General features: G+C 43.8%; 1 protein-coding gene, 1 long non-coding RNA gene and 1 pseudogene across 7 annotated transcripts; 2 read left to right on the top strand and 1 right to left on the bottom strand.

Moving 5' to 3' along the window:
- The first annotated feature begins 21,557 nt into the window (after window positions 1–21,557).
- On the top strand, window positions 21,558–24,219 carry LOC123191622 (GDSL esterase/lipase At4g10955-like; annotated as a pseudogene).
- A 1,401-nt stretch (window positions 24,220–25,620) lies between these two features.
- LOC123188282 (uncharacterized) lies at window positions 25,621–31,986 on the bottom strand. 6 transcript variants are annotated; one of them, XR_006494488.1, is made up of 4 exons: window positions 31,577–31,986; window positions 31,220–31,349; window positions 30,457–30,519; window positions 25,621–30,335 (listed from the first exon to the last, which is right to left on the bottom strand). It is a non-coding gene; the product is annotated as an uncharacterized lncRNA (long non-coding RNA). The 6 variants fall into 6 exon arrangements; XR_006494485.1 differs by having other exon boundaries at window positions 25,621–27,708; window positions 28,960–31,349; XR_006494490.1 differs by having other exon boundaries at window positions 25,621–29,070; window positions 29,161–31,349.
- A 401-nt stretch (window positions 31,987–32,387) lies between these two features.
- Window positions 32,388–34,611, top strand: LOC123185137 (equilibrative nucleotide transporter 3-like). The gene is made up of 9 exons (XM_044597121.1): window positions 32,388–32,435; window positions 32,571–32,675; window positions 32,786–32,941; window positions 33,018–33,161; window positions 33,289–33,394; window positions 33,498–33,673; window positions 33,765–33,925; window positions 34,012–34,270; window positions 34,442–34,611. The coding sequence occupies exons 1-9, from the start codon at window positions 32,388–32,390 to the stop codon at window positions 34,547–34,549; spliced, it is 1,263 nt and encodes a 420-aa protein (XP_044453056.1). The 3' UTR covers window positions 34,550–34,611.
- Window positions 34,612–72,089: the final 37,478 nt, after the last annotated feature.

The raw sequence follows: 72,089 nt of genomic DNA, 5'->3' as shown, positions 1-72,089 counted from the left end.
CAGCTGATGAGAAGGGCAAGGCACCTGCTGTTATTGATGAAGGCGTTCGTCCATTGGATGGTCAGTTCCGCAAAGCTGCATCTTACTCCACCAATGATGAGTCTGCCACTCATGACTCTGCCGCCAATGCCTCAAAGCAAAATCCTCAAGGCACAGCTCCAAGGGTGATGACTAATCGTGAGCTACTCCTCAGTCTTCACCAAAAGGTCGATCGCAACCATAAGTGGGTAAAAAGACAGTTTGGTTCAATTCTTCAGAACATGACCATCACTTAGAATTTAGTGAAGAAGAACCATTACTATCTCCATGAAGTATTTGATCGCACCTGGGCTGCTCTATCTCATCTCTATGGTGAAGAAGATCTGAAACAGATGGGCTTCAAGCAGGACTTTGACTGGTCTCAGCCACCGTCGAAGAAATTCGAGAAAGTCAAAGTTCCTCACTTGGTGGCCAACTCATATTCTTCATCACGCGAGACTGGTGAGCATGAAGATTTGGACGACACTGCGGCAGACCCTACTTCAACAACCGACCCCAACAAGGCTGGCGCTCCTCCATTGACTTCGTGATATTCTTCAGGGGCGTTAGTCCTCATTTTTTGTCCCTTTTGGACATTTGATGACAAAGGGGGAGAAATTTGAGTTAGTCTTCAAGCGGGTCTCTATCTATGGGCATTTTTTGCTAAGTTACAACTCTCGTTCTTTCGAAGACTTTGTTGGATCGAGTTGTAAACTTAAACCCGATGGTGGCCTGATACTTTCACTATGTTCTTCTGCATGCTATTTCCTCATATATGTTAATGCATGCATTCTGAATTACATCAGTCACCATATTTCATCATGCATCAGGGGGAGTTCTTCTATATCTTGCAATCAAATTCCTCAATATTAGTATTTACACTTCATATGTGTATCCCCGTTGAAAACTTAACCTATATTGTCATCAATCACCAAAAAGGGGGAGATTGTAAGTGCATCTAGTGCCCCTTAATGATTTTGGTGTATTGAAGACTTATAGGTTAAGGGACTAATGCGTTTGTGAGTGTACACAGGTCTATAAGTCTATGAGGAGTTTGATACTTACATAGAAAGTTGACCCCTAAAAATGAATGTCTTCAACTGAAGACTTTGGATTTCTGAAGACTTTGAAAGTGAAGAAATTAGTGTGACCCTGAAGACTTGGTATTCATGCGAGGAACATGAAGCATGAAGACTTTTGTTTTCGTAGTTTCATTTTCTCTTTCTTGAGTCATAGGAAACACCGTACTGTTAAACGGGGTCGAGAAAAAACTAAGGAAAAATTTCCATGTGATGCTGAACTCAAAATCCTACACCAACCAATCCCTTCGAGTGAAGCCATTGGAAATCTCATACAGTTCAGTCAATTTCTTCAGTGATAGAGACAAAGTTCTTCTGGTATCTGAGGAATTAGTTCTGACCAAGGAGTTAGGAAATCGCCAGTGCGGATTGCCTACAAGTGAGGAACATGATAGCCCTGAGAAATTTGAACCTCAAATTTCCAACCGTTGTTGTGCTACGCGCCAGCTGTCCCAAAATATCTAACGGTCATATCATTGAATGGCATTTATGTCTTATCATGTCGGGCTGCTCCCTAGGCTATAAATAGCCGCCCCTACAACCACTAGCTGGTTGGCTGCTCCGAGAGAAATTGACACTTGTCATTGAGAGCATCCCATCCTCCGAGGACTTTGAGTGAAAATCATCAAGTGAGGAAAACCCAAACCCATACACCTACAAACCCAAAGCGATTGAGCATCACTGAAGAAATTGATCATGTGTGGATCCGACGCTTGTTACCTTTGAAGGCTGTGCATCTTCTAGACGGTTAGGCGTCATGGTCTAGAGCATCCAGGAGGAAATTGTGGATCGCCGAGTGACCGAGTTTGTGAAGGTTTGGAAGTCACTTGAAGACTTGCCATGAGTAATTGCGTGAGGTCTGTGTGACCTTAGCTCAAGGAGAATACGGTGAGGATTGTGTGTCATCAGGTTTAAATACCTAGCCGCTCCAACCAGACGTACAACTGTCACATCAGTTGGAACTGGTCTACCAAATCACTGTCTTCACGAAGCCTACTGGTTCTATTTCCTCAACCCTTTCATTTCCCCATTACTGTGTTGTGTGCTTGTTCATATCTATTTGAAGACTTTGACTGAAGACTTTCTCAATTTCCTCAGTTCAATTTCTTCAGTCTGTGTGTCTTCATCCTGTTTTATCCCGCGCTTATGCTTTCTGTACTCTGTGTATGTTTTCATTTCATCATGATGTCCATGCTTATGTTATGTCATGTCTGCATCTGAGTACTTATTCCGCTGCAAGTAGTTCTTCGCTTAGGAATTTCCTCACCCCGAAATTCCTCAGTGAAGAATTCATAAAAATCGCCTATTCACCCCCCTCTAGTCGACTTAGCGCACTTTCACAAACCACCAAGGAATCTCTTGAGGAGACCTTTGCCCTAGAATTATCTAGAATAAAGGAATCTCTTGATAGAGCCCTTGAGGTGGCCAATGTTTTTCAAAACTAAAAATGATAAGCTTGATTTTGCGCATGCCAAACCCCTTGAGTATTTTGAGCACCTCGAAAATGGCTCAAGGGTCATTAAGAGTGAGCTCATCAAACTCATTGAGTCTCATTCTCAACTTAAAGCTTCATATTCAAAATAGCTTGCAAAGTTGGCTTCTCATCTTGTTGTTAATAATGATGTTAGTGCTACTAACTCTATTTCTTGTGAAGCATGCTTGTTGAAGGAAAATGTTGAGCTAAGGGCTCAACTTGCGTTGCTATCTAGCAAGTATGGGAAATTGGAAGAAAGTCATGAAAAGATCACAAGCTCTCATGATGATCTTCTAGTATCCCATAATGTGCTAATGATAGCTCATGAGGCTATGATGACTAAGGTAACATCTAGTGAGCCTCATGTGGACACTAGCACTATTTCAAGTCCAAATGCTATAGTGCCATGTGCTAGTCCTCGTAATTCATCCACTCATAATGTTTCTACTTCTTGTGATGAATTGCTTTCCTTGCCTTGTTGCTCTAACGATGAAGCTTATACTTCCTCTAGTACTTGTGTTGATACTAACCATGTAGAGGAAATTAAAGAGCTCAAGGCTCAAGTCACTTATTTGAAGAAAGACTTGGAAAAGTGTCATGAAGGGAAGTCCACACTCAATAATATCTTGAGTGTGCAAAATTCCCCCAATGACAAAGGTGGACTTGGATTCAACTCCAATAAGAAGAAGAAGTCCAAGAGAAATAAGAAGGGCCAGGAACAAGTCAATAATTCGGCCAAGATTATTTGCTTCAAGTGCAAAATTGAAGGGCATCATGTTAGATCTTGCCCATTGAAGAAGAAGCCCATTAATGACAAGCAACATGGGAAGAGGCCACAAGTTCATTCTCATGCCCAACCTCAAGTTGAAGGAAGGCCTCTTCCCAAGAAGACTCAAGCTAATGCTTCTCAAGTTGAGAAATCAAGTGAGAAGAAAGTGAAGAGTAGACGTTGCTACTTATGTCGTGAGAAAGGTCACGTCACTTCTTCATGCATGAATGGTACCTTATCCAACCCTATTCTAATTGATGATATCTATTCTCTTGGGAAGGATAAGGTTGGCAATGTGTTTGCCAAAGTTGTTGGTACTCAAAGTGGTGTCAAGAAAAGAACTATTTGGGTAGCCAAGCCTATTGTGACTAGCCTCTTTGGACCCAACTTGGTTGGGGACCAACAAGCTCAAACTTGATCAATAGGCGTTTTTGGAGAGCATTGAAGACTTGGCTACATTATGAAGAATTAAGGGGACTTCATCATTCTTATTATCTCAAGCCAAGTCAATTGGGTCTTCAAGTTTCTATCTTTTATCCAATGTGCCTCCTGGCGGTAACTTGTACTTAAATTGTTTACATTGAAAGTTACTTGCCCCTTTGCATGTTTTGGTTTTTTTCCTTGCATGTGTTTGTATATGTTGTGCCTCCAATTGCTTGTCTTGAGTAATCAAGTATGTGTGTGTTGGTTTGCACATCATGTACATGTGTGTCGTACGTTGAGCCTTTATGCATCTTGTTTGTATCTTAGTTGGCTCTTGTGAGAGATTAATGGAATATCCCATTGTGGGGAGTGATGTGCTTTGTACACCTCACAATCCTATAAATGTGTGTACATGAGGGATACCATCTAGTATTGATATTACAAGATTATCTAGTTGCTATGTGGTATGTCTTCTCATGAGAAATTCAAATTCTAAATAGTCCATTAATCATCTCTTGTTGGATCCTCTTATTGCCTCTTGTTAAGTTTTTATTGGTATCACATTATGGGGAAGTAATATGCTATGTGCATATTACAAGCCTAGAAAATGTGTACATTTGAGATATTGTCACCTAGAATTGACATTGTAAATTATCTTGTTCCTAGGTGGCATGTTAGCTCTACAAGTTGCAATTTGCTTGTGTTTGGTGTGAAGATTATGTTGGATATCCTTGATATCTACTAACGGGAATTATATCCAAATACTTCTTGTATTTTGACAATTGGTACTCACTTATGTGTGGTAGAAATTATTTATCATCTTTACATTGGCATTTGCTTTTATTTGCCTTATCTCTCGCCTAGGATTGTGTCAACTCCCATTGTATTCCATACCACTTGTGGATCTTGTTATTTCCTTAAGCTTGTCTAGTGTTTGTATAGATATAGTGAAAGTGGTGATCACATCTTGTGCCTTTTGTATTCAAATGCAAATTCTCTATAATGCACAATGCTTGGGGGAGCTATCCTATTTTCTATATAACACCCATCTTGTGATCCTTACAAAGTGTGTGTTAGTGGAAGGCAAGCCGTTTTATTTTTGGTACTTTGTGCCATCATGAAACTTTGTAGAGAGCTTGGTTTGTTTGGAACCATCCTCTTTTTTGGGAGTTTGATATCTTTTATTTAGTGTGTATCATTGGATATCTCATTCCTCGATGTATCTGTTATGGATATCCTTCAAGTGTTGATTTATTCATTTGGTATATTTTCTTCACTAGGTATTTCTTTGTCAATTGGTATCGGTTCTTGAAAGTATTGAGCATGCATATTAACTTCATGTAGTCTCTTTGGCATGCTTTCTTTCTTTGACCTAATATATAGGGGAAACTCCACCAAGTCTCAAATTGGATGAGATGTGCATGAAATTCATTTTCATATCTATATGCACATATTTATGTGTAGTTTGTCCTATGTATTGTTGGTTCTATAACTATTTGGTCCCAGTGAGGTTGGGTAGCATTTTGTTTGTGTTGTTGTTCTAGGAACAATTGGAGATACATTGGATGCTCGGCTCACACACAAGGAAGGTGGTGTCACCATGTGCTTATTGGAGTCAAGCTAGGATGTTCAATGATTTACTATCTAATACCTTCAATTAGTATCTTATGCATCCTTCCAATGCTATCTCGATAACAAGTATCTATTCATGCTTTCCTCTCTTGCATTCAACCTTGTGTAGGTTGCATCTTGTCATGATATTCATTTCATATCTTGTCATACTTGTTTCCCTTCTCAAAGCATCCAAACGATGATCTCTTGTTGCTAGTTGTGATGTCTTTGATGGATGTGTGGTTGGACTTCATTTATATACAATAAGACCATATCTAGCCAAGAGCTATGCTTTCAAGCAAATATCTTATTGGTATATTTATGACTTCCTTGTGGATATCCTGTTCTTTCGTTTTTGTAACTATTTTGTGTGTACATCCTTCTTTGTGGATTGATATCATCATGATCGTCATCTACCTAGAATCTTATACACTTGAGAGAACTTCCATATCTAGTTGATATCCCTTTCTTTCACGTCCACCATTTCTTTCTCATGTTATTTCTTTGGTCGCTCCGTGAAAGTGTGTGCCTTGAGTGCGGGTCATATCTCGTTGCATCTTGATGCACTATTGTGTGGTGAAGATCTTTTTCCTCATGTTTGTCTTGACGAGGCTTTTTGCCACCTTAATTGGTATCCCTCGTCTTGATGAGGCTTTCACTTTCTATCTTCACCATGGGTTGTCACAAGCTTGGTTGTTATTTCGATTTTTAGTAAGCTTGTGTATCCATTTGCTTGTTATGTGTGTGTGTGGGAAGGTCATGTATTGCACCATGTATCTCATTTATCCAAGACTATTTTGATGCTTAATGCTCATCCTTACATTAGTCTTCTCAAGTGCTTTGTTAAGACTCACACATATCTTTTTGGTTTAGCCTTTTTTTAAGTTTCCTCTTTTACATGTTGCTCAACCATGTGTTTGTTGCAAGTGCTAGGCTTTGTTTCCTATATGCTCACTTGCACTTGTTGTAAGTTCCTATTGATTTTGGGGGAGCTATGATCCTATTTTGTGCACTTTGTATCCAAATACAAAAATTCTTATTTGTTCACAAATCATGGGGAGCTTCTCTAGTTTCTTTAGAACACTCCTTTGCTCATATCTTAATATCCTTTATTCATGTGGCTCATAGGATCTTTGGTCTAGTTGGTTCAATTGATATCTGTTGATTGCTTGCTTCAATTGCTATCTTTTGAGCGCTTGATTGCTTCTGTCTCTCTTTGTTATGTCTTTGTGGCATATCATTCTTTAGAAATCTTTGTGCCTCAATATAGTTTGTCTTCCTCCAAGTATTTACTTTTGGATATGTGTATGACATTCCACTCTCTTGTTGATAAATACATAATTTATGGAGGAACACTTTCTATATTGGCCTTCTAAGCTTTTCGCCCATTTTAGCAATCGATGCCAATGGGGGAGAAGTTTCAGAGAGTTTTGTGGAGAAGTTTTCAGAGTTTTGCATTGCTTTGGTTTTGTTCCTAAGTATTTGCATCTCTTACTCATGCATCGTTGGTTGTTGCATTGCATGGTGATGCATAATTCCTTATATAAATTCTCTTGAAAGTGATTGTCATCAGTTACCAAAATGGGGGAGATTGAAAGGACATGCGGTGCCCCCATGTGTGGTTTTGGTAATTGATGACATTCTCTATGGGCTAATGGTTGCATTGAGTTATATTTGAAGGATTTGTCCATAGGAATTTCTTGAAGTCCGTGTGTTGGTTTCAAGGAGTTTATGTGTTGACCAAGGTGCTATTAAGGAATTATCCAAAGATTGGTCATGTTAGAGTTGAGCTTATTGCAAGCATGTCTTGAAGAAGAAAATTGTGTGATCATTCATGCTTACCTTCAAGGCATCATCCAAATGAAGAGAGTTGGAAAGGTTCAAGGTTGATCAAGACCAAGTCAAGAGTGAATCAATTTGATCAACTCACAAAGCGTAGAAGATGTACCGAGAGGGATCAAGTAATCCCATGATATGGTAAGCTTTGTCAATTACGCTTTGTGTACTAAACCATGGTCTTCGTGAGAGTTCTTTGTGGGGTTAGGTTGCGGTGTGCACGTTCAAGTGATGCATCACGAAGAGATCAAGTGCATGAAGATTTTCATCCATTGTGGTGACAATGGACTTGTGAAGATGTGCCGAAGAGTGGCTCACCCATAGTGGAGTATGGGAGAGCAATCTACTAGTCTTCACCGAGCCAACGCAATCAAGAAAGGTGGTCCTACTTGAGAAAGTCAAGATTATCTACATCTATCTCAAGTGGACTTTGTGCAAGGCAAAGGTTTGGCCTTGATAGGTTCTCTATTTTACTGGTCTCATGGTGGTAGTTTGGAGACCGGGTTATAGTATCGATTGTCGTACTATCAAGGGGGGCTCTCAACTGAGTAGCTTGATCGTGTTGTTCGTAGAGAGCTCAAACCATTACATGCTTGCATCATATTTTTGGTTCTTGTTTGGTTTTCTCCTTGTGAGATTGTGATCTTATGGTCATCTTCTTGACAAGCTCGAGTTCATCGAATATGGAGTTCACATGCTTCTTCTATTGCTTTTTCGGTGTTAGAGGTTTTATCGGTCTTATTCGAGGAAGGGTTCTCACCATTTTATTATGGGCCTTTTCTAATTTCCTTCTTATGTTATTTCTATCAAGATTGTGTTAGCCCTTGTCGCTAGCTTTCCAACAAACTTGGTTTCGTTGAATTCAGAGTCTGTTTGCAGAAGTTGTGTCAGTTTTGGTGTCCTTAAAAAGGCTGCAGTGGTACTACCACTTGGAGGGGATGTAATTTTTACTACCGCTCTTGGGAGCGGTACTACCGTGGCTACTTCCGCTCCGGACCAAAAACTCGTCTCAAGTCCAGCGGTGGTGGGCACGGATGTATTTTTTTAGTACCGCTCGCAAGCAGTAGTACCGCTACCCTTTGAGGTAGTACCGCTACCCCTAGCGGTAGTACCGTGAGGACGAGCGGTAGTACCGCTCTGTGCGGGCTATGAGCATAACGGTTGGATTTTTTCCCACCTATAAAAGGGGGTCTTCTTCCCCAACGAATCTTATCCTTTGAGCTTGTGTTCTTCCCCCATTGTTGACCTTCTTCGAGCTTGCTATCTCTCAATTCCTTCATGGATTCTTGCTAGTTTTCGTGGGAAAAGAGAGAGGAGGTCTAGATCCACATTTCCACCAATCACTTTCTCCTCTATGTGAGGGGAACCCCTTGGATCTAGATCTTGGAGTTCTTGGTGTTCTTCTTCTTGTTCTTCCTCTCATTTCCCCCCTAGCATTAGTTGCTTTGGTGGGATTTGGGAGAGAAGGACTTGGGCACTCCGTGTGCCCTTGCCATTGCATTTGGTGCATCGATTTTATTTCTCCACGGTGATACGTGGAAGTTACAAGTCGAGAAGCTTATTACTCTTGGGTGATTGGTACCCTTAAGCTTGTTCCTCTTGGGTGCTTGGGCGCCCTAGACAGTTGGTGGTGTTCGGAGCTCATCATTGTGGTGTAAAGCTCCGGGCAAGCGTCGGGGTCTCCAATTAGGTTATGGAGATTGCCCCGAGCAATTTGACGGGTACCGGTGACCGCCCCCAAGGGTTGCCAAAGTGTATGGGTTCGGTGACCGCCCCCAAGGGTTGCCATTTGTACAGGTTCGGTGACCGCCCTCAAGGGTCCCTTAGTGGAATCACGGCATTTTGCATTGTGTGAGGGCGTGAGGAGATTACAGTGGCCCTAGTGGCTTCTTGGGGAGCATTGTGCCTCCAGACCGCTCCAAAGGGAGATTAGCATCCGCAAGGGTGTGAACTTCAGGATACATCGTCTTCTCCGCATGCCTCGGTTATCTCTTATCAGAGCCCTTTACTTATGCACTTTACTTTGTGATAGCCATATTGTTTCTTGTCATATATCTTGCTATCACCTAGTAGTTTATCTTGGTTAGCATAAGTTGTTGGTGCACATAGGTAAGCCTAGTTGTTGTAGGTTTTGTGCTTCACAAATTAACCGCTAGGTTTATTCCGCATTTGTTCAAGCCTAAACCGTAATTATTTATAGCGCCTATTCACCCACCCTCTAGGCGACATCCACAATCTTTCACCAATATACACATAGCACTAAGAGCGTCTCCAGCCATTCGCCCCCCCCCCAGGGGCTTGAGATAGCGCCGCCTGGGGGCGAACCGGTGATAATTTCGGTGTGGGGCCGTCAGGTTCCCAGCCACCGCCCCCAGGTTGCCCGTAGACGCCGTTTTTTTGAAACGTAAAATTGGCCAAACACGACACAATTTCGTTCAAACTAGGCGATTTTCATTGATATTTGTACAAAAATTTAAAAACACAAATTAAAAACGCAAACTAAAAACGAGTACACCAAGCCACCGCCGCCTCCCGCCTTCTACATGTCGAGGAGTCAGTAGAACCGCGTGTAGTCACCGCCGTCGCCGTCATCGCCGTCATCGTCGCCACCGTCCCTGCTGCACCCCTGACCAGCGTCGCTGATGCGCGGGGAGTTGGACGGCCCGAGCGCATCCTCGTCGTCGCTATCGAGGATGACAACGTCGCCCTCCTCCGCCCACGGCGCCGAGTGGCGATCTCCTCGAAGGCCCGGCGCTGGTGCTCCATCTGCTCGCGGATGTAGTCCGCCTTCGCCCACTTGAGGGCGGTCTCGTCGGCGGCGGCCATGGCCTCGTGCTCCTTCATCATGGGGAGCAAACCCGGCTTGGTCTTCGGCCGGACGAGGCGGTAGGAAGAAGGAGAGGGGCGGCCGCCCTCGTTGATGACGAGGGTGCCGCCGCGGGTGCGGCGCCCAAGTGGCGTCTCCTGCGGCTCCGGCTAGACGGGGCGAAGCGCCGGCGAGCTAGAGGACAAAGAGCTAGAGCCCGACGACGAATATGTTGCCGTCTCCATTCGCCGCAGTGTCTAGGAACTGCCGCGGCGGCGAGAGGAGGGGGCGCCTGGTACTCTAGGCGCAGCATGTTGCCGGCCTCGATGTACTCGAGGATGGCCTCGAGGGTGCGGCCTGGGACGCCCAACCATAGGCGCCGTCCCTCGGAGTTGAGGCGGCCGCCGGGCTTGACGCCGTTGGTGGCGGCGATCTGCTCCACGTGGCGCATCTCGAAGTACGGCGTCCACAATTGCTGTCGGGGGCGTACCTCGGCTGGTTCCGCTGTGGCATCGGCAACGAAGACCAGATGTGTGCGATTTCGGCGTGCCGGGCCGCTCCGATGGGCGCGGGCGGCACCGGGACACCGCCGGCGCTGAGCCTCTAGGTACCCGGCACTCGCATGTTCGGGGGCGCCGGGTAGTCGGCCTCGTAGAGGAGGAGCGCCTCATCCTCGTGTAGATGGCGGCGGCCGAAACCATTCGCCACCGCCCCTCGCCTGGAGAGCGCTCGGCCATTGCCGTCGGTGGGGGAGAGAGTGGGAGAGAGAGAGGCGTCGGCGGCGAGAGGTAGAGAGAAGGGCGTCGGTGGCGAGAGCTTGTGCGTTCACCGGCGAGGGAGGACGACTTTTATAGCCGCGGATGGGCGGTGAGAGAGCTGTCGTCGCGTGCCTCGTGGCGGGAGCAGGCGGGACGCGCGTCGCCGTGCCTTCACTGCGCCGCCTGTGAGGCATCAATGGAAGGTTGACCGGCGCGGCAGAGCGGCAGCCTTGGCATTAATTCCCGCGGGAACCGAGGCAACGAGGATGACGAAAGCAGCTAGTCGCTGACTCCGTGGACCCACTCCTTTATGCGCCAAAACCGTTTCCCCCAGCGCCCCCGGTTCGGCCTGGATCCGCCGGCGTCAAAATCGGCCTTAACCGGCGAAAATTAGGCTTCTAGAGACACGACTGGACCGTATTTTCTGCGCCGGTGATGAAAAAGGGCCTTGGGGGTGGGCATGTTGGGGGCACGGCAGAGATGCTCTAACTATATACTCCATCCGTTCGAAAAAGTTTTTCCCAAACTTGTTTCTCAAATGGATGTATCTAAGCATTAACTTGGTGCTAGATACATCCATATGAAAGACAAGCTTTTTCGGATGGAGGGGGTATAAGTTGACGGACCGATGATCAAAATTGACTAGGCAAACAAATACTCATCAACCCAAGACATATTTCCTTTTCATAATGATTCAATTTTTTTTGTGAAATCATAATAATTCGAATTGAAAAGGAAGAGAATAACTCCTTCTGCATGCTCTAGATCATGTGATTCGTGATAGTACAATATTGAGCATTTTCAAGTAATATTCACGTTGATGTGCTTTACCCCCATACTTCACAAGGACCAACAGGAACATGTGCAGAATGAAGACAAGAAAAAACCACAATGCATAAAAGGCAATCAAAGGCTATGCATTCTCATACGAAAAGAACGAACGAGTGGTTACCTGCGGTAAGAGCATTTGGAAGTAACCAGGGCCGAACGGAGCGGCTGGGCATTTGCATCGTGAGCTCCATGCGCTCGCAGGTCACAACTATTAAGAGGGAGAGAGAGGGATTGATGGGATCGATTGTCTTATTGCTTGAGTCTCGTGGATATATATATATATATATATATATATATATATATATATATATATATATATATATATATATATATATATACACGAGTTCAATGATTAATTTAGAGTACAAGACAAGGCATGAACAAATCCTGGACTATCCTATATTTTTTAATAATCAATATACTCAACATCCCTCGCAGTCACAACGATAGTGACGCAGACGGTGAGATTGAAGAAGAATCCGAAGGTAAGCCGACGAACATCCCCCACAGTCGTAACAGTCGATGCATCACGAAAGTCGTGTCTGGAGTGAAAACCGACAAGGTTGCTCAAGCAAAGCGATAGCCCTTTGTGCCATTGTCGAGATAGCCGAGAGTGTAGGATGGTATAGCCGTGGTCGAGGTAGCCACGAAGAATGTGGCCGATGTCGAGTCGGGGTGGCTGGTGTCGAGGTAGTCGCCGTGGGCCGGGAAGAAGAGCGGCGGCAGCGGAGGTGGCGGCGCCGGCGGCTAGGTTAGGAGCGCAGCAGTGATGCTCGAAGTAGGCGAGGAAGAATCCGACAACGTGACGAAGACCAGCGCGGACAATAGTGTTCCCGCACCTAGGGAGGCGGTATGACCCATACCACGTAGAAGTCAACGCGCGGGGACAATCGAGTGGACCGCGTGCCGCGGCGCTACGGCCCAAAGGGGCGATGCAGCGAGAACACGCGGGTCGGGGAGACGGCTGGGAAGACCTCAGGGCAGCGGCGTTGACCGCGTGCCATGCTCGCTACGGCGCGATGGAGCGACGCGGCGACAGTGTGAGGGTCGGTACAACCATAGGGACGGCCTAAATCGAACGGCCTTGGGGCGGTGGTGGACCGCGGGCCGCGGCACTACGCCCGCAGCTACGTCGCAGCGGCAGCACGCGGGTCGGTGCAGACGCGGGGAGAGCCACGGGGCGGCAGCAGGGACCGCGTGCCATGCTCGTTACAACCCGATGGGGCAACGCAGCGGTAGCGCGGGGTCGGTGCAGCCACGAAAACGGCCTGGAACGGATGTCATCGAGGCGGCGGTGGACCAAGAGCCACGGCAGCACGCGGGTCGATGCAGCCGCGGGGAGAACCATGAGGCGGCGGCGCTATAGCCCGACAGGGTGATGCAGCGGTAGCCCGTTGCTCGATCGATAGAGAGACGTAGAATCCGGCGGAGACGCGCATATGCAATTAATCAGACGGAAGGTGCAACAGATGATGAGGTACCCGCGGATGCCTCCACGCGGCCGGACGATACAGAAGCGCGCAGTCGAGCGGACAAAACGATGTACAGGGAGGCCGCCGAACGCGTATGCACAAGAGCAGCCACACCTGAGCATGCGAGGAGCCAAGACCAGTGGAACGTGCACGACCAGCCATGTACACGCAAAGCTGCACGGAACATGGTGTGCATCGATGGGCACCAACGGGGTGCTCCAGCCGCCAAACATGCCCGCGCGAGACCATGAGTGGTCGCGGGCCACGCGGCCGCGACGACAGGCCAGCGCAGGACTGCGCGGGCGACTGCCATACCAGCGTACAGGACGCGGGGCGTGCGTGAGTGAAGCAGAGGCGCCGTGTGGCAATCATGTTTGAAGCTGAAGATGCGGTTGCTGGCAAAATTTCATGTTTTGACTCTTTTTGCAAAGAAATTTAAGATCTGACCCTTATCTGAAACTATTTCGGGATTTGACCCTTTTGACTATCGCCAGAAGGGCCGGCGGTAGGTTTGCATGTCCTACCGTCATCAGCAGTGGCGGTAGGCCCTCTAACGGCGACTGACGGCCGTCGGCGCGTACTGACGGGAAAAGGGCCTACCACCACTGTCTGCAGCGGTAGGGTTCGGTGGCCTACCACCCGAGGTGGTGGCGGTAGGTACCGAAGAGGCAACTGATGCTGCGGGCGGGCTCTACCCCACCCACCAGCCCGTTCTTCCTCCTCCCCTCGACTCGAACAGAGTCGAGTGCCGCCTCTCTCCTCCTCCCGATCCCCTCCCTCGATCTCCCTCTTTTCTCCACCATTTTCGCGGATCTTTGGGGCAAATCGAAGAGGCCGGTAAGCTCCTCCATTCCCTCCAATCAGTTTTCGCAATGGTTTTTTTTTTGAAGCTATTTTTGGCACTAGGTGCAACCTAGGTTTTGGTGTTGGTTTTTTTATGATGTTTTAGTTGTTTAGGAGTATATGATTTAGTAGTAGGCCTATGTGAGGATGTGTGGGTGAAACAATTGCAAGATATGTGAGGATATGTTGGTGAATGCATATATGTTGGTCCATTTTGTTTTGTTATGTATATATGAATTTTATAAGAAATCTTTCTGTATGTTGAATGCAAGATTGTGAGGATGAAGGCATAACAAAATTCGTAGATGGTTAATGTATTGCAAATTTGTGAAGATGGATGTTTTGCAAAATTGATAGGTGGTTAATGCATAGTGTGAAAATGTGTGTATTTCTATTTCATATGGTTGCAAATGTATGAACCCTAGGTTTAGTCTTTCTTATAGCCATATGTGATGATTTCTTGTGTGAATATTGTAGATATTTGTCTTGCTATATATCTCCATATGTGATATTTGTTTAATTAATTTTATCCAATCAATGCTTATATAAGGAACATGGCGCCACCACCACCACTTGATGAGGATGATGACTATGAAGACCCACTTGAGGAAGCCATCTGTGCTCAAAGAGTGAGGCTGAGCGAACAGGAGGTGTGCAACCTATGGGACAACTTTCTGCCACGTGCTGACTTGATCGGGGCGCCATTCGTGACCCGTCTGACAAGTATCATGATCGATCGACATGACATGGTATGTTATTAGTGTAGAATCCAAGGAATTGTTAATAGTTTAGATAATCCATACTTATTAATTGATATGTTTTTCTTATTCAAAAATTGCCAAAGAGCCTATCTGAGAGTTGTGGCATCAAGGCTGATGAACAAGGCTATGTTGGAATACGCCTTACCGCAAGGGGCCCCGTCACTACTTGTGCGTACGGCGTGGACACGGACGGTCGCACACATTTAAGCACAGATGGGTGGAAGAGCTTCCTCGTTGACAAGAATCTTCATGTTGGACATGCCATCCTTATTACTATCAGGAACACCAACCGTCAAGGCTTGAAGATGATGATCGTCATCGATATCATCTAAACTATATATGCGTGTGGCTGCTGATGATCGTCATGTTTGATTGCTACCTATGGATGAAACCTTTTATGTGGTCGATGACCGTTGAACTTGTTAAACTTCTTATGTTGGCTTCGTGAAACTATTTCGATGTGATCAAACTATGTTATTTGGTACTTGTTTCTTAATCCATAATGGCAAAACTAATTATGCGTATGTCTATGAAATTGTGCTTATTGTTTCTTATGTTCAGGGCCCTTGCATATTTCTATGAAATTGTGATCAAACTATTTGGATGTCTATGAAATTGTGATCAAACTATTTGGATGTGATCAAACTTCTTATGTCTACGAAACTTTACACGAAACACAGGACCCTACCGCCAGGCGCCCTGGCGGTAGGGTCAGACAGCCTACCGCCATGAGTCCTGGCGGTAGGGTGAACCTACCGCCAGGGCGCTTGCATATCTCATTACAGAAGGCATGCATGGCAAAACCCTACCACACCTTACCGCCAAAGCCCTTGGCGGTAGGGTTAGACAGCTTACCGCCAGGGTGTCTGGCGGTAAGGTACTTATCCACGTCAGCATGCGGTGACGGCCCCCGTCCGCCTCCGTCACACCCTACCGCCAGGGAATCTGGCGGTAGCCTGTCTAACCCTACCGCCAGGGGCTCTGGCGGTAGCAAAAAGGTCAAATCCCGAAAAAATTTCGAACGGGGGTCAGATCTTGATTTTGTTTGCAAAAAGGGTCAAAACACGAAATTCACTCGCGGTTGCTCACGATGAAACAGAGCAGCCATGGATCCTTGAGGTCCCCCGTATGTCTGGAAGATTTTTGAATACCTAAGAAGATTCAATTTTCAGGGGAGCAAATTCACACCGCATACTAATAGTGTATATAATCTGGGAGCAAATTCATACGTCAATACGTCATGCATGTCATAATGAAATATATATTAACTAGATTTCTATATTCAAGTTAATGAATAACTTTTTATTTTATAAACTAGTGGAAGCATTTGTATACCCCACATTAAACTAGTCACATCTAGATGAGCTTATCAAATATCAAATCATATGTGTGTAAGTAGAGTATGTAATTTTCTATGTCCTTCGATAATTTCAATAACTGTGTTATTTGAAGTACAAGTACAAGTCATGCATATGTTACCAATTTGTTAATGAACCCAAGTTGCAAGACACATTTGGCATACCCTAGACGTTTATATAAGCTTACCTAATAATACGCTAGAAACCAATATTAATATTTTGCTAGATTGTATGCTTTACAAATCTCCATCATGATATTTAATTATATTAATGTATATGAACACAAACACATGGAACATATATTTATACACTATATAGTTAATAAATTTTTTAAAAATTAATTCAAAGAGAACTTTTTATATTATACAATTAAATTTAGAGAAGCAAAAAAATTGCGATATACATTTAAAATGCATATTAAACAGAAAACACTGTAAAGTTACCGAACTTTTATGTTGTTGACTATGCTAGCTAAGTAATATAAAAGTATGCTAATTAAAGCTATAATATTATACAACTAGCTTAAATAAGTACAAAAGTTTATTATAAAGATATATCTTTTACTATGCCTGGGTCTAAAAATTGTCTGAATCAGCCCTGGTGAGGGTCCGGGGTGGGAGGGGTCAGAGGAGATTCTTCTGGACCAACTGACCGACCTGAGAGGAGAAGCATAGAACCACAGTTTGATTCTCCTGACTTTGGAGCTTCATGACCATGTAGTGTCCGTCACCATTGGGGGAAGCCAGGAGGCCGAGATGACCTTTGTGCTTCATGCGCTCAGGGTTTTTGATGGAAAACGGCCATGGCCGTCAAGGCGCTGAGGACGAAGATGCCCGTGGCGATAGGGCTCCAAAAGATCTCGCACTAGCAGCTAGGTACTTCGACAAGAGGGCGGCTTGTCAGGTTGCCCTGGTTGGCATCCAGGAGGAGGAGGCCGGGGGGTTGGCGACGAGTACCGATGGATGGTTATAGAAGGTGAGCGACGAAAGGAACATTGCCTTGGGAATGTCGAGAACGGTGATCCTCGGGGGCGTCTTGAGCGCGAGGGCGAGGTCCAGCTAGGGAGGGAGGTCGGAGGCGGTGCGCGCCACTATGCCGAGGATCACCCAGGATAGGGGTGCGACGCTCTTGGGGATGTCGTAGCTGGAGGCAGACGCGCTCGCGTTCGTGCTCCCCTCGTCGATCACGATGGTCTTGGCCTCCTCCATGGAGAGAAGGGGTGGAATCTCGCTTTGCGAGCGAAGGAGAGATTGGCGTGGGCCAGTATGCAAGCGGAGGATGGCACAAGGAGGAAGGAGGAGCAGGTGAGGGAGAGGCGGTGGCGTGGGGGGCTCCTTTGTAGAGTGAGCCGCGTGCCCGTTGGGTAGGATCAGATGTCGTCTCCAGTCCATCGTTTATCTAGCTGTTCTCTGGTGGTTTCCCGTCAAGACTGAAAAGGAAACACTGAAAAGCAAACAATATTTTTACAGCTAGTTGCATTTATCTACTCTTGGTGGACACATTTAGTTTCCCGTTGCATTGAAAGGATAGAAGATCAAAGATTTGAGCGCCGGTAGTTAGTGCATGGATGTCCTCTGTAGTGCTACTATCGTGTGACACGAGTGCTAACTTTGGTTTGTTAGAAAATGACGGTGACCGAAATGAATTGTGTCTTCTGTCATAGTTGAGTGGGTCCATGAAAGCATCACCATGCAGTGTTACACTTCATGATAGTGTGTGTGTTTTAGCCAAGAAAGCCAGTGATACGAGTAAAGCTTTCAATCAAAATTTTAGGATTCAATAGGATAAAATGGAGTTCATCAGATACTGTGAGCATAAGACTCAATCATTATATCTCCCTCCTTCGATTTGGTTAAAACACATTCATGCAGCCACTTTGGCTCGCCGTTCGAGGGTCCAAGTTTGACTATTAAGCCAGTCGGCCAGGGAAACCCTAGCCACCACTCCCACCGTCTGCTTCCCCTTACGCTCTAACTTCGTCTGCCATGGTCCGAAAGAAAATAACCTACTACAAGATTATCATGCCTGAGTGCCAGACAGAGATTGTCGTTGATAAGCACTGCGCCACTCAAATTGCGGCGGAGCGGGAGGATGTATTGGAGGGAGGATGAGGAGGTGCCATGGGAAGATGAGGTGTCGGAGGAGGAGGAGGAGGAGGAGGAGGAGGCGAAGGATGCGCTGGGCATTGAGGTTGACTCTATCAACTTTGTTATGCAGGTGGTGGAGGCCGAGTTCCAACACGTTCAAGTAGCGGAGGCGGCGGTGCAGTTCGAGGCAGAGCAAGCGATCATCCTCAACTCGATCAGAGTAAGAGGCGGTGGTTGATGCCTGATAGAACTACGTTGGTATTTCCCCAAAGAGGAAGGGATGATGTAGCACAACAACAGTAGGTATTTCCCTCAGTGATGGGACCAAGGTTATCGAACCAGTAGGAGAACCAAGCAACACTACGTAAACAACACCTGCACACAAATAACAAATACTCGCAACCCGGCATGTTAAAAGGGGTTGTCAATCCCTTTCGGGTAATGGTGCCAGAATTTGGCACGGAGACGGGGTGAAGTTGTAATAGATTGATAGATCGAACGCCAAATAAAATAAATTGCAGCAAGATATTTTTATATTTTTGGTTTAATAGATTTGAAAATAAAAGCAAAGGAAAGTAGATCACAAAGGAAAATATAATAAAGAAGAGACTCGGGGGTCGTAGATTTCATTAGTGGCTTCTCTCGAGAAAAAAAGCAAACGATCGGTGAACAAATTACTGTTGGACAATTGATAGAACTTCAAATAATCATGATGATATCCAAATAATGATCATTATATAGGCATCACGTCCAAGATTAGTAGACCGACTCCTGCCTACATCTACTACTATTACTTCACACGTCGACCGCTATCCAGCATGCATCTAGTGTATTAAGTTCATGGAGAAACGGAGTAATGCAATAAGAACGATGACATGATGTAGACAAGATCTATTTATGTAGAAATAGACCCCATCGTTTTATCCTTGATAGCAACGATACATACGTGTTGGTTCGTTTTGATCAACGATACATATGAACTCGTGCAGGCCGTGTCTCGAGAATGCCAGGACAGGGTTGAATCGTGTTACTCATGGTACTTTGACTGAGGATCAAGTCATTTTGCAGCTTCGGAGGTTGGTCTCCGCATCGTTTCAACAGTCCTTAGTGCGGATTGACGAGCAGTTGTATAAGGCTAGACATAGTGGGGGTAACATAACTGGTAACATGCACTTGGGACTAGCAAACATGCTTATGTGGCACACAATTAAATAAGAGAGAGATGGTTAGAGTAACATATGTAGATACCGTATCATGTTAAATGCTATGCTACTTTGTGTCATGCATGGCAATAAATTGAAGGAAATATGCCCTAGAGGCAATAATAAAGTTATTATTTATTTCCTTATATCATGATAAATGTTTATTATTCATGCTAGAATTGTATTAACCAGAAACATAATACTTGTGTGAATACATAGACAAACAGAGTGTCACTAGTATGCCTCTACTTGACTAGCTCGTTGATCAAAGATGGTTATGTTTCCTAGCCATTGACATGAGTTGTCATTTGATTAATGAGATCACATCATTAGGAGAATGATGTGATTGACTTGACCCATTCCGTTAGCTTAGCACACGATCGTTTAGTATTCTGCTATTGCTTTCTTCATGACTTATACATGTTCCTATGACTATGAGATTATGCAACTCCCGTTTACCGGAGGAACACTTTGTGTGCAACCAAATGTCACAACGTAACTGGGTGATTATAAAGGTGCTCTGCAGGTGTCTCCGAAGGTACTTGTTGGGTTGGCGTATTTCGAGATTAGGATTTGTCACTCCGATTGTCGGAGAGGTATCTCTGGGCCCACTCGGTAATGCACATCACTATAAGCCTTGCATGCATTGCAACTGATGTGTTAGTTGTGGGATGATGTATTACGGAACGAGTAAATAGACTTGCCGGTAACGAGATTGAACTAGGTATTGAGATACCGACGATCGAATCTCGGGCAAGTAACATACCGATGACAAAGAGAACAACGTATGTTGTTATGTGGTCTGACCAATAAAGATCTTCGTAGAATATGTGGGAGCCAATATGAGCATCTAGGTTCCGCTATTGGTTATTGACCGGAGACGTGTCTCGGTCATGTCTACATAGTTCTCGAACCCGTAGGGTCCGCACGCTTAAAGTTTGATGATGGTTATATTATGAGTTTATGTGTTTTGATGTACCGAAGATAGTTCGGAGTCTCGGATGTGATCACAGACATGACGAGGAGTCTCGAAATGGCTGAGACATGAAGATTGATATATTGGACGACTATATTCGGACACCGGAATGGTTCCGAGGGTTATCGGATATTTATCGGAGTACCGGGGGTTAACGGAAGCCCCCCCCCCCCAGGAAGCTATTGGGCCTTATGAGCCTTAGTGGAAAGGAAGGAGAGAGGGAGGCCAAGAGGTGGCGCGCAGCCCCCCTTGCCCCAATCCGAATTGGGAAAGGGAAGGGGGCGCCCCCCTTCTCCTTCCTTCTCTCCACCTCCTCCTTCCCCCTTCTCCTAGTTGGAATAGGAAAGGGGGGGGGGTAGGGGCAAACCTACTTGGAGTAGGATTGCCCCCCCTTGGGCGCGCCTCTCCCCTTGATCGGCCCTCTCCTCCTCCCCCCTTTATATACGGAGGAGGGGGGCACCCCATAGACACAACAATTGATCATTAATCTCTTAGCCATGTGCGGTGCCCCCTCCACCATAATTCACCTCAATAATATCGTAGCGGTGCTTAGGTGAAGCCCTGTGTCGGTAGAACATCATCATCGTCACCACGCCGTCGTGCTGACGAAACTCCCCCTCAAAGCTCGGCTGGATCGGAGTTCAAGGGACGTCATCGAGCTGAACGTGTGCTGAACTCGGAGGTGTCGTACGTTCGGTACTTGGATCGGTCGGATCGTGAAGACGTACAACTACATCAACCGCGTTGTGCTAACGCTTCCGCTTTCGGTTTACGAGGGTACGTGGACAACACTCTCCCCTCTTGTTGCTATGCATCACCATGATCCTGTGTCCGCGTAGGATTTTTTTTGAAATTACTACGTTCCCCAACATAAATATGGCCATCTATGATACTACTTTATGATACTATGCACTATGGAGGTAGTATCATATACTAGTATCATATGCATGATACTAGTGTATGTTACTCCCCACTATGAGTAGCTTAAGGTCGACTACCCTACGAAAGTTGATCTTGAGAGGATTAATCACTTCGGCATGAGCAGAGTGCCTGACAATTCTTGCTTCCTTGAGCTTGAGGAGTGGAAGCGAAACATGCCAGTTGGGCATCCCCTGATTCAGATTTGGGTCAGATTTTTTGGGGGTTCCCCCCAAACTGCTCAATGACTTCCTCGAGACTTGAAGCATTAGATCTCTTATTGAGAAAATCGAGGAAGTTGATTTCCTTCCACTCGCACGCATGGCATTGCGAGGATGCGTGTTGCGGTGATTGATGTGGATGTGGTGCCGGCTTATCTATCCTGGTTTTATGGGGGTTTGAGTTATGATCTTAAGATTGAGATCGAGGGGTACCCGATGGCAAAGGACACTAACGAAGGCAAAGACAATGATGGTGGTGCTGACGGTGGGGATCGACAGCAGGACGATCTTTTTTTTGAATGGCCACCGGGAGGGAAGGATCCCCACCTGAATATATTCAATGGAATTTGCCTAGAAGACTTGCGGCTCTATACAAGATAGGTCCAAATGAACCAGAGTAGACGGGGAAAACAAGACAAGAGATGCAATCGAAAACACACACACACACACACACACACACAAACACATCCAACAGAACCACCGGAAGACCCGCCGAGAAAAGGGCACACAGGGAGAAGAAGGCCTTTCGATGATCTGAAGTTGGATGCACCAACACCACCAACCGCCATCACAAATCTCATCAGCACAACCCTCCAGGAGGAGGACCTCAACTTACATCTTCATCTGACCAAGCAAGGAGAGCCTTGAACTTTGGCCGTCTGGTCGCCACCCAACAACACCCAGCAGAGGTAGAGGTGTCATATGGGAACAAGGTGATCCATTGAGTAGGATAACGACCCCGCTAACCCGGCTTCGGATGAAAATCAGAACCAATCCAGAGCAAAGCTGAGCCATGATCTCTCATACAGAGCACCACCTCCTCGCCAACAAAGCACAAACCACCATCAGCACCAAGCCGTCCACACCACCACAACCGTCAAACCTGTAGCGAGCAGCCACCATAAAGACCAACCGAGCCTACCCCAGACGATGCCTTCAAGAAGGGATGCGACACAATGTGCGTCGCCATCGTCCATTCCAGACGGACTTGGAACATGGGTTTCCCCTGGGATGTGAAGGGGTAGTCACCATGACAACGCCGCCTCCAAGGAGGTTAGTGGCGCCCGCAGTCGTCACCGGCGCCGGCTTCGGCAGGAGCAGGGCTTTCGCCCAAATGAGCAGACCACCTCCAATAAGCATCGAATTGATCTCGCAGCACCGCTCCCTGCACCACCACAGAGAAGGGCCACTGCAGCCCCATCGCCACACATGACCAAATCCGGGTTGCCACAGGCCAGATCCGGCAGGATCCAACTTGCCCCCCGCCGCTCCCCACCGGATCGGGCCAAGCCGAAGCCGATAGGCGCGCCGCCCACGCCAGCGCCGCCAGAAGGCAGAACCACAAGCTAGAGCGGACGGTGGCGCCTCGGGGAAGGGCGAGCACCGCCACCCCGCGCCTCACAGCGACCTCCGCTGGACACATCTGAACCGAAACCAGCAGCCATCCCCGACGCCCACCGGTCGCCAACACAGTAGGGAGATGCTGATTCGGGGAAGGCCAGCGGAAGGGAGCCGCGAACGCATCCGCCCCACTGTCTCCGACCACCACCAGCAGAAGCGATGCATGCCGGAGTCACGCCGCGCCGCCCGCCGCCCCACGGAGCTCCCCGGCCCACGAGCAGTCTGCACGAGGAACGACGGCCCGCCGCCGCCAGATCCGTGCGGGCTTCACCCGGCATAAGCTTTTGGCGGCGGCGGGAGGAAGGGGGGTGGCTGGAGGGGAGGTTCGGCCGGAGGGGAGGGGGTCGTCCTCTCATATCCAGCAGGACGATCTTATGAAGCACCATAAGCGTGGGGATCGGCCTACGTGGCCGCCTGCATCGTGAAGGGCACCTACGTCCTCGAGAACAACAGAACCATGTGCAGGGTGCACTAGGAGGTGCTCGCGCGCGCCGCCGTGGTGGGAGAGCTTCCACTTCCGCCTCAGCGGCGTGCTTACAGAGGAATCCTTTAGGCGCAAGTGCGACAAGCTCATCTTCGACGCCATCTACGAGCACGTCCCCGTGGCGGGCGGACACCGCCATCCTTCTGCTCCGCAGTACATCGTGGCCTTCCGAGGGACTGCCCCACCCCAAGGCGATACACGACCTGTTCCTCGACTTCAAGATCATGGCCAACACGCTCTCGGACTCCAAGCGCTCCGAGCATGCGCACCGGGCTGTGGACACGCTCCTCGCGACCATCGCCAAGCGCTCCGACAGCGGCGGCGCCGTGTGGCTCGCGGGGCGCTGGAGGTAGGGCGGACCATGATGGCGGAGCAGGGCCGCAGCCTCCCGACCTTCCTCTTCAACCCGCCGCACGTGTCGCCGATTCCGGCGATCGACATGGTGCTCCCGTCCGAGGGTGCGAGGAGGGAGCTGCTCGCCAAGAGCAACCTCGTCAAGGTCGGGCTCGGGCTGGTCCTCAGCCCCCACCGGAAGCTCATGGAGAGGCTGTTTGAACGGCTGTCCCCGTGGGCGCCAAACCTGTACGTGCACGAGAGGGACGTCATCTGCCAGGGCTTCATAGGCTACTTCGAGCAGCAGCAGCAGCTGGAGGAGCGCTGCCGTGGCGCCAAGTCGGCCACCACGCTGTCGTACCGTGACATGCTCTTCTTCACGCTCGGCAAGGAGAAAGAGCGGCCGCACCTCCTGCCATCCGCGACACTGTGGAAGAACTCGAGCATGGATAGAGACGCCAACCTGTCCAGCAGTCGCTGGCCGCACACGAGCTCCAGCAGTGGTGGAGACCGGACGGCGACCTCAGGTTGAGCGACAGACGTTATAGCTTCGCATGACTATCGGAATTGCTAAATCTCAGTCGACGACTGAGACCATATAGTTATCCTACATTATTTTCCTTCAAGGTGCGTACAGTATCTGTTGTCAACGGCTCACCCACCCGCGCGCTTTGGGCTGGCCTTGTGCAGGGCAGGGCCTCTGTTCTTCTCTTTTCTTTTTCTTTTTTGTTTTTTCTCATTTCTCATTTTAATTTTTGTTTTCATTTTTGTATTCTTAATGGAATTAAAAATGTTTAAAATTCAAAAAAAGTGGACAAATTTTTAGGAAAATTTAAAAATGTCCTCAAATTCTTACAAAGTGTTCCTGGATTTTAAAAAATGTACATGAATTAAAAAATGGTAGTGAGTTTTTAAAATGCGAATTAAAGGATGTTTCAAATTTATAAAATTATGAATTTGAAAAATAATTGTCTAGGCAGTGGAAAGGAGCGATCGAGAAGAGTGGATTTTGGCTAGGGTTTGGTCTGAGGTGGGTATCGTGCGGACGAGTGGGAGCTGGATGGGCCAGCATGTGCCGGATCCGACGCATCCTGACCGCCCCATATGGGCTGGATCCGAAACGTCTGAGTATGTCCGAACTGTCCCACATATGCGCTGGATCCGACACGTCTAAGTATGTCCGGACCGCCCCACATATGCGCTTGATTTGCGGGATGCCCGGCCAGTTTGAGGGAGCCGGTTGGGTGCGTAGCAATTTTGTAACCGGTTATTGATCGGGTTGTTCGTCTGGATGTACATGAAGATTTGAGGGGTCTGGTTGTAGATGCTTTTATAAGAAAAGAAAAGAAAATACGTTGTGGATTAGATGACATGCGTGCTTACCGCGGCAGTTAGTTTCACGGACTAGTACTTCTGTCCTGGATGTTCTATTCTAACCGAGAAAGAGGCGTAGCTGTGTCGTCTGATTATCCTAAGCGCATATGCTAGCTAGGGTTCTTATTAGTACTAGATGACTCGTTGCGCCAAATGACGCAAGGGGCGAGAGGGAGCCAAGTATTGTGAGAATATTTAGACACCCTAGTCAAAAATCAAATGTGGCCAACACTCCCGCATCCTCTGTTTGAAAGCCACCTTTTCTCACCGGATCTAACATAGATACATGATTCTTCAAGAGCAAATTTTAGAGAAAATATAAAGCATGGCCTTCAGAGTGATTATGCAAAATACAAACACATAGCCATCTTGAGATCCACAGCAATGCACCATCGACTTTTTTCAAACCGCCATAATTTTGGCAAACAAACACTTGCTGATCATCCTTGTTAGTCATCCTGAGAAAGACCATGCCTCCACAGTGCGTTGTACAACTATAAACTCAGCTTCTTATAATTTACTTCTTCATCGCCTCCATAATCCTCTCATAATTTAGGTCTGGGGCAATTGCACGAAGGGAATTCATATTGAAAGGAGAAGGCATGATCCTCTCATAATTTATATACTATAAACTCAGCTTGTCTACTGATGAAAATTTGATTCAGTTCTAAAATTTCAAAAGCGAGGAGAAATACATGTCCTCTAGACTGGACCACCCCTTGGGCACCATCAGTAGCAGCAGGGAGATGAATCAACGAAGCATGAGCTCTACATAGTACCCGTAGACAGGCTAAAACTGAAAATGCAACTAATGTTCAGGAGGCATCATTTTTTCTCATCTGATATAGAAATCCAAACCGCCAATGAGCTGCCAATAATATGTACATGAAAGCCTCCAATAATGAAATAATTCCCTTTTTAACGGAAGGTGTTGCTGTTAGTGGAGAACAAATATTCTGCAGTATACTTTGTAGTAGTTTGTATGATCTAATAAATCAAGTAAATCTGTAGGCACTTGTGTAGAAGCTCAGAAGTAATATAAGAGTACCTAATTTGTGCATGGACAGCAGGCAACAATTGAAAATTTCCAAAGTAATGTACTCTGTTAAAGAGAGAGAAAAGGCTAATTCCTACTCGAAAGAATAAAGTGTAACGAACATTTGTCATAAATACCTGAGACATACTGCCTCCCTAAATCTTCTTTAGAAGGCCAACCGAATGCAAAACAGAATCCTCACATGTTCATGTTGTCCAAATTTTTCATAGGTACACGCTACATTTAGGGACCCCTTTTCAATTATAAAGAGTTAACAAGTGCTGCAATTTAAATATCAAAACAATCAAATGGTGATGGTGAAAACATAAGAGTCTTTAGCATGCGAAATTTTAGTAAACACATATAGTAGTATTATTGTTATTAATAATAAAAGGAATCATACGTAGTATGTCAAGTACTGAGAAAAGGCAGCTTCTGCTAAGCCCCACAAGAGGATTTCTCCTTCAGACTGTAAAAGTTTCGGTGGAAATACTGATCATAGCTGCATAAGCTCTAAAATTAATTGTAGAAGCGGAAGCTGTAAAAATTAACTATATATGTTGTTGCAAGCTTCAACTCATATCCGAGACAATGTACAAATCTAATTTCACTATGGGTCAAGGAATTTTGCCAAACTTTTGAAGCTCTTATCTTCAGTTGACCTCCCTAAAGAAATATGGAATTAATATTATTTACACAAGACAATATGCAATTGCCTTACAAAGCCTCTCCGGGATGAAATGGAGCATAGAGAAGAATGTCATACCAGTTGATAATTAGTGAGTGAAGCTTCCGTACCCGAAAAGAGCCGAACAAAGACGAACTTGCGAGAGCATGCTTACATGCATCACATGTTCTTTGTAACAGTTTGCGGTTCATCAGCAGTAATCTTTTACCAATTGTGCCAAACTCCGTGGGTACTGTTTCAGTGCACACTAAGCTGCATCTTGTATAAAATAGTGCCCAAATAACAATTGCTAATGAACAATTTGGTTCCAAGTAAAGGAAAAGATTTTTTGGGAGATATATCAATAATCTTGTTCTACGAAAGACTTAAATACACCTACATACATGGGTAACCTATTGAGCTACAAATTTCAGATAAGTTATTAAAAAAGCTTCTAATCCTGAAAACATTGAACTGCTAAACATATACAAAATCTTCCATTAGTACTGAATAAGCATTTGTTGTGCACTCTAGGAATTCCAAATGGATAGTTGTAAGCCTCAGGCATAGCATAGCACACACAAAGGAATTTTCAAGGTTATACATATGTATGTTCTCTGTACCTCATCAATATAATCTGGTAATATATATGGTCTTCTAAAAAACAATACAATATTAAAAACCCATTCTTTTATCACATTAGAGTATATGGAACATGTCATCATGATAACCCTTTTCTTAAAGCAAAAAATGAAAGGAAAAATGAGATCACCAAAACATGTGAAGAGAGCTATATTATTTTTTGCTTTAAGAAGAGGGTTATCATGATTTGCCTGACTGAAACCGATTGGAGTAAAATCGGGGAAAATGTATACCTTGTTAAGAAGACAAACCTCATGATAGCAAATTGTCTAACCACCACCAGAATTGACGATGTTGTGCCCTTGCAAGGAACAACCTACATAGGAACCTGAAGAAAACATGACAAAATAGTCTAGTTTAGTGTGTGAAACTACGAATTGCATACAAAGAGATAAAATATTCAGGGTAAGTGACTAAGGGGCTGTTTGGTTTCTAGCCACATCTTGCCACACTTTGCCACACCTCACCTTAGGCAAATTTGACCAAGTTAGGTGGGTGTTTGGTTCTAGCCACGTCTAAGGCAATATTTTTTTTATGAGAAGTGAACCCACATATTATAGACACAAAAAGTGTGGCAAGATTCCCTTAGGCAAGCCAAAGTGTGGCTAGCAATTTGAGCAACTCAAGTTAGGCAAGTGTGGCAAAAATAATATGGCAATATATGGAAAACATAGTCACAATCCCCTAATTAGTATTACTACAAGCATGAGAGAAAAAAGCGCAAAGAAAAGGAGCCATTGGTACTGATCACTCAACACTATCCGTTGTGTCCCAAAGAAGGGCGAGTGGATGAAGAGAAGGGGCAGGGCTGAGTCACGAGACACCATCCATGCTGATGCTCGACCTTTCCCATGACGCCGTGCATACCTTGGAAGGCCAGCTTGGACAAAGGGCAAGGGCCTGGACAACTGGACGAGGCCGATAGCAAACCCATGGATGCTTTGCAGCCATATATAGAGGACAGAGGACGACGACCGGCGTGCGGCAACTTCTAGTCTATCAATTTATTATTTCTAATTTCAAATGGAGCATCTATCAAATAACTCAAATGAACAAAAGCCACCGTTGGCATCCGGAGGAATATTTTGTCAGGGTAGCTCATGGAAAAAATAGAGAAATAACTGAAGATCAATGCACAAATATCCCAGGGTAAAAACAGAGAAAAAAAGGATACAAAACAGAACAGGGATAAAACGTCCAAAGAACTTCCCCCTAGAAAATAATTATTTTCAAAAGGAAATGTAAAATCGATGAATCGCTACATTCTGTATTCTTATACTAATTTAGCATATGTGGCTGTAGCTCAAGCAATACTTCACAAGCCCTTCTATAAGGTCTACCATGATTGCATCACCAGTGATCGTTTTATGACAACAGTGACTTTATTTATTCGTTGAGAAAATTACTAATCAAATTTGAGAGTGTAGTATTGTATGTGAACTACCCTCGGCTCAACACATCAAAACCAATTGATCACGAGATCCATGTTGGTTCCAATATTTGCATCTACTTTATTAGCATATGGAAAGAAGCATGGTAGTTTTATGATCACATCTATTAAAGAAACTAATAAGATCACCTAGAATTCCTCATCAGGGACTTGGAATTTTCTGTGTATGTGACGTTTTACTTCTCCTGAAGTCTCACCTTCACGGATAGCATGAAAAAGATGATCTCCAAATTTCTGAATCTGCCGTCAATCACAACAATGGTGTCAAACTGATTGGAGAAAACTATAATAAATATATGATATCTTCATCTGCAAAGAAAGGATACTCACATGATAAATTAGAAGGTAGTTGTCCAAACATGAATAAGCAATGCAAAGATGGCATAAGAGAGCAAAAAGTGCAGATTTCCACCCACATATAGCCACTGGTTTGGGAACGAAGAGGGGCAGTGGGAGAGAAATAGATCAGGAGGAAGAGGGAAAGAAAGATTAGGAGAAGCTCAACAAGGCAAGCAAAGATTGAGAATGCTGAAATCATGCAGGAGGCGACAAAGTAGATGAGGAGTTCACCGAAATGTTTGAATCGCTGATCAGGCTCACAGTAGCGACGGAGATGCGCGGCAATCATCAGAAGGGCGCGGTGATCAGTTGTCAACGGATATGGAGTTGACAGACAGTTATAAGAGCAGTGCTTTCTTTCCTAAAAAACATTGTATTTAAAATATGTATCCTACAAAATTCTGAATAAGAAAACTCATAGCAGCGACATAGAGGCGCGGTGATTGCCTGTCAACTGATATGGAATTGACGGGCAGCTGTAGAGCAGGGTTTTCTTTCCTAAAGAAAGCGTTGTATTCAAAATATGTATCGTACAAAATTTCTGAATAAGAGAATTGCAGGAGGAGGAAAAATATGCTTGATTTACATTAGTACATCGGGAAACCATGAACCACATAAATGATTTACTTTTTACATAAATCAGCCAGAGAGGGAACATATATGCCAATGGAAGTAGGATATTTAGCAATATTTTCCAAAGATGTAGCCAGATAATCAACATAGCCCGGAGTAAAGTTTGAAGTATATTCCTTCCTATATTAATTACTGCAACTTCATGCTTACAACCATCAAATAGTACTAAGCTTTCTTAAGTATTTCTCAACCTTGACAAAAAAGAGAGTATCAAATTTCTGCAGCAATATACAGGATCCAGTACTTCCAGGTCCATGGTGCGCAAGCAGCAGAGAGTAAAATTACACAATCTCACATGGGCAAACAGTTTAATTGGGCTTATAGACAAGCATTCTATACCTCCCCATCTGCAGCTAGGATCTGCTTATTTGACGCTAAGTTTGACGCAGAGAGTGGACACCAAACATTCAAAAAAAAGGGATCATGCAAGCCATTTACCTTCTTGTTATCCCAATTCCATGCACAAATGGATTAATTGCAGTTGCTGATGCTCCCTGTCACCATAGTCCTGCCGGTGCTAAGAAACGAGGGATCTGTCAAAGCAAAACCTGCAACATCATTAACCTAGCAATGATTCTGAAAGATACTACACCACTAAGTCTGCCTACCATACATGCACAAAAGATGCTTTCATAATCTCAGTTTTTATATTACCATCAAATTGCACTTGGTCGACTGAATGATCCTCCCACCTGCCATAGAGCTTAACAAGGCAAGCTGACAACAAAATTAAGAAACAAGAACAAGCTGAACATCGCAAGGCAAAACACTCAAAGCATGATTATATATGGCATTGCTGCTACGAATGTATGGTGATAATACTCAAACAGAACTTCTCTTCATTCATGCCTTGCACCAGGGGCGCAATGAGTGGAATCTAGTGAATTAAAAGGAGAGGCTTTGCCTTGCGAAGTTTCTTGCTTATTATTTTTTAAGCGAGGCCAAATCAGCGGTTCAAATGTACTGTCCAAAAACTGCATCAATGTCTAGTACGTACAGTGATATGCAGAAAAGTCCAGCACATATACAACACATTCAGAGAAACGGATGACTTGTCAAGAATTAGGTGGATTATGCGACTACAGCAACTTTGCCGACTCAAATGCTACAGAGACCAAATGATGGTGTGAGGCAGCTCATCATATATAATCAGCTCTTGCAATAATAGATCACACACATACAAATCAAATATACAACTAAATCAGGAATAAGAAAACCATAAAACATTGGTCTTGGGCTGCAAACCATTAATCCAATTGGAGATGGAAAATAAACCAAGATCGAGTAAAGTCTGAAGGTAATTCTAAGTACAGTCATTTGAGTAAATAACAGAAAGGTAACTACCAACTTTCTATTAATCATACATATGAAATAACCTTCATCACTTCTTAAATGAAAAACTCAAAATGAAGCTCACCTAGTCATGTAGTGGTCTTTCCCTCTTATTCTGGGTGTCCTTTCCCTCAAGTGCTATGAACAGCAGGTACTTACACCATATTCATCATCACTTCTTCTTGGCTCATAGCCTTCTCTTCAATAGTTGCATCCTGGGAAGAGTTTTTAGTTCACAAATAAATAACCAAATAACAAAGCAACCAACATCAGGTAGTAGCACATGGCAGCAGGGCAAGCAGCAGCCAAACATTGCAACAGCAGAACCAGCAGCACTGAACTCATGTATAACCAGTAGCACAAGTAGTAGCCATAGCCCACAAGGGGAAAAAAACACAAGCACAAAATTGAGGGGAGGCCGAGAGAGAAAGCAGGAGCTCACCTGCCTGATGGAGGTGAGAATGAACCAAGGAGGAGAGGCGTGGGTGTCGGTGTTGTCGCTGGTGCGGGAGCCCTCGGTGGTGGACGAGTTACACGCGCATGGCGAGCTCCCGCGGCTCGGTGCCCTGCTCCGCGTCGCCGACCGTCGCGGAGGCCAGCAGGACAAGGAGGCGTGGGTGATGTTGTGTGGCATCTGGCGGTGTTGTCGCTGGTGCAGGGGCCCTCGCTGGTGGATGAGCTCCACGCGCACGGCGAGCTCCCGCGGCTTGGCGCCTTGCTCTGCGTCGCCGCGACGGTCGGCGGCACAGAGAGGAGGGGCTCGCGACAGGGGTGGGGAAGGAGGAAGGAAGGGGTGTCGGCGCCAGGAGAACCAGGGCAGAGGAGAGGCGAGGCGGCAAGATGGGACGAGGGCTGCGGCCTCGCGGGACTCGAGGGCAGGAGGGGATTGGGCTAGGTTTTCACAGCGGACACGATTTTAGGCTACACAGCCCTTCAACAGCCCATCATGTGATCCCTGGCCCCCACAGGCGAACGAGACCACTTGTCATTTAGCTTCAACCCAGCTCGTGGCGTGAAAATGAACAGACGGACGACCATATGCCAGCAAGATAAAAACGCGTACGGTAAACTCATCGTGGGGTGGAAACCGCTGCGCGAGCGCAATGGCGCTAGAACGGCGGGTAGGCTAGCGTTGTTTATATGTTAGATTTTCCTTTCACGACGCTTTCGATGCTAGCCGTCGACCCAAAGTCTTTCTTTTCTCATTTGTGTCGCTTGTTCTCGTTCTACTGGGCCACCAAAGCAAACCAGGCATGGCGTACGGCGAAGTTGACCATCGCGGGGTGCACACAACTCAGGAGGTTTGTTGCATCATGGATCATCATTTTCCTCCTGAGATAATTCCGTGCTTGATTGCTCGCTCCCTTGAATCACCTCGAACATCTATTTATTTCTGCAAACACATACAGTATATATGATATGCATGCGCTGATCAGGGCAAGAGTTTGGGCGTTTTCATTTGCTGGTTTCTGGGCAACGGATGCCTCTTCGGGTACAACAGCATGCTCACCATCGAAGATTACCTCGTCCACCTCTTCCCAGTATAACAAACTTTTTACTAGTATATGAATGCTGTTCTTCTTCCACATCGAGTATGCCACACACACACGCACACACACAGAGAACTAACTTTTGACACTTGTAAATTCAGAACTACCGTCCGGTTAGAGTCATCACTCTCACCTATCAGCCGCTTGTGCTCGTGATAGCTGCGGTGTTTGCCTACCATGAGGCGAAAGTAAACACCAGGGTGCGCAACTTGGTGGGGTACTCACTCTTCTTCCTCGGCTCGCTCGCTCTCATCATCGTAAGCACATTTTCAGAAACTCCGTGTTCTGAACTATTAAACATTAACTGCTCGATTCCTCTCCCCTGCGCCGTAGCTGGATCTTGCGACGTCGGGAAGAGGTGGAATCGCAACCTTCATCGGCGTGTGTACGGTTGTGGCGGTGTTCGGCGTCCCGGAAGGTCATGTAGAAGGTGCCATGACCGGGGACCTGTCCTTGATGTGCCCGGAGTTCATACAGGTGCCATTTCTTGTGCCAGAACATACAGGGTTTTCGTACTAGCGAGGCAGTTTGTTTCTGTGCATGAGACATTTTTTTTCTTTGAGAAATAGGAGACAGTAATTTGATATAACTTGTTTGGATCCAGTCATTTTCTGCTGGCATGGCTGCATCTGGCGCAATAACGTCGGCCCTGAGGCTCGTTACAAAGGCGGCCTTCGAGAAATCCAGAGACGGCCTTCGCAGGGGAGCTAGTATGTCGCATCAAACCCCCAATTCATTCGCTGAGTTTCTGCTAGTACGATGGTTTATCCATATCCACCGAGCTGTGCTGCTGCTCATTCATATAAGTTCCAGTGTTGTTCTTCGCCGCATCATGCTTCTTTGAGCTGCTGTGCGTCGTGCTGTACGCCCACGTCTTCCCCAAGCTGCCAATAGTGAAATTCTACCGTGCAGAGGCGGCTTCCGAGGGATCACTGACGGTCGTTGCCGACCTTGCTGCCGCTGGCCTCCAGGGACAGCCTAAACTATCGGTACATCTGTACACAACTGTTCATATGTCCCCTTAACCTGTAATCTGGTTCCCGCCCGACGGCAAATGAAAGATCCATACGTACGTTTCAGGCTGAAGACGACCCAGCCATCCCTGAACGTTTGAGCAACAAGCAGCTCCTTATGCAGAACATGGACTACGCCTTGGACATGTTCCTCATCTACCTGCTGACGCTGTCCATCTTCCCGGGATTTCTCGCCGAAGACCTCGGATCACACAGCCTGGGCTCCTGGTAATTAAGCCACCATCCCATTTTGGCATGCATCCAAATTTTGCTTACTACTCCTACTAGGAACGATGGAATGGAAACGCGCGCAGGTACGCGCTGGTGCTGATCGCGACCTACAACGGCTCGGACCTGGTCGGGAGATACGTGCCTCTGGTGGAGATCATCAAGGTGACGTCCCGGAGGGGACTGCTGGCCGCGGTGCTCGCCCGGTACCTGCTCCTCCCGGCGTTCTACTGCGCCGCCAGGTACGGAGGGGAGGCCTGGATGATCCTGCTCGTATCGGTTCTGGGACTCAGCAACGGGTGCCTGACCGTCTGCGTCCTGACCGAGGCGCCGAAGCCGTACAAGGTTAGCGTTGCACAATCATTCCACGCTAGCCAGTAGCTACAACTCGTTAGACATTGCATGGAGGCCCAAGGCTCTGTTTCCTTTGTTTCGCAAAAAAAAGGGCTCTGTTTCCTTCCTTTTTTTATGGCGGTGCTACTACTGACTGAGTTGTAGCTTGGTGTCTTTGTCCAGGGGCCAGAACAGAATGCTCTCGGAAACCTGCTCGTGTTCTGCCTCTTGGCGGGCATATGTTTAGGGGCTGTTCTTGACTGGCTGTGGCTCATAGGCAAAGGATGGTGATCAAACCCATGGCCCGCATGTCATCCAGACTTGTTCCAAACTGAAAAACACTTTTCATCTTTCCTCTTTATTTTCTTATTTCCTTTTGGTGTTGGTGCTCTGCAGGCAAATAGATGATTACGGTTTTTGTGCGCCCTAATACTACAGTTTTGAAGGTTACCATAATTTTATTTACAACGAGTTGTTTGGTTGCCCCTAAAAACTGAGATTTTAATATTGTAGTATTGGCCAACTATAGTTTCTTCTCTGCAAAAAAAAAAACCAGACCTCTTTTTAAAAGAGAGGGCAGCTGAAAAGAAAGTACTTCTGTCGTGGTCCTTCCCCAGTCTGCTCAACAACTCGCTCTGTCCTAGATTGTGTGGTATGATGCACACGGGTAACCATAGGGAGCAAGCTGCTGTTACATTTGAGATCAATGAAGGCGCCACTACGAAGGGTTTTAAGTACTCTCTCTGTCTAGGTATATAAGTCACGTTACAAAAATCAAATAGTCCCTAAACACATAGACGTGTTGTTTTAACTATCATGTTGTTTCGTATTTTTTGACATAAATAAAGAAATCAATCAATAAGAGATGTGAGACGTGTATGCTTTTAATGACTTGAGACTATCAAACATGACATGCAGTGGTTAGTTCGTTGCATGCAATGGTATTAATTAGCAAATAAACATTAAGTTTTTTCGTTTTCCTCTTCACCTTGGTTGCGGTGCACAACCTAAGATGACTTATTTACCTAGACGGAGGGAGTGCCTCAGATTGCTCGAAAGTCATCTGCCTAATTACTCCGCCGCCGTTGTTGCCCGCTATTCATAATTAGGCTAATCGGTCCATATATTCTATTCTAGTATTACACCACGGTGCTACTTCCATCCATTATTTTTCAGCTAGCCTCTCTTTGCAAAAGGCTAGGCAGCAAAATTTACAGTGTTGTGCGGTAACAATCAAACAGGTTTTATGTATTGTGAATACTTCAAAATATTGTGTTCTAGTAAAACCATGGCATCTCATACCTACAGGTGAAATTATTGTAGTTTGGAATACTTTGGTTTATATAATACTTTGCTATCAAACACAGGCTTAATCGTTGTTTCGCTTTTGATGTGTGTTCACGCTGCTTTTTTATTTAGGTTCAAATCCTATTGCATTTTGGTTTTCATAGCTTTGTTCATTATAGACGTATGTTTATATCCGGAATTTAAAACTCTGCAGTGAAAGATGCTGAATGTATTAATCGATGCAAAGTCAAGGCATTCCCTTCTTTTCACAAAATGCCTCCATGTTCTATTTCATTCTCAGTTAAAAGAACAAATCAACGACCGTCATTTATAAATTTGGGTGGATCATCAATATTTGGGCACCAAAACTTCATATCACGGACATAAAAACTGGAGTAGGGTAATTTTTTTTCATGTTTCGGTCATATTCATCATCAAACTGTGGCATGCAATAATAATCAGTTCATCACCATCAATAACAAATGATTAACATGCAACTCCACCTCTCACACAAAGACCCTCTTCAGGGCCAACAAGTGACCACTGTGTCTACCATCATTTTTATTAGAGGTTTCGTTGTTACCGCCATTTCTAACCACGCCAATAAGAAGAGGAGATTAGTCATGATTTCCCTAGGGTTTATATTCCCGACATCATCATTGCGAAAGGTGAAGGAGACAACATCGCTACATATATTTTTCATAGGCAAAATGCATAAATGCCTGGCTTCAAAGCTCTCATGTGTACACTGCCTTGAATCAACTCAGCGCCATAGTTTTGTCGAAGCCACACAAGCCCTCTGGCCTGCACCATGTGTTTTCACGCCCAGAAGGTGGCCACCATTAGTATCACGCTCTTATGTCGTCGTCATTGAAATCACCGCCATATTCTGCTTTGATTGACATCCATGTCGATCCATCAAACTGTCTAGTTCGATCCTAGCCGTGTATGTCCGACTACAACCATGCTCCACCCTGCGCCGTGTCCGCCCCGCACATCTTTGTGCATTGCTTGACGCATTTGCATGATCCTGACCATAGATTAAATCGCGGGAGAAACGATTTCGCGGTGGCCTCTCCTAGCAGCTATAGCGGCGGCCATAGCGGGCAATCGCGGCAAATAGCGGAGATTTTTTTGGTGGGAGAGATAATTTTTGGAGGATTTTGCTGATTTCTGAGCATTTAGAGGGATATGTCGAGGATTTCGCGGCAGCAAACATAGCGTAGCGGCAAGGCTCCCGGGCAGCTATAGCGCAGCTATCGCGGCAATTTTGCGGGCTATCTTAATCGGTGATCCTGACACAATGCGCTCCGGACTCCTCTGGGCCTTTTACACACATCGTCATTCTTGCCGCACATGCTCCAAGCCCTCCTGGCAAACTAGACCCACTAGAAGAAAAATCCTTCCATGCAAAACTGACCCTGATTATCTGTATGCATAATTTCTTTTCCTTGTCTTTTTTTTATAAACTTCTTCTCTTTTATTCATTCATAAGTAAAGTAGCATCTTCATTCATAAGTAAATTTATTTTCCTTGTCTTCATCTGCTCATAGCTTCGCATGTACCGTCATGGACCTTTTTTTCCTTAACAAAATCTCACCTGCCTCCAGCAGCTAATATACCGTGGCACAGCTAACAAGCTAGCTCCAATCCTGGTCTCACGTACAGCCACGTACCTCAGGAGGTCCTATGTGCCGCATTTTGCGGCGCATAGCCAGCATGACGCACACAGGAGACGTCCGACTGGGCCGGCCCACTATAAGGACCCCGAGGTGTGTCTACAGCAGTAAAAAATACCGTGGCACACACTAACAAGCTAGCTCCAATCCTGACCTCACGTACAATCACGTACCTCAGGAGGTCCTATGTGCCGCATTTTGCGGCGCATAGCCAGCGTGACACACATAATAAGGACCCCGAGGTGTGTCTACAGCGGTAAAAGATTACCGTGGCACACACTAACAAGCTAGCCCCAATCCTGGCCTCACATACAGCCACGTACCTCGGGAGGTCCTATGTGCCGCATTTTGCGGCGCAGCCAGCGTGACGCACACAGGAGGCGTCCGACTGGGCCGGCCCACTATAAGGACTCCGAGGTGTGTTCTACAGCGGTAAAAAACGCAAAACCAGAAATGACGCCACCAGGAATCGAACCTATAAGGACCCCGAGGTGTGTTCAACAAGCTCCGCAAACCACCGGACTAAATGGATGCATTTGAACAATACCGCATCGCGATTATATTTAAGAACTCTCTATTCGGGATATTTCCCTTGCATGTTATTTTCTGTACGTGTACTGCAGCATATAGATTTGAATATGTGATTTTTTTGGAAAAGCTGGAACATGATTTGAAATACCTGAATATTTTCTAAAGTTGTGAACAAAATTTGAAAACACAAATAGTTATAGAAATTATGAACATTTTTTTCAAAACATGAACATTTTTTGAAATTACGAACAATTTATTCAAAACGCATTTTTTTCAAAAGTTCAAAAAACATGAACATTTTTGGAATATGTGAACAAAATTGGACAAGCTGGAACATTTTTTGAAATTAGAGAACATTTTTCGAATTTATGACAAATTTTACAAATGAGAACATTTATTCAAATTCCTTGAACATATTTTAAATTTGAGAACTAATTTTCAAAAAGATGAATTTTCAAAATTTTGAACATATTTTGAAAGTGAGAACTTTCTTGGAATTCCCAATCATTATGTAAATTTGTGAATAAACAGATTAAATGCAAACAAAATTTTGAAATTCTGAACATTTTCTGGAAACTTGTGAAAGTTCTGAAAAGATACCATAAGCCGTTGAAGATTTGATCTTTTTCTAAAATTTTGAAACGCGAACATTAGTTGTGAAACTCGTTATTTTTATGGAAAAAAGGAAGAAAGTTGAATAGGAGAACATTTTTCGAAATTCTGAACAATTTTTTGAATATGCAAACATTTCTTGAAAAACAATATTTTTTTTAAAAGGTGAACTTTTTTTAAAATTACGAACAACTTTTACCAAAACACAAAACTTTTTTGCAATTCCCGCGCACATTTTTTGAATTCATGAATTTTTCAATGTGACATTTTTTTAAAGTTCAGAATTTTTTTCACAAACTGTAGCATTTGTTGAAGTTGTGAACAAATTTGGATAATAGGAACATTTTTTAAAGTTGTCAAATATTTTTGGATTTGTGAACAAGATTTTAAAATACAAACAATTTTTGCATTTATGAACAAATTTTGAATCATGAACATTCTTTAATATGCGAACAGAATTTAAAAACAGGAATAATTGTATTGAAGTTCTTGAATACTTTTTATTTTTTGAAGAAAATTTAAAATGCGGACCTTTTTTGAAATTCTAAATTATTATGAATTTTAGGAAACAATTCGAAAAGCAAACAAAATTTGAATTTTTAAACTTTTTAGAATTCCAAACATTTTTTCAATTGAAGAGAACAAAATTTGAAATTCTAGTTTTTTGGAAATTCGGAAGAAAACATTTTTTGGAATTTAAAATAATTTTGAAATAGAAAAAAGAAAAGGTGCAAGAAAATAAAAAGAAAAAGAAAAAACTACAAAGAAGAGAAATAGAAGAAAGGAAAACGAAAAACAAATTGTACAGGAAAAAACCGGTTTCAGGAACCTACTAGAAGGTTCCCAAAATCGGAAAAAACCGGCTAGAAACATCATAGAAGGTTCCCAAAACAGGTATCCTGAAGCGCTAAATGGGCCGGCCCACCCCGCGAATGATCGCTCGATCCCTTCTGCGAAACAGCGACAACTTGCCGCAAAGAGCAGCAATTAGGGTAAGCCACATACCTCTGTCTTACCGCGCGGACGTCCGAGCGCCTGGAAGGAAGCTTCCACCCACAGCCTCACGCATGACTTGGCCTCGGCCTGCTAGGCCACCTGCCACCTGGGCCTCTGCGCCTCGGCCCACTAGCACCGCACTATCCTGACTTCGCACGCACCTACATCGCTCCACGCCACCGCCTTGCTGCTGCATAATTGATCTATTGTAGCCTGCGTACACGGTAAACCCGCAATTCGCCAAGATTGGCACATCGCTAGGCTCCGTACATGGCCCAACTTGCGGTATCGCCAACAGCGTACTCTGCGCCTGGTGTCTTGACCTCCCTACGCGAATTGATCTGGCTCTCGCCTTCCATGCCGTGCCGTCGCTTCCATGTGTGATCCGATCCCACAGAGGAACACGCTGTAATGAGCCACAACCTGCTCCGGATGCATATTGTTCCTATAAATCAACGATCCGCAATCTATTTGTAACCTTGCTCTGATACCATTTGTTAGAATTAATATGAGGCGCATAGTTGATCTATCGAAGGCTAAGCAATCACATGAGCACGACATCAAGATTTGTTAACGAGGTTCACCGATATGCCTATATCCCTCGGGCCTGACTATGGGCGCTCCTCCCCATGACACCGCTATAATACCGCACCCCGGTCGCCCGGGCGCCGGCACACACCGTCAGCTCCCCCACGTGCCTGTGTTATTATGTTGGCATAGGTTACATTGAGTGTCTATCATTTTATTACATAAGAGCATCTACAACCATACTTGGCAAATCCGGCCCCTCAAACGCCCGTGGACACGCCCCGGCGCGTCCGCGGGCACTGATCGGGCACCCCTCAAATGTTGTGCCACACATCGACATACCGCAAATTCCGATCTTCGAATCCATGCACGTAGATCATATGGTACAAACTGCCCGAATGCCAAAGTTCGAAACAAAGCAAAGCAAATCATAGTTCAACAAACCGGACATGGCAAAATGAAATCAATGTCCGAGCGTGACGGATGGCCTCGGAGCACTGGCTGGGCGCCTGCTCCGAGCAAAATGCGTCCTCCTCCTCCTCCAGGCTGAATGTGACCTGCTCATCCTCCTCCGCCTGCATCCGGGCAGCCTCCTCCGTCTGCATCCGGGTTTCCTCCGCCGCCTTCATCCAGGCTGTCTTCTTCGCCTGCATCTGAGCTGCCTCCTCCGCCTGCATCCAGGCCACAGCCGCCCTCGCCATCGCGTATTTCCTGCGGTCGTTGATTGCCATCTTCTTGTCCGTAAGCCACATCTTCGCATGCTCATCATAGAGGGTGTCGTCCGCCAACATGAACCTCGCATCTTCCGCGTCCCGAGCGAGTTGCAGACTCTCCTTCTCAAGCTCTATGTTGCCAAATGTCTTAGCCTTCTCGAGATCCCATTTGATTGCTGCTTGTTGCTTCTCCAACTTGATCTTCTCCCTGTCAATTTCGAGCTTCTTCTTCGCCCTCTTCCGGCCCCACTCCATCCTTTTCTTTTGCGCGTCCAACATGAGCTTGTACCTCTCCTCCATCTTGTTCTTCCTCACCAAAAAATGCCCGTGCATGTGGACGACATTTTAGTAGCCACGGCATCACGGGCGGCACGTGCCTTCTCCCACTTGTTTCCCATGACTTGGCGGTTATCCTTTGGCACGGTGCCTTTTCCATCCGTCACAACAACATCGTCCTCTTTATCGTCCAACCCAATTGATTGGATGGAGCTTGAGCCATCATTCCTCTTCTTGCCGGACTTGAGGTCAGCCAAAAGTTGGTTCCACTTCGGCTTGCCATTCAATATGACCCAACAATGGCTAAAAGCAAATGGCTTCTTCTCCACCTCATGATACAAAGTGGCCGCCACCGCCTTCTAGCAAACAACACATGTATGAGCACGAGAATTCAAACACAAGAAGCATATACAATGGACGGTGATAACCCACATGTATAGGGGATAAATTGTAGCCTCTTTTGATAAGTAAGAGTGTCGAACCCAACGAGGAGCTAAAGGTAGAACAAATATTCTCTCAAGTTCTATCGACCACCGATACAACTCTACGCACGCTCGACGTTCGCTTTACCTAGAACAAGTATGAAACTAGAAGTACTTTGTAGGTGTTGTTGGATAGGTTTGCAAGATAATAAAGAGCATGTAAATAAAAAGTAGGGGTTGTTTAGATAAATACACAACTAAGTTAGGTTTAGTAGAGAGCTTTTTGTCACAAGAAAGTTATTTTTCCATAGGCAATCGATAATTGGACCGGTAATCACTATTGCAATTTTACTTCAGGGAGAGGCGTAAGCTAACATACTTTCTCTTCTTGGATCATATGCACTTATGATTGGAACTATAGCAAGCATCCACAACTACTAAAGATCATTAAGGTAAAACCCAACCATATCATTATAAGGCATCAAGTCCTCTCTACTCCCATACGCAAACAACCTACTTACTCGGGTCTGTGCTTCTGTCACTCACGCCACCCACCATAAGCAAATCATGAACATATTGCAAACCCTACAACGGGGATCCCTCACGCTTGCGTGACACGAAGAGAACCATAGGACAGCACCAATAATAAAACATGCAACTCAAACCAATCACGATCATCAATTAACCCATAGGACAAAACAGATCTACTCAAACATCATAGGATAGCCATACATCATTGGGAAATAATATATAGCGTTGAGCACCATGTTTAAGTAGAGATTACAACTAGTAAAAGAGGGGTTATGCCGTTGCATAGAGGGGGGAAGAGTTGGTGATGATGGCGGTGAATTTGTTGGTGTAGATCGTTGTCGCGATGATGGCCCCGGCGGTGTTCCGGCGCCACCGAAAGAGAGGGGGAGATAGCCCCCCTTCTTCTTCTTCTTCCTTGACCTTCCCCCTAGATGAGAGAAGAGTTTCCCCTCTGGTCCATGGCCTCCATGGCGGTGGAGGGGCGATAGCTCCTCCGAGATTGGATCTCTCTCTCTCTCTCTCTCTCTCTCTGTGTGTGTGTGTGTGTGTGTGTGTGTGTTTCCTTCTGTCTCTGCACTCCCTGATTCTGCCCTTTCACCATTTTTAAATTCTCGGAGATCCGTAATTCCGATTGGGCTGAAATTTTGACACGATTTTATCCGGATATTGGTTTTCTTGCGGAGAAAGAAGGACACCAACTGCCTTACGGAGTGGCCACGAGGGCCCAGGGCGCGCCCCTCACCCTCGTGGGCCCATCGGGCATCGTCTCGCGTTGATTCCACTTCCCAAAATTCACATATATTCCAAAAAAATCCCCGTAAGTTTTTATCCCGTTTGGACTCTGTGTGATATGGATTTTCTGCAAAACAAAAAACATGCAACAAACAGGAACTGACACGGGCACTAGATCAATATGTTAGTCCCAAAAATAGTATAAAAAATTGCCAAAAGTATGTAAAAGTTGTAGAATATTGGCATGGAACAATCAAAAATTGTAGATACGATGGAGACGTATCAGACGGCTAGATGAGACAATCGAGCTTACGTGAGTTGCGACTCCCATCCCACTTTGAGGGCGTTTGGTCACTTGTGAGTAGTAGCCGGCGTACTTGTTCACTTCCCCTTGAATGATCCCCAAAGATGTTGGAGAGATGCCACATTGCGTGTGGTCACGATAGGTTGCGGCTCCACATACTCCTTTTGCTCGTGATACTCCTTCCAAATCTTCGTCCAATAGGTGTTTGTTGGAAATATGCCCTAGAGGCAATAATAAAATGGTTATTATTATATTTCCTTATTCATGATAATTGTCTATTGTTCATGCTTTAATTGTATTAATCGGAAACCGTAATAGATGTGTGAATACATAGATGACAACATGTCCCTATTGAACCTCTAGTTGACTAGCTCGTTGATCAATAGATGGTTATGGTTTCCTGACCATGGACATTGGATGTTGTTGATAACGGGATCACATCATTAGGAGAATGATGTGATGGACAAGACCCAATCCTAAGCATAGCACTGATAACCCACAAGTATAGGGGATCGCAACAGCTTTCGAGGGTAGAGTATTCAACCCAAATTTATTGATTCGACACAAGGGGAGCCAAAGAATATTCTCAAGTATTAGCAGCTGAGTTGTCAATTCAACCACACCTGGAAACTTAGTATCTGCAGCAAAGTGTTTAGTAGCAAAGTAATATGATAGTGGCGGTAGCAGCAACAAAAGTAAAGATAGCAAAAGTAATGTTTTTGGTATTTTAGAGTGATTGTAACAGTAGCAGCGGAAAAGTAAATAAGCGTAAACCAGTATATGGAAAACTCGTAGGCACCGGATCAGTGATGGATAATTATGCCGGATGCGGTTCATCATGTAACAGTTATAACATAGGGTGACACAGAACTAGCTCCAATTCATCAATGTAATGTAGGCATGTATTCCGTATATAGTCATATGTGCTTATGGAAAAGAACTTGCATGCCATCTTTTGTCCTACCCTCCCATGGCAGCGGGGTCCTATTGGAAACTAAGGGATATTAAGGCCTCCTTTTAATAGAGAACCGGAACAAAGCATTAGTACATAGTGAATACATGAACTCCTCAAACTATGGTCATCACCGGGAGTGGTCCCGATTATTGTCACTTCGGGGTTGCCGGATCATAACACATAGTAGGTGACTATAGACTTGCAAGATAGGATCAAGAACTCACATATATTCATGAAAACATAATAGGTTCAGATCTGAAATCATGGCACTCGGGCCCTAGTGACAAGCATTAAGCATAGCAAAGTCATAGCAACATCAATCTCAGAACATAATGGATACTAGGGATCAAACCCTAACAAAACTAACTCGATTACATGATAAATCTCATCCAACCCATCACCGTCCAGCAAGCCTACGATGGAATTACTCACGCACGACGGTGAACATCATGAAATTGGTGATGGAGGATGGTTGATGATGACGACGGCGACGAATCCCCCTCTCCGGAGCCCCGAACGGACTCCCGATCAGCCCTCCCGAGAGGTTTTAGGGCTTGGCGGCGGCTCCGTATCGTAAAACGCGATGATTTCTTCTCTCTGATTTTTTTCTCTCCGAAAGCAAATATATTGAGTTGGAGTTGGCGTCGGAGGGTTTCCAGGGGGCCCATGAGGTAGGGGGGCACGCCCCCACCCTCGTGGAAGGGTGTGGGGCCCCTGGTCTTCATCTTTGGGAGGATTTTTTTATTGTTTTTTCTAAGATGTTCCATAAAGTTTCAGGTCATTCCGAGAATATTTGTATTCTGCACATAAAACAACACCATGGCAATTCTGCTGAAAACAGCGTCAGTCCGGGTTAGTTCCATTCAAATCATACAAGTTAGAGTCCAAAACAAGGGCAAAAGTGTTCGGAAAAGTAGATACGACGGAGACGTATCAACTCCCCCAAGCTTAAACCCTTGCTTGTTCTCAAGCAATTCAGTTGACAAACTGAAAGAAAGAAAAACTTTTACAAACTCTGTTTGCTCTTGTTGTTGTAACTATGTCAAGCCAGCATTCAAGTTTTTAGCATAGATCATAACTAACCACATTTGCAATAATTCCCAGGTCTCACAATTACTCATATCAATAGCATAATCAACTAGCAAGTCATAATAATAAATCTCGGATGACAACACTTTCTCAAAACAATCATAATATGATATAACAAGATGGTATCTCGCTAGCCCTTTCTGAGACCGCAAAACATAAATGCAGAGCACCTTTAAAGATCAAGGACTGACTAGACATTGTAATTCATGGTAAAAGAGATCCAATCATAGTCATAACCAATATAAATTAACAGTGATGAATGCAAATGACGGCTGTGCTCTCCAGCTAGTGCTTTTTAATAAGAGGGTGATGACTCAACATAAAAGTAAATGGATAGGCCCTTCGCAGAGGGAAGCAGGGATTTGTAGAGGTGCCAGAGCTCGGTTTTGAAATAGAGATAAATTGTATTTTGAGCGGTATACTTTCATTGTCAATGTAACAACTAAGAGATGGCGATATCTTCCATGCTAAACACATTATAGGCGGTTCCCAAACAGAATGGTAAAGTTTATACTCCCCCTCCACTAACAAGCATCAATCCATGGCTTGCTCGAAACAACGAGTGCCTCCAACATGCATCAGGTCCCAGGGGGACTTTTGTTTGCAATTAATTTTGATTTAGTTTGCATAAGGCATGGGACTGGGTATCCCGGTGACCAGCCATTTTCTCGTGAGTGAGGAGCGGAGTCCACTCCTCTTGAGAATAGGGATTTTTGTATTCGTGCCCCTAGTTGGGTCACGCTCGACTGATTTGCCCCTATTTTTCAACAATTGTGGTTTTGCCAAGCTCACTTCACTCGCCTTGTGTTTTTGCCCTTCCGGGGCGGTTCCGACCAGTGAGCAGTCGCCACATGGCAAACCGTGATTGGTAGGCATGGAAGATAAGGACAGCCTTTGCTGATACATGAGCTATTCAAGCATACAAAACAGAATGTTTATTTGAAGGTTTAGAGTTTGGCACATACAAATTTACTTGGAACGACAGGTAGATACCGCATATAGGAAGGTATAGTGGACTCATCTGGAATAACTTTAGGGTTTAAGGGATTGGATGCACAAGCAGTATTCTTGCTTAGTACAGGTGAAGGCTAGCAAAAGACTGGGAAGCGACCAACTAGAGAGCGACAACAGCCATGTACATGCATTAAAATTAATAAACATTGGATGCAAGCATGAGTAGGATATAATCCACCATGAATATAAATATCATGAAGGCTATGTTGATTTTATTTCAACTACATGCGTGAACATGTGCCAAGTCAAGTCAAGTCACTTAAATCATTCAAAAGAGGATACCACCCCATCATACCACATCATAATCATCTCAATAGCATGTTGGCATACAAGGTAAATCATTATAACTTATAGCTAATCAAGCATGGCACAAGCAACTATGATCTCTAATTGTCATTGCAAGCATGTTTATTCATAATAAGCTGAATCAAGAATGAGGGACTCATCATATTTACAAAAACGAAAGATGTCGAGTTCATACCAGATTTTCTCATCTCAGTCAGTCCATCATATATCATCATAATTGCCTTTCACTTGCACGACCGAACGGTGTGAATAATAATAAGAGTGCACGTGCATTGGACTAAGCTGGAATCTGCGAGCATTCAATAAACAGGAGAAGACAAGGCAATATGGGCTCTTGGTTAAATCAATCAATAATGCATATAAGAGCCACTTCAACAATTTAATTATGGTCTTCTCCTACTGACCCCCAAAGAAAAGAAAAGAAATAAAACTATTTACACGGGAAAGCTCCCAACAAGCAAAAGAAGAACGGGAAATATTTTTGGGTTTTCTTTTTAATTATTACTACTACAGCAGAAAAATAAACTACTACTATTTTTTAAGGTTTAACAAACACACAAGAAGAAAACAGGAAAAAAAATAAACTAGCATGGATATTACAGTGAAAAAGTATGAGCACCGACATCTAGCAATGAGTGTGTGTGAGCATAAATGTAATGTCGGTGAGAAATACGTACTTCCCCAAGCTTAGGCTTTTGGCCTAAGTTGGTCCATGGCCACGGCTGGCCTGGCGGATATCCATAATAATAGTTCTTGGGGTCGTACTGTGATGAGGAGGAATAGTTGGGATCATACTGATGTGCAGCAGTTATCGCCTGCTGTGCTGCAGCGTGGAGTCGAGCTGCCTCCGCTCTCCTCTCGTACTCTTCTGCCTCCTCTCTGGTAATAACATATCTTCCTTTTGCCTGTGAATCAAAGAAGGCAGGAACAGGGAGAGTAATACGGAAAACACACTGTTTATCAAAAATTAAGCGATATAAGAGAGGTGATTCAGGCCTCTCGACAAACTGGTGCGAAGCCATAGAGTCATAATCTAAATATGCAGGAGGCAACTCCATATCACCCTCACGAATGTCTATCTCAAGAAAATGAGCTAAGCGGGTTGCATAAATTCCTCCAAAGAAATCTCCATTATGCCTATTATGATGCAACCTACGAGCTACAATGGCTCCCATATGATAAGATTGGTCTCCTAACACAACACTCCTAAGAATGCTAAGATCAGGGACACACATGTGACATGCTTCATCCTTAGCATTTATGCATCTACCGATGAAGAGAGCAAAATAATGTATAGCAGGAAAGTGAATGCTCCCTATGGTAGCCTGTGTTATATCTCTAGATTCCCCTACAGTTATACTAGCAAGAAAATTTCTAAATTCAGATTTAGGGGGATCCCTAACACTACCCCATGATGGAAGTTTGGATGCAAGAGTGAAATCCTCTAGGTCCATGGTATAAGATTTGTCATAAAGATCAAACATGACTGAAGGAGAATTACGCGAAGATGAATACTCAAACCTCCTCACAAATGAACTTGTGAGATCATGATACTGGGGGCATTTGTTAGCCTCAAAATCCTCAAGACCGGCATTGCACAAATATGATTTGAATTCTTCTTTAATTCTCGCACGGTCCATAAAATTTTCTAACGGCCATTCGCAAGGCCGTACTGGAGCGTCTCTTGGTGGATCCTCGTCAGCATCGCGCATAGCAATCCCGGGTCCTTGCTTCTTAGAGGAACCACCTTGGAACATCTTCCTAAACATATTGTTTTTCTCTGAAAAATTCTGAAATTTTTAGTAACTTCAAACAAAAGTGAACCAACTTTAATAAAACTGATAGCAACTATTCCTACAAGTGCCTAGAGCCTATATCAAGCATTAGAACTACTTAGAACCATATAAATTTGACATGCAAGATCAAGAACATGGTCACCTATGCAGCACAAATTTGCAAATAATAAAGCACTAGAACAAAAACTAATTGGACCAATGGAGGAGTCACATACCAAGGAACAATCTCCCCAAGCAGTTTTGCGAGAGGTGCTTTGAGCAAGGAGATCGAAAATTGCAGCAAAAGTGGCTGGAACTCGTGCTTGAGTTGGTTTTTCGGGTTTGTGTGAGACATAGGAATAAGATGGGTGTTGGGATAAGTGGAGGAGGGCCACCGTGGGCCCACGAGGCAGGGGGCGCGCCCTAGGGGGGGCACCACCCTCGTGGCCAGGTGGCGGCTCCTCCCGCGGTAATTTTTGCATAGTAAATCCTCAAATATTTCCAAAAAAATCATATTAAATTGGCATGGCATTCCGAGGACTTTTATTTTCGGGATATTTTTATATTGCATGAATAAGTCAGGAAACAGAGTGAAAAATACTATTTTTACTTTATTTAATATAAATAACAGAAAGTAAAAGTGGGGTACAGAAGGTTGTGCTTCTAGTTTCATCCATCTCATGCTCATCAAAAAGAATCCACTAACAAGGTTGATCAAGTCTTGTTAACAAACTCATTCCGATAATCATGAAACCGGAGAAATTTCGAATAACACTAAGTTACCTCAACGGGGATATGCACATCCCCAATAATAAGTATATCATATTTCTTCTTGACAGTAGGAAGAGGAAATTCAAAACCTCCAAATATAATCGATGGAATTTTCCCAATAGAATTGATACTATGAACTTGGGGTTGTTTCCTTGGAAAGTGTACCGTATGCTCATTACCATTAACATGAAAAGTGACATTGCCTTTGTTGCAATCAATAACAGCCCCTGCAGTATTAAGAAAAGGTCTTCCAAGAATAATAGACACACTATCATCCTCGGGAATATCAAGAATAACAAAGTCCGTTAAAATAGTAACGTTTGCAACCACAATAGGCACATCCTCATAGATACCGACAGGTATAGCAGTTGATTTATCAGCCATTTGCAAAGATATTTCAGTTGGTGTCAACTTATTCAAGTCAAGTCTACGATATAAAGAGAGAGGCATAACACTAACACTGGCTCCAAGATCACATAAAGCAATTTTAATATAATTTCTTTTAATGGAGCAAGGTATAGTAGGTTCTCCGGGGTCTCTAAGTTTCTTTGGTATTCTACCCTTAAAAGTATAATTAGCAAGCATGGTGGAAATTTCAGCTTCCGGTATCTTTCTTTTATTAGTAATGATATCCTTCATATATTTAGCATAAGGATTTGTTTTGAGCATATCAGTTAATCTCATACGCAAAAAGATAGGCCTAATCATTTCAGCAAAGCGCTCAAAATCCTCGTCATCCTTTTTCTTGGATGGTTTCGGAGGAAAAGGCATGGGTTTCTGAACCCAAGGTTCCCTTTCTTTACCATGTTTCCTAGCAACAAAGTCTCTTTTATCATAACGTTGATTCTTTGATTGTGGGTTATCAAGATCAACAGTAGGTTCAATTTCTACATCATTATCATTACTAGGTTGAGCATCATCATGAACATCATCATTAATATTTTTACTAGGTTCATGTTCATTACCAGATTGTGTTTCAGCATCAGACATAGAAATATCATTTGGATTATCAGGTGGTTCAGCAATAGGTTCACTAGAAGTTTGCACAGTTCTATCATTTTTCTTCTTCTTCTTCTTTTTAGAAGAACTAGGAACATCAATATTATTTCTTTGAGAATCTTCCTCGATTCTCTTAGGGTGGCCTTCAGGATACAAAGGTTCCTGAGTCATTCTACCAGTTCCAGTAGCCACTCTAACAGCATAATCATTTTTCTTACTATTCATTTCATTAAGCACTTCTTTTTGAGCCTTAAGTACTTGTTCTACTTGAGTGGTAACCATAGAAGCATGTTTGCTAACAAGTTTAAGTTCACCTTTAATATTAGCCATATAATCACCCAAGCATCTAATCATATAAGCATTTTCTTTTATTGTCTACCAAAATAAGAATTGAAGTCCTCTTGCTTAAACATAAAGTTGTCAAACTCATCCAAGCACTGACTAGCAATTTTAGTAGGCGGGACTTCAGCTTTATCATATCTATAGAGAGAATTTACCTTTACTACTTGTGTCGGGATATCGGGATCAGGAGGTTCTTCGGTAAATAAATAATTAAGATCATATGTTTCTTCAACAGGCGGTATATTAAGACCATGTGTTTCTTCAATAGGAGGTAAATTCTTAACGTCTTCAGCTTTAATACCTTTTTCTTTCATAGATTTCTTTGCCTCTTCCATATCTTCAGGACTGAGAAATAGAACACCTCTCTTCTTCGGAGTTGGTTTAGGAATAGGCTCAGTAACTGGAGCAGGAGATGGCTCGGAAGCTGGCTCAGGAGGTGCCCAATTATTTTCATTTTTCAACATATTATTCAATAGAATTTCAGCTTCATCCGGTGTTCTTTCCCTGAAAAGAGAACCAGCACAACTATCCAGGTAATCTCTGGAAGCATCGATTAGTCCATTATAAAAGATATCAAGTATTTTGGGTTTCTTAAGAGGATGATCAGGCAAAGCATTAAGTAACTTGAGAAGCCTCCCCCAAGCTTGTGGGAGACTCTCTTCTTTAATTTGCACGAAGTTGTATATTTCCCTCAAAGCAACTTGTTTCTTATGAGCAGGGAAATATTTAGCAGAGAAGTAATAAATTATATCCTGGGGACTACGCACACAACCAGGATCAAGAGAATTAAACCATATCTTAGCATCACCCTTTAATGAGAACGAAAATATTTTGAGTATATAGAAGTAACGCGATCTCTCATCATTAGTAAACAGGGCAGCTATATCATTTAACTTAGTAAGATGTGCCACAACAGTTTCAAATTCATAGCCATAAAACGGATCAGACTCAACCAAAGTAATTATATCAGGATCAACAGAGAATTCATAATCCTTATCAGGAACACAAATAGGTGAAGTAGCAAAAGCAGGGTCAGGTTTCATTTTATCTCTAAGTGATTCTTTGTTCCATTTAATTAATAACCTCTTAAGCTCATATCTATCTTTGCAAGCTAAAATAGCGGCAGAAGATTCTATATCAAAAAGATAGCCCTCGGGGATAACAGGCATATTTTCATCATCACTATCATCATCGTATTCAGATTCAATAATTTCTTTTTCTCTAGCCCTAGCAATTTGTTCATCAAGAAATTCACTAAGGGGCACAGTAGTATCAGGCATAGAAGCAGTTTCATCATAAGTATCATGCATAGCAGAAGTGGCATCATCAATAACATGCGACATATCAGAAGGAATAGCAGAAGCAGGTGTAGGTGTCGCTAGCTTACTCATAACAGAAGGTGAATCAAGTGCAAAGCTAGATGGCAGTTCCTTACCTCCCCTCGTAGTTGAGGGATAGATCTTGGTTTTTGGATCTCTCAAGTTCTTCATAGTATCCAGCAGATATAAATCCCAAGTGACTCAAATAATAGAGCTATACTCCCCCGCAACGGTGCCAGAAATTAGTCTTGATAACCCACAAGTATAGGGGATCGCAACAGCTTTCGAGGGTAGAGTATTCAACCCAAATTTATTGATTCGACACAAGGGGAGCCAAAGAATATTCTCAAGTATTAGCAGCTGAGTTGTCAATTCAACCACACCGGGAAACTTAGTATCTGCAGCAAAGTGTTTAGTAGCAAAGTAATATGATAGTGGCGGTAGCAGCAACAAAAGTAAAGACAGCAAAAGTAATGTTTTTGGTATTTTGTAGTGATTGTAACAGTAGCAGCGGGAAAGTAAATAAGCGTAAACCAGTATATGGAAAACTCGTAGGCACCGGATCAGTGATGGATAATTATGTCGGATGCGGTTCATCATGTAACAGTCATAACATAGGGTGACACAGAACTAGCTCCAATTTATCAATGTAATGTAGGCATGTATTTCGTATATAGTCATACATGCTTATGGAAAAGAACTTGCATGACATCTTTTGTCCTACCCTCCCGTGGCAGCGGGGTCCTATTGGAAACTAAGGGATATTAAGGCCTCCTTTTAATAGAGAACCGGAACAAAGCATTAGCACATAGTGAATACATGAACTCCTCAAACTATGGTCATCATCGGGAGTGGTCCTGATTATTGTCACTTCGGGGTTGCCGGATCATAACACATAGTAGGTGACTATAGACTTGCAAGATAGGATCAAGAACTCACATATATTCATGAAAACATAATAGGTTCAGATCTGAAATCATGGCACTCGGGCCCTAGTGACAAGCATTAAGCATAGCAAAGTCATAGCAACATCAATCTCAGAACATAATGGATACTAGGGATCAAACCCTAACAAAACTAACTCGATTACATGATAAATCTCATCCAACCCATCACCGTCCAGCAAGCCTATGATGGAATTACTCACACACGGCGGTGAACATCATGAAATTGGTGATGGAGGATGGTTGATGATGACGACGGCGATGAATCCCCCTCTCCGGAGCCCCGAACGGACTCCAAATCATCCCTCCCGAGAGGCTTTAGGGCTTGGCGGCGGCTCCGTATCGTAAAACGCGATGATTTCTTCTCTCTGATTTTTCTCTCTCCGAAAGCAAATATATAGAGTTGGAGTTGGCGTCGGAGGGTTTCCAGGGGGCCCACGAGGTAGGGGGTGCACCCTAGGGGGGCCCACCCTCGGTAGGGGGGCGCGCCCTAGGGGGAGCGCCCCCCACCCTCATGAGAAGGGTGTGGTCCCCTGGTCTTCATCTTTGGCGAGGATTTTTATTGTTTTTTCTAAGATGTTCCCTAAAGTTTCAGGTCATTCTGGGAATATTTGTTTTCTGCACATAAAACAACACCATGGCAATTCTGCTGAAAACAACGTCAGTCCGGGTTAGTTCCACTCAAATCATACAAGTTAGAGTCCAAAACAAGGGCAAAAGTGTTTGGAAAAGTAGATATGACGGAGATGTATCAAGCACAAGATCGTGTAGTTCGTTCGCTAGAGTTTTTCTAATGTCAAGTATCGTTTCCTTAGACCATGAGATTGTGCAACTCCCGGATGCCGTAGGAATGCTTTGGGAGTATCAAAAGTCACAACGTAACTGGGTGACTATAAAGGTGCACTATAGGTATCTCTGAAAGTATCTGTTGGGTTGGCACGAATCGAGACTGGGATTTGTCACTTCGTATGACGAAGAGGTATCTATGGGCCCACTCGGTAATGCATCATCATAATGAGCTCAGTTTGACTAAAGAGTTAGTCACGGGATCAGGCATTGCGGAACGAGTAAATAGACTTGCCGGTAATGAGATTGAACAAGGTATGGGGATACCAACGATCAAATCTCGGGCAAGTAACATACCGATAGACAAAGGGAATTGTATACGGGATTGATTGAATCCCCGACATCGTGGTTCATCCGACGAGATCATCGTGGAATATGTGGGAGCCAATATGGGTGTCCAGATCCTGCTATTGGTTATTGGCCGGAGAGGTGTCTCAGTCATGTCTGCATGGTTCCCGAACCCGTAGGGTCTACACACTTAAGGTTCGGTGACGCTAGAGTTGTAACGGGAATAGTATGTGGTTACCAAAGGTAGTTAGGAGTCCCGGATTAGATCCTGGATGTCACGAGGAGTTCTAGAATGGTCCGGAGGTGAAGATCGATATATTGGACGAAGGGTATTGGAATCCGGAAGTGTTCCGGGGGTACCAAGCTATGGCCAGCATGACCGAAAGGTGTTTCGGGAGCCCCGTCAAGTGTTGCAGGGCCTCATGGGCCAAGGGGAGGGGGAAAACCAGCCCACTAAGGGGTTGTGCGCCCCCACACCCTTTTCCCAGTTACTTGGGGAGGTGGGGCGCATCCACCTGGCTTGGGACGCATGCCTCCACCTACTTGGCTTGGGGGGCAAGTCTCCCTAGGGTTTCCCTAGGGAGATCCAATCTGCCCTATCCGCCGCCCCCTAGGGGAAACCCTAGGGAGCCTCCCCCTCTCCCCTTCCCCCTATATATAGTGAGGGGGTGGGAGGGCAGCCATACCCTTCCCCTGGCACAGCCCTCCCCCTCTCCAACTCCTCCTCCTCTTCCGTAGTGCTTGGCGAAGCCCTGCCAGAGAACCACGAGCTCCTCCATCACCACGCCATCGTGTTGCTGGAGTTCTCCCTCAACTTCTCCTCTCCCCTTGCTGGATAAAGAAGGAGGAGACATCCCCGGGATGTACGTGTGTTGAACGCGGAGGCGCCGTCCGTTCGGCGCTAGATCGGATCTTCCGCGATTTGAATTGCCGCGAGTACGACTCCATCAACCGCGTTCTTGTAATGCTTCCACTTAGCGATCTTCAAGGGTATGAAGATGCAATCCCTCTCTCTCTCTCTTGTTGCTAGCATCTCCTAGATTGATCTTGGTGACATGTAGGAAATTTTTGAATTATTACTACGTTCCCCAACAGTGGCATCAGAGCTAGGTCTATGCGTAGATTCTTTGCACGAGTAGAACACAAAGTAGTTGTGGGTGATGATTTGGTCGATTTGCTTACCGTTACTAGTCTTACCTTGATTCGGCGGTATTGTGGGATGAAGCGGCCCGGACCGACCTTACACGTACGCTTACGTGAGACTGGTTCCACTGACAGACATGCACTTGATGCATAAGGTGGCCAGCGGGTGTCTGTCTCTCCCACATTAGTCGGATTGGATTCGATGAAGAGGGTCCTTATGAAGGGTAAATTGCAATTGGCATATCACCGTTGTGGCTTTTGCGTAGGTAAGAAACGTTCTTGCTAGAAACCCATAGCAGCCACGTAAACCATGCAAAAACAATTAGAGGACGTCTAACTTGTTTTTGCAGGGTATGCTATGTGATGTGATATGGCCAAAAGGATGTGATGAATTATATATATGTGATGTATGAGATCGATCATGTTCTTGTAATAGGATTCACGACTTGCATGTCGATGAGTATGACAACCGGCAGGAGCCATAGGAGTTGTCTTAATTTATTGTATGACATGCGTGTCAATGAAAAATGCCATGTAATTACTTTACTTTATTGCTAACCGTTAGCCATAATATTAGAAATAATAGTTGTCGAGACAACTTCATGAAGACACGATGATGGAGATAATGATGATGGAGATCATGGTGTCATGCCGGTGACGAAGGTGATCATGCCGCGCCTCGAAGATGGAGATCAAAAGGAGCAAGGTGATATTGGCCATATCATGTCACTTTTATGATTTGCATTTGATGTTTATCATGTTTGCATCTTATTTGCTTAGAACGACGGTAGCATAAATAAGATGATCCCTCACAAAATTTCAAGGAAGTGTTTCCCCTAACTTTGCACCATTGCAAAGGATCATTGTTTCGAAGCACCACGTGATGATCGGATGTGATAGATTCTAACATTCACATACAACGGGTATAAGCCAAATTTACACATGCAAAACACTTAGGTTGACTTGACGAGCCTAGCATGTACAGACATGGCCTCGGAACACAAGAGACCGAAAGGTCGAACATGAGTCGTATAGTAGATGCGATCAACATGGAGATGTTCACCGTTGATGACTAGTCCGTCTCACGTGATGATCGGACACGGCCTAGTTGATTCGGATCATGTATCACTTAGATGAATAGAGGGATATCTATCTAAGTGGGAGTTCATTAATAATTTGATTAGATGAACTTAATTATCATGAACTTAGTCTAAATTTGTCTTTACAATCTATCCTGTAGATCCAATGGCCCACGCCAATGTTGCCCTCAATTTCAATGCGTTCCTAGAGAAAACCAAGTTGAAAGACGATGGTAGAACCTATACGGATTGGGTCAGTAACTTGAGGATCATCCGCATAGCTGCCAAGAAAGCATATGTCCTTGAAGCACCGCTAGGTGAAGCACCCATTTTCCCAGCAACTCAAGACATTATGAACGCCTGGCAGTCGCGTAGTGATGATTACTCCCTGGTTCAGTGCGGCATGCTTTACAACTTAGAATCGGGGCTCCAAAAGCGTTTTGAGCAGCACGGAGCATATGAGATGTTCCAAGAGCTGAAAATGGTTTTCCAAGCTCATGCCCGAGTTGAGAGATATGAAGTCTCTGACAAGTTCTACAGTTGTAAGATGGAGGAAAACAGTTCTGTCAGCGAGCATATACTCAAAATGTTTGGGTTGCACAACCGCTTGTCTCAACTGGGAGTTAATCCTCCATATGACTCGGTCATTGACAGGATCCTCCAGTCACTTCCACCTAGCTACAAGAGCTTTGTGATGAACTACAATATGCAAGGGATGGATAAGTCCATTCCTGAGTTATATTCAACGCTGAAATCAACGGAGGTGGAAATCAATAAGGAACATCAAGTGTTGATGGTGAATAAGACCACTAGTTTCAAGAAAGGCAAGGGTAATAAGAACTTCAAGAAGGACAACAAGGGAATTGCCGCACCAGGTAAGCCAGTTGCCGGGAAGAAGCCAAAAAATGGACTCAAGCCTGAGACTGAGTGCTTTTATTGCAAGGGAAATGGTCACTGGAAGCAGAACTGCCCCAAGTACTTGTTGGGGAACGCAGTGATTTCAAAAAAAACCTACGCACACGCAAGATCATGGTGATGCATAACAAAAAGAGGGGAGAGTGTTGTCTACGTACCATCATAGACCGTAAGCGGAAGCGTTATGACAACACGGTTGATGTAGTCATACGTCTTCACGATCAACCAATCCTAGTACTGAAAGTACGACACCTTCGTGATCTGCACACGTTCGGCTTAGTGACGTCCCATGAACTCTCGATCCAGCTGAGTGTCGAGGGAGAGCTTCGTTAGCACGACGGCATGATGACGGTGATGATGATGCTACCGGAATAGGGCTTCGCCTAAGTACCGCTACGATATGACCGAGGTGGATTATGGTGGAGGGGGCACCGCACACGGCTAAGAGATCAATGATCAACTTGTGTGTCTATGGGGTGCCCCCTGGCCACGTATATAAAGGATGGAGGGAGGAGGAGGCCGGCCCTCATAGGGCGCGCCCAAAGTGTGGAGTCCTACTAGGACTCCTTAGTCCTAGTAGGATTCCACCTACCACATGAAATAGGAAAAAGGGAAGGGAGAAGGAGAAGGAAGGAAGGGGGCGCCCCCTTTCCCTAGTCCAATTCGGACCAGTCCATGGGAAAGGGGCGCGACCACCCTTGAGGCCTTTCTCTCCTTTCCTGTATGGCCCATTAAGGCCCAATATGAATTCCTGTAACTCTCCGGTACTCCGAAAAAATACCCGAATCACTCGAAACCTTTTCGATGTCCGAATATAGCCTTCCAATATATCGATCTTTACGTCTCGACCATTTCGAGACTCCTCGTCATGTCCCCGATCTCATACGGGACTCCGAACAAACTTCAGTACATCAAAACGCATAAACTCATAATACCGATCATCACCGAACGTTAAGCATGCGGACCCTACGGGTTCGAGAACTATGTAGACATGACCGAGACACATCTCCAGTCAATAACCAATAGCGGAACCTGGATGTTCATATTGGCTCCCACATATTCTAATAAGATCTTTATCGGTCAAACCGCATAATGATATACGTTGTTCCCTTTGTCATCGGTATGTTACTTGCCCGAGATTCGATCGTCGGTATCCTCATACCTAGTTGAATATCATTACCGGCAAGTCTCTTTACTCGCTCCGTAATGCATCATCCTGCAACTAACTCATTAGTCACAATGCTTGCAAGGCTTAGAGTGATGTGCATTACCGAGAGGGCCTAGAGTTACCTCTCTGATACACGGAGTGACAAATCCTAATCTCGATCTATGCCAACTCAACAAACACCATCGGAGACACCTGTAGAGAATCTTTATAATCACCCAGTTACGTTGTGATGTTTGATAACACACAAGGTGTTCCTCCGGTATTCAGGAGTTGCATAATCTCATAGTCAGAGGAACATGTATAAGTTATGAAGAAAGCAGTAGCAATAAAACTGAACGATCACTATGCTAAGCTTAAGGATGGGTCTTGTCCATCACATCATTCTCTAATGATGTGATCCCGTTCATCAAATGACAACACATGTCCATGGCTAGGAAACTTAACCATCTTTGATTAACGAGCTAGTCAAGTAGAGGCATATTAGGGACACTCTATTTGTCTATGTATTCACACATGTACTAAGTTTCCGGTTAATACAATTCTAGCATGAATAATAAACATTTATCATGATATAAGGAAATATAAATAACAACTTTATTATTGCCTCTAGGGCATATTTCCTTCAGTCTCCCACTTGCACTAGAGTCAATAATCTAGTTCACATCATCATGTGATTTAACACCAATAGTTCACCTCTTTATGTGATTAGTTCACATCTCCATGTGACTAACACCCAAAGGGTTTACTAGAGTCAATAATCTAGTTCACATCGCTATGTGATTAACACCCAAAGAGTGATCATGTTTTGCTTGTGAGAGAAATTTAGTCAACAGGTCTACGACATTCAGAGCCGTATGTATTTTGCAAATTTTCTATGTCTACAATGCTTTGCACGGAGCTACTCTAGCTAATTGCTCCCACTGTCGATATGTATCTAGATCGAGACTTAGAGTCATCCAGATTGGTGTCAAAGCTTGCATCGACGTAACTCTTTACGACGAACTCTTTGTCACCTCCATAACCAAGAAACATTTCCTTATTCCACTAAGGATATTTTTGACCGCTGTCCAGTGATCCACTCATGGATCACTATTGTACCCTCTTGCCAAACTTATGGTGAGGTGCACAATAGGTCTGGCACACAGCATAGCATACTTTATAGAACCTATGACTGAGGCATAGGGAATGACTTTTCATTCTCTTTCTATTTTCTGCCGTGGTCGGGTTTTGAGTCTTTACTCAACTTCACACCTTGCAACACAGGCAAGAACTCCTTCTTTGACTTTTCCATTTTTAACTACTTCAAAATCTTGTCAAGGTATGTACTCATTGAAAATATATCAAGAGTCTTGATCTATCTCTATAGATCTTGATGCTCAATATGTAAGTAGCTTCATCGAGGTCTTTCTTTGAAAAACTCTTTTCAAACACTCCTTTATGCTTTCCAGAAAATTCTACATTATTTCTGATCAACAATAAGTCATTCACATATACTTATCAGAAATGTTGTAGTGCTCCCACTCACTTTCTTGTAAATACAGGCTTCACCGCAAGTCTGTATAAAACCATATGCTTTAATCACTTTATCAAGTATATATTCCAACTCCGAGATGCTTGCACCAGTCCATAGATGGATCGATGGAGCTTGCACACTTTGTTAGCACCTTTAGGATTGACAAAACCTTCTTGTTGCATCATATGCAACTCTTCTTTAAGAAATCCATTAAGGAATGCAGTTTTGACATCCATTTGCCAGATTTCATAAAATGTGGCAATTGCTAACATGATTCAGATAGACTTAAGCATCGCTACGAGTGAGAAAATTTCATCGTAGTCAACATCTTGAACTCTTCGAAAACCTTTTGTGACAATTTGAGATTTGTAGATAGTAACACTACTATTAGTGTATGTCTTCCTCTTGAAAATCCATTTATCCTTAATGGCTCACCGATCAACGGGAAAGTCAATCAAAGTCCATACTTTGTTCTAATACATGGATCTCATCTAAGATTTCATGGCTTCAAACCATTTCGCGGAATCTGGGCTCATCATCGCTTCCTCATAGTTCGTAGGTTCGTCATGGTCAAGTAACATGACCTCCAGAACAGGATTACCATACCTCTTTGGTGTGGAACGTATTTTGGTTGACCTACGAGGTTCGATAGTAACTTGATCTGAAGTTTCATGATCATCATCATTAACTTCCTCACTTACTGGTGTAGGAATCACTGAAACTGATTTCAGTGATGAACTACTTTCCAATAAGGGAGCAGGTATAATTACCTCATAAAGTTCCACTTTCCTCCCACTCACTTCTTTCGAGAGAAATTCCTTCTCTAGAAAATATCCATTCTTAGCAACGAATATCTTGCCTTCGGATCTGTGATAGAAGGTGTACCCAACAGTCTCCTTTGGGTATCCTATGAAGACGCATTTCTCCGATTTGGGTTCGAGCTTATCAGGTTGAAACTTTTTCACATAAGCATCATAGCCCCAAACTTTAAGAAACGACAACTTAGGTTTCTTGCTAAACCAAAGTTCATATGGTGTCGTCTCAACGGATTTAGATGGTTCCCTATTTAACGTGAATGCAGCTGTCTCTAATGCATAACCCCAAAACGATAGTGATAAATCGGTAAGAGACATCATAGATTGCACCATATCTAATAAAGTACGGTTATGATGTTCGGACACACCATTACGCTGTGGTGTTCCAGGTGGCGTGAGTTGCAAAACTATTCTGCATTGTTTCAAATGAAGACCAAACTCGTAACTCAAATATTCTCCTCCACGATCAGATCGCAGAAACTTTATTTTCTTGTTTCAAATGAAGACCAAACTCGTAACTCTGAAGTTCTTTGAACTTTTCAAATGTTTTAGACTTATGTTTCATCAAGTAGATATACCATATCTGCTCAAATCATCCGTGAAGATCAGAAAATAATGATACCCGCCGCGAGCCTCAACACTCATCGGATTGCATACATCAGTATGTATTATTTCCAATAAGTCAGTTGCTTGCTCCATTGTGCCGGAGAACGGAGTTTTAGTCATCTCTCCCACGAGGCATGGTTCACAAGCACCAAATGATCCATAATCAAGTGATTCCAAAAGCCCATCAGCATGGAGTTTCTTCATGCGCTTGATACGTCTCCAACATATCTATAATTTTTGATTGTTCCATGTTATTATATTATCTGTTTTGGATGCTAATGGGCTTTATTTTACACTTTTATATTATATTAACCGGAGGCCCAACCCAGATTGCTATTTTTTGCCTATTTCAGTGTTCCGTAGAAAAGGAATATCAAACAGAGTCCAAACGGAATGAAACCTTCGGGAGCGTGATTTTTGGAACAAACGTGATCCAGGGGACTTGGAGTGGACGTCAAGAAACAATCGAGGATGCCACGAGGCAAGGAGGCGCGCCCACCCCCCTGGGCGCGCCCTCCACCCTCGTGGGCCCCTCGTTGCTCCACCGACTACTTCTTCCTCCAATATATATCCATATACCCCGAGAACATCTAGGAGCACCACGAAACCCTATTTCCACCGCCGCAACCTTCTGTACCCAAGAGATCCCATCTTGGGGCCTTTTCCGGAGCTCCGCCGGAGGGGGCATTGATCACGGAGGGCCTCTACATCAAATCCATGGCCCCTCCGATGATGTGTGAGTAGTTTACCTCAGACCTTCGGGGTCCATAGCTAGTAGCTAGATGGCTTCTTATCTCTCTTTGGATCTCAATACAATGTTCTCCTTGATTCTCTTGGAGATATATTTGATGTAATCTTCTTTTGCGGTGTGTTTGTCAAGATCCGATGAATTGTGGGTTTATGATCAAGTTTATCTATGAACAATATTTGAATCTTCTCTGAATTCTTTTACGTATGATTGGTTTATCTTTGCAAGTCTCTTCGAATTATCAGTTTGGTTTGGCCTACTAGATTGATCTTTCTTGCAATGGGAGAAGTGCTTAGCTTTGGGTTCAATCTTGCGGTGCTCGATCCCAGTGACAGAAAGGGAAACGACACGTATTGTATTGTTGCCATCGAGGATAAAAATATTGGGTTTATATCATATTGCATGAGGTTATCCCTCTACATCATGTCATCTTGCTTAAGGCATTACTCTGTTCTTATGAACTTAATACTCTAGATGCATGCTGGATAGCGGTCGATGTGTGGAGTAATAGTAGTAGATGTAGGCAGGAGTCGGTCTACTTGTCACGGACGTGATGCCTATATACATGATCATACCTAGATATTCTCATAATTATTCGCTTTTCTATCAATTGCTCGACAGTAATTTGTTCACCCACCGTAATACTTATGCTATCTTGAGAGAAGCCCCTAGTGAAACCTATGGGCCCCGGGTCTATTCTCCATCATACAAGTTTCCAATCTATTTTATTTTGCAATCTTTACTTTCAATCTATATCATAAAAATACCAAAAATATTTATCTTATTATTATCATCTCTATCAGATCTCACTCTTGCAAGTGGCCATGAAGGGATTGGCAACCCCTTTATCATGTTGGTTGCGAGGTTCTTATTTGTTTGTGTAGGTACGAGGTGACTCGCGCGTGGTATCCGACTGGATTGATACCTTGGTTCTCAAAAACCGAGGGAAATGCTTATGCTGCTTTACTGCATCACCCTTTCCTCTTCAAGGAAAACCAACACAGTGCTCAAGAGGTAGCAAGAAGGATTTCTGGCGCCGTTGTCGGGGAGATCTACGCCAAGTCAAGACATACCAAGTTCCCATCACAACTCTTATCCTTCGCATTACATTATTTGCCATTTGCCTCTCGTTTTCCTCTCTCCCACTTTACCTTTGCCGTTTTATTCACCCCTCTTCCGTTCGTCCTTCTGTTTGCTCGTGTTACCATCTGCCTTCTATTTGCTTGCATCTTTGCTTGCTGAAAATCTATTGATATGGATCCTCATCCTCTTGCTAATCTTTTTAAAAGATCCAATTATGATGAACCAATTGCTAGTGAGTTGAGTGCACTAGATTATCTTTATGAGGTTTTGCTTGAAATTCGTGAATCTGAAAATTGTGATGAAGTGCTTTATGAAGTGATTCATGATAGATCTTTGAATAAAAAGCATGATTGCAATGATGTTATTATAAATTCTATTAACGTCAGTTGTGCTAATAATATGCAAAACCCTAATCTTGGGGATGCTAGTTTTGCTATGTCCACTACTTGTTGCAATGATCATGATTGGGGTGATTCTTCTTTTGATCTTGAAAATTTATTTAAGCCCCATGATGAATATGAGATTGATAATAGTGTTTGCAATATTATTGAAAGTGGGTTTGTAAGAGTGTCAACTTTAGATCCCACATATTTGGATAATGTTCAATCTTATGAAGTTTTTGATAAAAGTGGGTTTGGAGAGGTCATGACTTTAGTTAATGTTAATCCCACTATTTTGGAAGAGTGTCAACTTTGCATACATGTGGATCGTGTTAAGAATATGTTTTGTGATAGCTATATTGTTGAATTTGCTTATGATCCTACATGTAATTATTATGAGAGAGGAAAATATGGTTGTAGAAATTTTCATGTTACTAAATTACCTCCCGTTATGTTGAGATTGCTATTGTTTCTTTCCACTTCCTTGCATATGCTAGTTTTTGCTTGCCTTGATAATTTGTTTGCCTATAAGATGCCTATGAATAGGAAGTATGTTAGACTTAGATGTGTTTGTCACGTGTTTTATGATTCTCTCTTTGTGCTTCAATCTTGTCTTTCATGTGAGCATCGTTGAAATCTTATGCCTAGCTATAAGGCTTTAAAGAAACGCGCTTGTTGGGAGACAACCCAATGTTTTTCCTTGATGTTATTCAATAAATAATTTATCTATACTCTGTTTTGGTTGTTTTTTTGTGTTTAATTAGTGTTTGTGCCAAGTAGAACCGTTGGGAAGACTTTGGGAAAGTCTTTTTGATCTTGCTGTAAAAAACAGAAACTTTAGCACTCACGAGAATTGCTGCCATTTTTTTACTGAAGAGTGATATTTAGTTAATTCTTTTTGAACATGATTAATAGATAAATTCCTCATGTACAGAAATTTATTTTAGAATTTTTGGGGTTCCAGAAGTATTCTAAACCTACAGATTACTACAGACTGTTCTGTTTTTGACAGATTCTGTTTTTCGTGTGTTCTTTGCTTATTTTGATGAATCTATGGATAGTAATAGAGTTTATAAACAATAGAGAAGTTGGAATACAGTAGGTTTAACACCAATATAAATAAAGAATGAGTTCATTAAAGTACCTTGAAGTGGTGTTTTCTTTTCTTTTGCTAACGGAGCTCACGAGATTTTCTGTTAAGTTTTGTGTTGTGAAGTTTTCAAGTTTTTGGTAAAGATTTGATGGATTTTGGAACAAGGAGTGGCAAGAACCTAAGATTGGGGATTCCCAAGTCACCCCAAGGTAAAATACAAGGACACCAAAAATCCTAAGCTTGGGGATGCCCCGGAAGGCATCCCCTCTTTTGTCTTTGTTCATCGATAACTTTACTTGGAGCTATATTTTTATTCGCCACGTGATATGTGTTTTGCTTGGAGTGTCTTGTATGATTTGAGTCTTTGATTTTTAGTTTACCATAATCGTCCTTTATGTACACACCTTTTGAGAGAGACACACATGAATTGGAATTTATTAGAATACTCTATGTGCTTCACTTATATCTTTTGAGCTATATAGTTTTTGCTCTAGTGCTTCACTTATATCTTTTAGAGCACGGTGGTGGTTTTATTTTATAAAAATAATTGATCTCTCATGCTTCACTTATATTATTTTGAGAGTCCTTTAGAACAACATGGCAATTTGCTTTTAGGCATAATAAAAAGCTTTCATATAAGTGCATTGAATACTAAGAGAAGTTTGATACTTGATGACTGTTTTGAGATATGGAGATAGTGATATCAAAGTTGTGCTAGTTGAGTAGTTGTGAATTTGAGAAATACTTGTGTTGAAGTTTGCAAGTCCCGTAGCATGCACGTATGGTAAACGTTGTGTAACAAATTTGAAACATGAGGTGTTATTTGATTGTCTTCCTTATGAGTGGCGGTCGGGGACGAGTGATGGTCTTTTTCTACCAATCTATCCCCCTAGGAGCATGCGCGTAATACTTGGTTCTTGATTACTTGTAGATTTTTGCAATAAGTATGTTAGTTCTTTATGACTAATGTTGAGTCCATGTATTATACACACTCTCACCCTTCCATCATTGCTAGCCTCTTCGGTGCCGTGCATTGCCCTTTCTCACCTTGAGAGTTGGTGCAAACTTCGCTGGTGCATCCAAACCCCCTGATATGATACGCTCTATCACACATAAAACTCCTTATATCTTCCTCAAAACAGCCACCATACCTACCTATTATGGCATTTCCATAGCCATTCCGAGATATATTGCCATGCAACTTTCCACCGTTCCGTTTATTATGACACGCATCATCATTGTCATATTGCCTTGCATGATCATGTAGTTGACATCATATTTGTGGAAAAGCCACCATTCATAATTCTTTCATACATGTCACTCATGAGTCATTGCACATCCCTTTACACCGCCGGAGGCATTCATATAGAGTCATATCTTGTTCTAGTATCGAGTTGTAATCATTGAGTTGTAAATAAATAGAAGTGTGATGATCATCATTAATAGAGCATTGTCCCACAACAAAGAAAAAAAAGAAAAAGGCCAAAAAAAGAAGGCCCCCCAAAAATAAAAAATAAAAAAGGGGCAATGCTACTATCCTTTTTCCACACTTGTGCTTCAAAGTAGCACCAAGATCTTTATGATAGAGAGTCTCTTGTTTTGTCATTTTCATATACTAGTGGGAATTTTTCATTATAGAACTTGGCTTGTATATTCCAACAATGGGCCTCCTCAAGTGCCCTAGGTCTTCGTGAGAAAGCAAGTTGGATGCACACCCACTTAGTTTCTTTTGTTGAGCTTTCATACATTTATAGCTCTAGTGCATCCGTTGCATGGCAATCCCTACTCCTTGCATTGACATCAATTGATGGGCATCTCCCTAGCCCAATGATTAGCCATGTTGATGTGAGACTTTCTCCTTTTTGTCTTCTCCACATAGTGCTATATCCATGGCTCACGCTCATGTATTGCGTGAAAGTTGAGAAAAGTCTGAGATTACTAAAGTATGAAACAATTGCTTGCCTTGTCATCTAGGTTGTGCATGATGAGAGCATTCTTGTGTGACAAAAATGGAGCATGACCAAACTATATGATTTTGTAGGTATGAACTTTCTTTGGCCATGTTATTTTGAGAAGACATGATTGCTTAGTTAGTATGCTTGAAGTGTTATTATTTTTATGTCAATATTAAACATTTATCTTGAATCTTTCGGATCTGAACATTCATGCCACAATAAAGAAAAATTACATTGAGAAATATGTTAGGAAGCATTCCACATCAAAAATTCTGTTTTTATCATTTACCTACTCGAGGACGAGCAGGAATTAAGCTTGGGGATGCTTGATACGTCTCCAACGTATCTATAATTTTTGATTGTTCCATGCTATTATATTAGCTGTTTTGGATGTTAATGGGCTTTATTTTACACTTTTATATTATTTTTTGGACTAACCAATTAACCGGAGGCCTAGCCCAGATTGCTATTTTTTGCCTATTTTAGTGTTTCGTAGAAAAGGAATATCAAACGGAGTCCAAACGGAATGAAACCTTCGGGAGCGTGATTTTTGGAACAACGTGATCCAGGGGACTTGGAGTGGACGTCAAGAAACAATCGAGGAGGCCACGAGGAAGCGGGCACGCCCACCCCCCTGGGCGCGCCCTCTACCCTCGTGGGCCCCTCGTTGCTCCACCGACCTACTTCTTCCTCCTATATATATCTACGTACCCCCAAAACATCCAGGAGCACCACGAAACCCTATTTCCACCACCGCAACCTTCTGTACCCAAGAGATTCCATCTTGGGGCCTTTTCCAGAGCTAAACTGGAGGGGGCATTGATCACGGAGGGCCTCTACATCAACTCCATGGCCCCTTCGATAATGTGTGAGTTGTTTACCTCAGACCTTCGGGTCCATATCTAGTAGCTAGATGGCTTCTTCTCTCTCTTTGGATCTCAATACAAAGTTCTCCTCGATTCTCTTGGAGATCTATTTGATGTAATCTTCTTTTGCGATGTGTTTGTCGAGATCCGATGAATTGTGGGTTTATGATCAAGTTTATCTATGAACAATATCTGAATCTTCTCTGAATTCTTTTATGTATGATTGGTTTATATTTGCAAGTTTCTTCGAATTATCTGTTTGGTTTGGCTTACTATATTGATCTTTCTTGCAATGGGAGAAGTGCTTAGCTTTGGGTTTAATCTTGCGGTGCTCGATCCCAGTGACAGAAAGGGAAACGACACGTATTGTATTGTTGCCATCGAGGATAAAAATATGGGGTTTACATCATATTGCATGAGTTTATCCCTCTACATCATGTCATCTTGCTTAAGGCGTTACTCTGTTCTTATGAACTTAATACTCTAGATGCATGCTAGATAGCAGTCGATGTGTGGAGTAATAGTAGTAGATGCAGGCAGGAGTCGGTCTACTTGTCACGGACGTGATGCCTATATACATGATCATACCTAGATATTCTCATAATTATTCGCTTTTCTATCAATTGCTCGACAGTAATTTGTTCACCCACCATAATACTTATGCTATCTTGAGAGAAGCCACTAGTGAACCCTATGGCCCCCGGGTCTATTCTCCATCATACAAGTTTCCAATCTATTTTATTTTGCAATCTTTACTCTCAATCTATATCATAAAAATACCAAAAATATTTATCTTATTATTATCATCTCTATCAGATCTCACTCTTGCAAGTGGCCGTGAAGGTATTGACAACCCCTTTATTGCGTTGGTTGTGAGGTTCTTATTTGTTTGTGTAGGTACAAGGTGACTCGCGCGTGGTCTCCTACTGGATTGATACCTTGGTTATAAAAAATTGAGGGAAATGCTTACGCTGCTTTACTGCATCACCCTTTCGTCTTCAAGGGAAAACTAACGCAGTGCTCAAGAGGTTGCAGCGCTTTACACCAATATGACCTAAATGGCAGTGCCACATATAAGTTGCACTATCATTATTAACTTTGCATCTTTTGGCTTCAATATTATGAATATGTGTATTACTACGATCGAGATTCAATAAACCATTCACCTTGGGTGTATGACCTCAGAAGGTTTTATTCATGTAAACAGAATAAACATTATCCTTGACTTAAATGAATAACCATATTGCAATAAACATGATCCAATCATATTATGCTTTACGCAAACACCAAATAACATTTATTTTAGGTTCAACACTAATCCCGAAGGTAAAGGCAGTGTGCGATGGTGATCTTATCAACCTTGGAATCACTTCCAACTCACATCATCACCTCGCCCTTAACTAGTCTCTCTTTATTTTGCAACTCCTGTTTCGAGTTACTACTCTTAGTAACTGAACTAGTATCAAATACTGAGGTGTTGTTATAAACATTAGTGAAGTACACATCAATAACATGTATATCAAATATATACTTTTGTTCACTTTGCCATCCTTCTTATCCGCCAAGTATCTAGGGCAGTTCCACTTCAAGTGACCATTTCTTTTGCAGTAGAAGCACTCAGTTCCAGGCTTGGGTCTAGCTTTGAGCTTCTTCATGGGAGTGGCAACTTGCTTGCCTTTATTCTTTGAAGTTCCTATTTCTTTCCCTTTACCCTTTTCTTGAAACTAGTGGTCTTGTTAACCATCAACACTTGATGCTATTTCTTGATTTCTACCTTCACTGATTTCAGCATCGCGAAGAGCTTGGGAATTACTTTCGTATTCCCTTGCATATTATAGTTCATCACTAAGTTCTAGTAACTTGGTGATAGTGACTAGAGAACTTTATCAATTACTATCTTATCTGGAAGATTAACTCCCACTTGATTCAAGCAATTGTAGTACCCAGACAATCTGAGCACATGCTCACTGGTTGAGCTATTCTCCTCCACCTTGCAGGCAAAGTACTGTCAGAGGTCTCATACCTCTCGACATGGGCATGAGTATGAAATACCAATTTCAACTCTTAGAACATCTTAGTGTTCAAAACATTTTTGAAGTCCCGGTTCTAAGCCGTAAAGCATGGAGCACTAAACTATTAAGTAGTCATCATACTGAGCTTTGTCAAACGTTCATAACGTGTGCATCTCCTGCAATAGGTCTGTCACCTAGCGGTGCATCAAGGACATAATTCTTCTGTGCAGCAATGAGGATAATGCTCATATCACGGACCCAGTCCGCATCATTGCTACTATCATCTTTCAACTTATTTTTCTCTAGGAACATATCAAAAAATAAACAGGGAGCTACATCGCAAGCTATTGATCTACAACATAGATATGCAAAAACTATCAGGACTAATTTCATGATAAATTAAGTTCAATTAATCATATTACTTAAGAACTCCCACTTAGATAGACATCCCTCTAATCATCTAAGTGATCACGTGATCCATATCAACTAAACCATGTCCGATCATCACGTGAGATGGAGTAGTTTTCAATGGTGAACATCTCTATGTTGATCACATCTACTATATGATTCACGTTCGACCATTCGGTCTCAGTGTTCCGAGGCCATATCTGCATATGCTAGGCTCGTCAAGTTTAACCCGAGTATTCTGCATGTGCAAAACTGGATTGCACCCGTTGTATGCGAACGTAGAGCTTATCACACCCGATCATCATGTGGTGTCTCAGCACGAAGAACTGTCACAACGGTGCATGCTTAGGGAGAACACTTATACCTTGAAATTTTAGTAAGGGATCATCTTATAAAGCTACCGTCGTACTGAGCAAAATAAGATGCATAAAAGATAAACATCACATGCAATCAAAATATGTGACATGATATGGCCATCATCATCTTGTGCCTTTGATCTCCATCTCCAAAGTACCATCATGATCTCCATCATTACCGGCATGACACCATGATCTCCATCATCTTGATCTTTATCAATGTGTCGTCACATGGTCGTCTTGCCAACTATTGCTTTTGCAACTATTGCTATCACATAGTGATAAAAGTAAAGAAATTATATGGCGCTTGCATCTTATGCAATAAAGAGACAACCATAAGGCTCCTGCCAGTTGCCGATAACTTTACCAAAACATGATAATCTCATACAATAAAATTTAGCATCATGTCTTGACCATATCACATCACAACATGCCTTGCAAAAACAAGTTAGACGTCCTCTACTTTGTTGTTGCAAGTTTTATGTGGTTGCTATGGGCTGAGCAAGAACCGTTCTTACCTACGCATCAAAAACCACAACGCGGAATAGTGATTGCTTTTTGATCTTCAGAAAGAACCCTGTTCATTGAATCTGATTCAAGTAAGGTTGGAGAAACTGACGCCCAGCAGCCACCTGTGTGCGAAGCACGTCGGTAGAACCAGTCTCGCGTAAGCATACGCGTAATGTCGGTCTGGGCCGCTTCATCCAACAATACCGCCGAATCAAGAAACAACTAGTGACGGAAAGCAATATGTATATACCCACGCCCACAACTCTTTTGTGTTCTACTTGTGCATATAACATCTACGCATAAACCTGGCTCTGATGCCACCGTAGGGGAACGCAGTGATTTCAAAAAATTTCCTACGCACACGCAAGATCATGGTGATTCATAGCAACAAGAGGAGAGAGTGTTGTCTATGTACCCTCATAGACCGTAAGCGGAAGCATTATGACAACGTGATTGACGTAGTCATACGTCTTCACGATCGACCGATCCTAGTACTGAAAGTACGGCACCTCCATGATTTGCACACGTTCGGCTCGGTGACGTCCCACGAACTCTCGATCCAGCTGAGTGTTGAGGGAGAGCTTCGTCAGCACGACATCATGATGATGGTGATGATGATGCTACCGGAACAGGGCTTCGCCTAAGCACCACTACTATGTGACCGAGGTGACTTATGGTGGAGGGGGCACCGCACATGGCTAAGAGATCAATGATCAACTTGTGTGTCTATGGGGTGCCCCCTGGCCACGTATATAAAGGATAGAGGGAGGAGGAGGCCACCCTCATAGGGCGCGCCCAAAGTGTGGAGTCCTACTAGGACTCCCTAGTCCTAGTAGGATTCCACCTCCCACATGGAATAGGAAAAAGGGAAGGGAGAAGGGGAAGGAAGGAAGGGGGTGCCCCCTTTCCCTAGCCCAATTCGGACCAGTCCATGGGGAAGGGGCGCGACCACCCTTGAGGCCTTTCTCTTCTTTCCCGTATGGCGCATTAAGGCCCAATACGAATTCCCGTAACTCTCTGGTACTCCAAAAAAATACCCGAATCACTCGGAACTGCCTTCCAACACAACGATCTTTATGCCTCGACCATTTCGAGACTCTTTGTCATGTCCCCGATCTCATCGGGCCTCCGAACAAACTTCGATACATCAAAACACATAAACTCATAATACCGATCGTCACCGAACGTTAAGCGTGCGGACCCTACGGGTTAGAGAACTATGTAGACATGACCGAGACACGTCTCCGGTCAATAACCAATAGCGGAACCTAGATGTTCATATTGGCTCCCACATATTCTATGAATATCTTTATCGGTCAAACCGCATAACGATATACGTTGTTCCCTTTGTCATCGGTATGTTACTTGCCCGAGATTCGATTGTCGGTATCCTCATACCTAGTTCAATCTCGTTACCGGCAAGTCTCTTTACTCGTTCTATAATGCATCATCCCGCAACTAACTCATTAGTCACAATGCTTGCAAGGCTTAGAGTGATGTGCATTACCGAGAGGGTCCAGACATACCTCTCCAATACACGGAGTGACAAATCCTAATCTCGATCTATCCCAACTCAACAAACACCATTGGAGACACCTGTAGAGCATCTTTATAATCACCCTGTTACGTTGTGACATTTGATAGCACACAAGGTGTTCCTCCGGTATTCGGGAGTTGCATAATCTCATAGTCAGAGGAACATGTATAAGTTATGAAGAGAGCAGTAGCAATAAAACTGAACGATCATTATGCTAAGCTAACGGATGGGTCTTGTCCATCACATCGTTCTCTAATGATGTGATCCTATTCATGAAATGACAACACATGTCCATGGCTAGGAAACTTAACCATCTTTGATTAACGAGCTAGTCAAGTAGAGGCATACTAGGGACACTCTGTTTGTCTATGTATTCACACATGTA

Source organism: Triticum aestivum, chromosome 2A (genome assembly GCF_018294505.1).
Source record: "Triticum aestivum cultivar Chinese Spring chromosome 2A, IWGSC CS RefSeq v2.1, whole genome shotgun sequence".
NCBI classification, from domain to species: domain Eukaryota; kingdom Viridiplantae; phylum Streptophyta; class Magnoliopsida; order Poales; family Poaceae; genus Triticum; species Triticum aestivum.
The sequence above is the reverse complement of the archived record's forward strand: the minus strand, read 5'-3'. Positions and strand labels throughout refer to the sequence as shown.

Bases quoted from the DNA above. Each gene is read 5' to 3' on its own strand.
- LOC123185137 (XM_044597121.1), top strand. From the start codon at position 32,388: ATGGCGTACGGCGAAGTTGACCATCGCGGGGTGCACACAACTCAGGAG. The intron at 32,942-33,017 runs GTAAGCACATTT...CCTGCGCCGTAG, and splicing joins GCTCGCTCGCTCTCATCATC to CTGGATCTTGCGACGTCGGG. The intron at 34,271-34,441 runs GTTAGCGTTGCA...GTCTTTGTCCAG, and splicing joins AGGCGCCGAAGCCGTACAAG to GGGCCAGAACAGAATGCTCT.